Here is a 72,089-nt window from a genome sequence, read left to right as displayed (position 1 = left end):
TTGTGTTGCAGAGTATCAGAGTTCCACATACATTAGTATATCCCTGACGAGGCGCCATCGCATGAGCGGGCTCAAGTTGCACGGACGGGAGCTCTGTATAGTAGCGGTGCTCAATCAATAGCCACCTCCAGGAGGCTTTAGTAAGCCGGGCAGCAGTTGAACTCAGTTCAGTGCGACTGTTGAACGAGTTGCGCTCTTCTTTTAAAAAAAATGAAATTACAAATAGGTTTGAAAAAAATAACTTTTACACCGAATTTTGCTATTAACTAGGCAAAGACTGCAGAAGTGGATTATGAGAGAAAGGTATCTCCTCCCTGATTTGATTTGGAATGGCCGCTCCTACAGCTGGTGTGATACACGCACATTCTCTGTCCAATCAAGTGCTTGCTGCTGAGTCAAAGCACTTTCTGCTCAATTGAGCGGCGGCTTCGGTGAGAAAAAAAAACCTGTAAAAGAATTAACACATTTGCCATTCTTTCAATGGCATCAAATCGAACTTGTTACCACATGTATTATTTTAACAGCAGCAGAGTGTCTTAAAAAAATATTTTTAAAAAAAATTAATGCGTCACATTAGTATTAGGTGTTGTGACTGGGGTCACTGGGGGGCAGGGCTGGCCTAGGCCGCAGGATTGGGCCTTACTATGTAAATAACTGAAACACACACACTTGCTACCGTATATTGGGCCGAAGACCCCGAGCGGCCTTGCGCCCTTTTATTTATACCATCGGGCGAGCCCGCCCTCGGGGTGCGTGCGTGTGTGGCGTGAGTGGATGGGCCGGGTGGCTCTGTCCTTACATCCCTCCAATCTTTCGGATACATAAACTCTTCTCCGGGGAGGACTCAGATCTTGTGTGCACACTTCGCAAAGTCTTTCAGTCTCTGGCTAGGGGTCGGATTTGGCCGGAGGCCATACTTCTGGCTCCGGGAGTTATTTCTTGCTTCCGCCCCTTCAGGGTACTTCGCGAGGACAAGCTCACAGTCCGCGGGACCCTTCGAGGTTGCTGTCGTTTCTGGTTCTCTCTGAGGTTGCGTTTACATTTCCTCCTTTCGGCTCTGTGAGGTCACAGCGGAGACCGTTCCTTCTCCACACCCCAGTTCTTCGGTCGGGAGATCAGGAGCCCCCGGATCCCTGGGGACTCTCTTAAACCAGGATGTTCCGCGTGACCATCCCGGTGCCTCGCATAGCCGATACCATGGTTACTTGGGTGTTGACCACTTTCCACACTTCAGGCTCATATGCAGTGCGATATTTCCAGTTTGGGTGATGGTCTTTCATTATCACTCTGTCCCCAACTACAATGTTCATTGGTTGGACTCTTCGAGCCTGACTCGCCTTGTTGTTAGACAACTTCCTTCTTCCTTGTGTGGCATTCTGGTCAAGTTCCGGGGGACTCCAGGACGGGTCAGCCGGTACTCAGTCTCTGGGGACCTTTCGGAATAGCAGGTGTGCTGGGGCGCACCGGGTGGTGCAGTGTGGAGTTTGGCAATAGGCACTGAGGAACTGTGAGAGGCATTGTTCAGTATCATCTCCCTTCTCTACCCCGATCCGGAGGGCCCGGTTCAAGGTTCGCATAAACCGCTTCACCTCCACATTTGCCTGGGGCCACTGTGGGGTGATCTTTCTGTGCCTGATGCCATGGGAGGCCAGATAGGCCTTGAAATCTCTGCCCTGGAAGAGTGGTCCGTTATCTGACCGGATTTCTTCGGGCAGACCCATCATCGCGAATGTGCGATCCAGTACTGCTTTGACATGGGATAACGCCGTCGAGGGCACCACTTCCACCATGGGAAATCGTGAATGTGAGTCAATGAGCACCAGGGTGTTCCGTCCATCTGGAAATGATCCAAAATCAATGCTCAGCTTGGACCAGCGATCCGGATTACCGGGTGCTGCACCGGGTCTCAGCTCGTGGTGTTGCATGAGTGACAGTTACGCACCATTTCTTCCACCATAGCATCCATCCCTGGGAACCACACTTTGCTTCTGAGTCTGGCCTTGGTTTTGGATGCACCTTGGTGGCCTTGATGCGCCAGTTGGATCACTTCTTTATGCAGGCTTGTCGGTATCACTAGGGATGTTACTTGGAGCACCCCCCCGTGAGGGCCTTCGCTGAGCACGCTCTGAGCTCACTGCACTTGCTGTCGAAAGCATTGTTCTTCTGCTGTGAGGTAGCTGACGCCATCCAGAAAGTGTTACCAGTTTCGATTGATCAGCATGCTCTTCACACTTGCGAGGCATTCCTCAGACTCTGTGGCTTTCCCCACATCTTCCAGCGTGAGTGCGACAGGACACGCATCCTGTGAGATCATCTGAACAAACTCTTCGATATCGTCGACATCCCCCAGCGTGAGAGATGGTAGGGGTGCGCCAGGATGGCGTGACAGGAAGTCAGCCGGATTGTCGGCCCCTGGTCAGAAATGCATCTCGAAGCGGTAAGTCTGCAGCAGCACAGCCCATCTTTCAATCCGTGGAGGTGCAAGCCTGGCGGTGCTGGCGAAGAATGGGACAAGGGGCTTGTGGTCCGTGATCACCCGAAACTCATGGCCGTAGAGGTATAGGTGGAAGTGCTGGCACGCCCATTTTATAGCCAGTGCCTCTCATTCTACTTGAGCATACCGCATCTCTGTGGCAGTCAGCGCCCGACTGGCATATGTGGTGGGTACCCAGTATCTCGACTCCGTTTCCTGCATAAGGACAGCTCCTTGGCCGACGGGGCTAGCATCTGCCACAACCTCTGTGCGTTTGTTTTGGGCAGAAGTACGCCATTACTCGATTGTCGATGAGGGCATCCTTGACCGCCTGAAATGCCACATCTTCCTTGACCGACCAGGCCCATGGTTGTCCTGCTTTCGTTAGGACCCGAAGTGGTTCGGAGATGGACGCGAGGTTGGGGATGAATTGACCACAATATGTGGCCATCTCGAAGAAGCTTTGGACTTCAGTGGCTGTCGTGGGTCTCGGTGCTGACCGGATGGCCTCCGCCTTCCTTGGGTCGACACGCAACCCATCCCTGGAGAAGATGTAGCCGAAGAAGTCTACTGACTCCCGGTAAAAGGAGCACTTCGCTTGGTGCAGGGTGAGTCCATTGTCTGCCAGACGTTGCAGGGTGGCCCGAGGTGTGTTTGGTGGTTCTCGATGGTCTTGGAGAATACAAGTATGTCGTCGCTTATGTTAATTACTGCAGACAGGCCGGAGAGCGTCTCCCTTATGGCGTTTTGGAACACCTCCACTGCTGATGAGATGCCGAAACTTAGCCTTTTGTAGCGGCGTAGACCAACGTGTGTGGAAAATGTGGTAATGTTTCAGCTGTCAGGGTGGAGCTCTAGTTGGTGATACCCTGCATTGAGGTCCAGCTTGGTGAACCATCTGGCACCGTTTAAGTCAGCAACAATGTCATCCATCGTAGGTGTGAGATGACGCTCCCTTTTCACGGCCTTGTTCGGTATGCGCATGTCGACGCATAGTCAAATGGCCCTTGGCTATTTCGGCTTCGCGGCGACGACGAGGGGTGAGACCCACGGGGTTGGGCCCGATACCTTTTCAATCACCCCCAGTTCTTCAAGGTTTCGGAGTTCTTCCTCTACCTGCAGCCGCAGGTGGAATGGCACCCTCCGGTACCTCAGCGCCATGGGCCTGACCGTGTGGTCCACGTGCAGCTTGAAAGTTTTCCCTTTGAGGCAGCCTAAGCCCTTGAACAGCATGGGGAAGTTCTTGAGCATTTCACGTGCGTGCAGCTCGTGTACTTGGTTAGCAAAAAATACCAGCTCTTAGTCTTCTGCCGTGTGGCAACTGATGAGGGTCCCTCTCTTCCCCTCCATGACGTGGAATCTCGTGTTCAGATTCTGGCCATCGCTGGTGACCTCCACTTCCATGACCCCTCGCAGAGGGAATGGCTCATCACTGTCATACGTGTATATCTTCGGTCTGGACGGCAGGAGGGTCGGGCGAGGCACCAGCTTCTCGTATTGGATGCTGTCCATCACATTGACTGACGCACCAGTGTCGATCAGGGCGTGCACCGAGGAACCTGCTATGGTGATGTCACACATGAGGGTGCAGGCGGATTCCAAAGAATGGGCACCTGGGGTATACCTGGCTGCAATCTGAGGATAAATATCCTCCTGAGCCCCTCTCCCAGGTGGGGCGTGTCTTCCCAGGCTGCCTGGGCCTACGTGTGGGTGAATCTGCCAGTGCCTGTGGAAGCAGGGCAGGAGTTCCTTGTTCCCTTCTTGAACTGCATGGGGGAAACACCGGGTGGGACGTGTCCTCCTAGGCTGCTTGGATCCACATGTGGGAGAATTTGCCAATGCCTGTGATAGAAGGGCAGGAGTTCCTTGTCCCCCCGTGAACAGGATGGGGGAGATGCGTGCATGCAGCGGTGGCGGTGGCTCGCGGGGGGGTCGCTCCCTCTCGACGCGCTGAAGCGAGCTAGGGGATTCACCAGACAGCTCCGCCGCGTTAGAGCGGGCGCGCGGCCTGGTAGCAGAACGGCGCAAGGCCCTGCAGGCAGAGGCGGCGCAGCACAGGGATGGAAGACGCACACACACCTGCCTCTGCTTGGGGCAGGCCTCACCTCTGCGACATTCCTTGCGCGATGGGCTGCAAACGTCCTCCACAGCGTGCCCGGCGGGGCACAGGTGGCAGCACCCGGCGGGCCGGTGACCGGGCCGAGGCAGCAGCTCAAGCGCAGGCAGCGTGAGCGCCTCAAACACGGGGCCCAGAAGCCGGCAAGGGTTTGCGGGGTCGAGGCGTGGTACAGACCCGCCTCGTTGCCAATGTTGTGACTGGGGTTACTGGGGGGCAGGGCTGGCCTAGGCCACAGGATTGGGCCTTACTAAGTAAATAACTGAAACACACACAATTGCTACAGTATATTGGGCTGAAGACCCCGAGCGGTCTCTCGCCCTTCTATTTATACCCTCGGGCGAGCCTGCCCTCAGGGTGCATGCGTGTGTGGCGTGAGTGGATGGGCCGGGTGGCTCCATCGTTACATCAGGGAGTTTTCTCCTAGCGCTTCGGATACGTGTGTACATGATGCCCTTGGCAAGTGCTGGCTCTTTATCGAAAACCCAATTTCATGCTGGGACCATACTTCCAATGGGATAGGCGATGTTGCTTAAAAGCTAGTAGGTGTTAATGGTAGTGCACATAACTTGAATGTGGCTTTCAGGCACTGATTTCCAAATGTATAGAATGGCAACAGCAAGCATGTTTAATCATCTGCATATGCAATACATGACTTTCTAGCTTCAATTTACAATTTTGAGGTTAACTCTGTTTAAGGGTGCGCCTTTTAAACTAAAGGTGGGCGAGCCATAGCAAAGTAGAGCCAGGCTCGAGTCTGAAGCCTGTCTCTGGCTCAGCTCGAGGTTTTGTTGGAATGTCGAGCCCATAACGAGCAGCGCTTTTCATGCAGTTTCTGCCTGCCCACCTACCTTCCTCATCCCAGGATGTGGCATTATGGCCAGAGCTGCAGACTGTGTAGCAGGGGACCAGTTTCGTACCTCAGCATCAAATCAACATCCTATGATTCTGGGCAAGTCAGATACTCTCCCTATGCTTATAAACAACGAATATGAGCTTGTGTAATGTAACTGATGCTCATGTAAAGTGTTCCAATTCCTAAGGGTCGAGTTTGAGCTACATCTAAAAAAATGCACTAAGAAGTAAATAATAAAAACAAAGCATTAACATATGGGAAGAAGGCAATACGATTCTCATTTACTTACTGATTTGTACAAAATGAAACCAGATATCCTGGATAAATCACGGCTTCCTGGCTTAAATTGTGTGATTTTAGACAAACATTGTATTTCCAAATGTTTTTTTTATTTCATTATCGCCTATGAAAAACTTTCACATATGTGAGTTCAAAATACCAGTTGCACAAAGCTAACACTTTTAATAAGTACTTCTCACTGTAGCCCTATAAGGTGCCCTATTAATGTCAAAGCTTCCACATGTTAAAGAAATACACTTTTTTGAATTTTAAAGAGGGTTTATCTTATTTTGGGTGAGGTTTGTTGGATGATTTACATAGCCAATCTTTTCAGGATCAGCTCGTGTGTGGGCTCTAAGATCTGAGCCAGACTCTTGGCTCGGCTCTGGCTCTGCACTCTCTGTTAATTTGTTGGCTCACCCACCTCTATATCTAGCATGTTCTTCTATTTTTCTTTTCTTTTCTGCATATTTTCACACAGCTGCAAATGTTAAGTGGCCCCATCCTATGAAATGGAGTTTCACATTTTTTGCTTTGAAATGTAACATTTTGAGGAAACCAAATCTTGTTTTTCTTTTCTCCTTTAAATCGGTTGTTTAATTTATTCTAGGCACTATACAATAGGCAACTAGTGAGGCACTATGGAATGTTCTTCCTAACCTTAATATTGCTTAGGGAACACAGAATAAACCCAGAAGCCTGTAACTACTATGTTTTTTAAGCAAATATGAATACCCATTACCTTTAAACTCTAATGTTTTACCTTACATTTGTTTGGGTCATAATTAAAAAAGTTTTGAAGGCATCATGCCATATATATCCTTAATTACATGTCTATTGGGCTAAAATATATTTATTTTGCAAAGCAAAAAGCCCAGGTACATTAGCATTAATGAATACTTTATGTATGTATTAACATAAATACAAATAAGTCAAGCAGATGATAACCAGACGTCTGCACCAAAACCTGTTTATGAGTCACGACCTCTAGGGTCTTAGCATCCAAGTCGGAACCAGTTTTTTCTCATGCATGGTTCATCAAATCCCACCAGAGAATCAGCATTTTTTCAATGGGTAAAATCCTCTACGGATTAGTTGAAGCCCTTTTGTGGATCCTGACACTCGGAGGGAAGACCGTGCACTCCTGCACCTAAGGACACCGTTAGCGCCTCGCCGGACCCGCTTCGCGGGTCCCGCAGCGCTTGTGATATTGACTCTGGGAGCTGTTTGTGGGAGCTCAGAGGAGCGCGGGGCAGGTGAGCGAGCTAGCGGGGCTGCGAGCATTGAGGCAGGGACTCCAGCGTCCAGGAGTCCCTGCGCGCCCAACCAGTCACACCTGGGCTGCTCTCCCCGCTGGCCACGCCCCCCGCCTACGGAGCCAAAAGCGGAACCATCACTCGATTTCCTGGGACCCTCTACGGATTAGTTGAAGCCCTTTTGTGGATCCTGACACTCGGAGGGAAGACCGTGCACTCCTGCACCTAAGGACACCGTTAGCGCTTCGCCGGACCCGCTTCGCGGGTCCCGCAGCACTTGTGATATTGACTCTGGGAGCTGTTTGTGGGAGCTCAGAGGAGCGCGGGGCAGGTGAGCGAGCTAGCGGGGCTGCGAGCATTGAGGCAGGGACTCCAGCGTCCAGGAGTCCCTGCGCGCCCAACCAGTCACACCTGGGCTGCTCTCCCCGCTGGCCACGCCCCCCGCCTACGGAGCCAAAAGCGGAACCATCACTCGATTTCCTGGGACCCTCTACGGATTAGTTGAAGCCCTTTTGTGGATCCTGACACTCGGAGGGAAGACCGTGCACTCCTGCACCTAAGGACACCGTTAGCGCCTCGCCGGACCCGCTTCGCGGGTCCCGCAGTGCTTGTGATATTGACTCTGGGAGCTGTTTGTGGGAGCTCAGAGGAGCGCGGGGCAGGTGAGCGAGCTAGCGGGGCTGCGAGCATTGAGGCAGGGACTCCAGCGTCCAGGAGTCCCTGCGCGCCCAACCAGTCACACCTGGGCTGCTCTCCCCGCTGGCCACGCCCCCCGCCTACGGAGCCAAAAGCGGAACCATCACTCGATTTCCTGGGACCCTCTACGGATTAGTTGAAGCCCTTTTGTGGATCCTGACACTCGGAGGGAAGACCGTGCACTCCTGCACCTAAGGACACCGTTAGCGCCTCGCCGGACCCGCTTCGCGGGTCCCGCAGCGCTTGTGATATTGACTCTGGGAGCTGTTTGTGGGAGCTCAGAGGAGCGCGGGGCAGGTGAGCGAGCTAGCGGGGCTGCGAGCATTGAGGCAGGGACTCCAGCGTCCAGGAGTCCCTGCGCGCCCAACCAGTGACACCTGGGCTGCTCTCCCCGCTGGCTACGCCCCCCGCCTACGGAGCCAAAAGCGGAACCATCACTCGATTTCCTGGGACCCTCTACGGATTAGTTGAAGCCCTTTTGTGGATCCTGACACTCGGAGGGAAGACCGTGCACTCCTGCACCTAAGGACACCGTTAGCGCCTCGCCGGACCCGCTTCGCGGGTCCCGCAGCGCTTGTGATATTGACTCTGGGAGCTGTTTGTGGGAGCTCAGAGGAGCGCGGGGCAGGTGAGCGAGCTAGCGGGGCTGCGAGCATTGAGGCAGGGACTCCAGCGTCCAGGAGTCCCTGCGCGCCCAACCAGTCACACCTGGGCTGCTCTCCCCGCTGGCCACACCCCCCTGTCCACCAACCAATCACTAACAGTAACAGGGCATAAGGCTGATCACTGTTCCCGCTCAGCGGGAGCGAGCGGGAGCGCGCCGGGAGAAGCCCGGGACAAGGGCGGGACCGTCTGTGGCCGTCCGGGGCCGAAGGAGGCCGGGCTGGGCCTACCCTCTTGCATTGTGCATTCGACCGCCGATATCAACTACTGGTTGAGAACCCCCTGCGGAGTATAACCCATTACGAACACCATGCCGTCCCCGGCAAGAGAGAGTACCCCATTAAAACCGGGCGGAGTTAAAAATAGGACTCTTGAAAATTATTTCTCCCGGGCAGTAGGGGAGGGTGATAAAGAGTGTAACCTGTCCAGGCTAAGGGCAGAACGGAGACGCTCAATAGACAACATGAAAAATACCCCCCTTGGAGACCAACTTATTACACCCAGGGAGGAGTTGTCTCAAATTGACGATGTCCCACTATTGCTGAGGGATTGCACTAATATTTCATCAGGTGCAGTCATGAGTATAGCTCCAGCCATTAGTCCTAGCCCAACTAGGGTGACCATTGATTTAGTGTCCCAACCCCCCCCAGCCCCCAAAATTAGGAAAGCTAAATCCAAGCTAACTAATACTCAAGTAGCTTTTGGACCCCCTCCCAATAAACGCAGGAGGAAATCTAAGGGAGTTCAAGGAAAGAGTAAACCCAAGGTTCCTCATTCGGACTTTGGCAAGTCCCTAAAAACCCCCATGTCAGTAGAAAAACCACCGGAGAATTTACATCCTAAACCCATTGCTCATACGGATTCAGCTCCTGTTGCGATAAAAGATACAGGAGCTGTTATTGCCAATATCCCCTTGTCTGTTGTCCCGCTTGGAAACTTAGAATTTTTGCTAAGGTCTCTGTTATTGCCGATCAGCGAGAGTATTAAAAAGATTGAGATCAGACTAACTATTCTGGAGGCCACATTAGGTAGTCTGAAAACTCCAGCTGGTCGACAGGGAACGCAACCAGAACCCACTCTCCCTACCGTAGTCCCTCAACCGACGGCAAATAGTGTTGTCAATCCAGTCCTTTTACAAGCCGCGAATGTGGCACCCTCACAACAACCCTTAAGGCCGAAGCCTGCAACATCTAAACCCCTTAATGCCAATATGCCCAACCATCCGCCAGGACCTGTACCTCCGGCACAGCCGGTAGATAACATCATCCCGACCCCTTTAATGAAGCTCACCCTGAGACCACGTAGACCTAATTTACCCCCAGAGACTAACGCCTTTACTGTAGTCATGGCGGGTGTCCCCCCACTCGAGGAAGGTGAAATGGAGGACTTTTGTGCCCTGAAAAGTAGGGTAATTAAGTGGTTAAACATAAACAGACCCCTCCCGACATATCTCAATAATGAAATTATAATGGTAAGAAGGGTACCATGGGTGGGGAGAACACAAAAATCCATTAAAGGGGATTGTATACTGGTGAGTTTTAGGGATATAGGTACGGTGTCCTATATATGTCAGGGGAAAAATAGATCTAGGGAATCCACCATCCAAACCCTCCATGTGTCGTTCTTCTTTCCCATTACCCCAGTCCCATTTCAGCAACCCCAAACTCATGATAGTTGGGAGAGGGTTGGGAGGAGGGGGAGACACCAGGCCTTATACCCCAGACCGATAGCTGGCCGACCAGAACAACCCTTTTATACCTACAACCGGTTCAATTGCCTGAATGGCCTAGAGGGGGTCGATTGACAAACAGATAATACCCCCCAGGGTTGCATAGAAAAGGGTGCTCTGGTAGAAACATTGGTGGAGCAAAGCTTCAAGGCTCAGCAAACCTCGGCGATTGGTGTGGGGGAGCTAATGTGTGTTGAACTTGAGGCACTAGCTAAAAACAGTATAGGAGGGGGACATGAGCAGGCAATGCAAAGGCCAATGTTGGAAATAAGATCAAGGGACCAGGGGGGCGTAGAATGGAGTGGAGAGGGTGTGAGATGTATCTCATGGAACATAGCTGGCATAGCGGGCAAATTTTACAATAAGGAATGGGTTGACTACATTAGAAAATTTAATATCATATGTGTACAGGAGACATGGGCTGTGGAGAATAATTACCATCTGCAGGGGTACAAGTGTTTTTTTGTTCCCGCCCGAAAATCCAGATCTGGGAGAGCAATGGGTGGTTTGTCCCTCTATGTAGATTTAGACCTCCCAGGCACCTGGTCCTTCCCAGACTGGTCCTCCTATGGGATCCAGGCAGTTCGGTTCTATGGAAAGGGGTTACGATTCTCTGTTTTTAACTTGTATAACACCGAGATAGCAAATAACCATACCCCGGTATTGACTGAACTCGACCAAAGGTTAGGACAAGAAATTATATCTCAAAACAAGGGCCCATCACACGGGCTGCTTGTGGTGGGGGACTTTAATTGTCACCTCTGCCCAGCACTGATTCAAGTAAACACTGATTGGGCGCAATGCCCAATTGAGAAGGGGCCTCATTTTTCTCACTCGCCTACTGGGTCGGCTCTTAGGTTGCTTCGGCTTAAGTACGACCTAGAGCACACCATCAACATGATAGACCCACAGTCGGACGGCACACTCCCACCAACTTTTAAGGGCAGGGGGTGTTCATCTATTATAGATTATATCCTGGTTTCGAGATCCCTGGTTAACAAAGTAACTAGTGTAGGGATAGACTGGAACAGCTTCAGTGACCATAACCCGCTTGTCTTAATGCTCGTATATAGGGCGGGTTCTGGATCCAATGTCCACCGTTTAATTGGGGAGAGGGTCACCGATCAAGGCAGGAGACTGAAATGGTCTAGAATAGATGGGGAAAAGTTTTATAAAAACTTGAGCAATAAGGGTTTGCGGGCCATAAACGACTGTTTGGATCTGGAAGTACAGGGCCCAAGATTACTAGAAACGTTCGACCATATTGCAAATCTGATAGACGGACTACTAAGGTCCAATGTGCCCACACGTAACCTGGTCAATCCCCGGTGGTTTGATCAGAATTGTTCTAAGGCACTGAGGGAACTGAAATGCTCTCTTAAGTCAAAACCACGGGATCCACAAAAAATTAGGGCAAGCAGAGAGAAATATAAAAAAGAGACCAAAAGGAGGAAACTCACCCTGCAGGCTGAAGCCTGGGCAGATCTGAGAGAGGCAGGGGAAAGAAGGGACCTAGCGGGGTTCTGGAGAATCATTAATAAACCGACCTTTCTAGAAAATGATTCTCCGGAAATAGGGGCCAATATCCTACCGGAGCAGTGGGTTACCCACTTTAGGAGTTTGTACAACCATGAATCGGGCACTTTTGTAGAGCCATCAGCAAACCCAAGTCAGGCTCCCCCGGTAGTATTTACTCTTAAGGAGATTGTGGCAGGGATGGAGAGTCTAACTAAGAACAAGGCCCCGGGTCCGGATGGAATTCCACCTGACCTTTTTCTTAGCAATATAGACCTATGGGCCCCCCTGATGACTAGGGTTTTAAACACCGCTATCTCCTGTGGTCTCCCTCCATCATGGTCTAAAGCGATCATTGTGCCAATTTTTAAAAAGGGCAACAAGGACGACCCTAGGTGTTACCGGCCTATTTCCCTGATTGACGTTTCGGCTAAACTTTTGGGAAGGGCAATTCTGAACAGATTGTCCGAGTGGGCCGAAGAGAATAACATCTTCTCGGACACTCAATATGGGTTCAGGTCAGGGAGGTCCACTAGCGATCAATGCCTGAACCTATATATGCTGACTGCCAAATACACTCTGGCCAGTGATGAACCCATTTATATGGGATTCATGGACATGGAAGCAGCATTCGACCACGTCAATAGAGGGAAGTTGTGGGACATGATGGCAGGCTTGGGGATCGAGAGTGGTTTAATCACCATATTAAGAGAGCTGCATAGCGATACTACGGCTAAAGTAAGATTTAATAGGGAGGGTGGACTGTCTGACTCCTTCTCATGTAAAAGTGGAGTCAGACAAGGTTGTATTCTTGCCCCGTTTTTGTTCTCCCTATACATTAATAATCTGGAGCAGTCTCTTTTGGGCTTAAAAGCAGATTCCCCAAGGGTTGGGACGCGGCATATCCCTGTCCTGCTTTATGCAGACGACGCGGTCTTGCTTGCGCGTACACCCCGAAGCCTACAAATTCTGATAGATGGGTTTGTCAAGTTTATGAGTGACCTGGACCTATCTGTCAACTTAGGCAAGTCATACGTGCTCCTGGCAGGCAAAAAACCTTCTTCTAAATTCTCTTATACAATAGGTACCCATTGTTTAGAGGAGGTTAAAACGTTCTCCTATCTCGGAGTAACCTTTGATGGTGCTCTCCAATTCAACTCCTTGGTGGTAGAACGCTGTAATAAAATGATTGCCTCTAATGGGGCAATAGCCGGTTATGGCAGGAGGCTGGGCAGATGGAGCCCGGAACAGGTGATGAACCTGTACGGCTCCATAACATGCTCTAAAGTAAGCTACGGGGCAGAAGTTTGGGGCTTTGTGAACACTGCTAGAATTGAACAGGAAGAAAATAGACACCTGAAATCTATCCTGAGGGTACCACCCAGTACTGCTGGACACATAGCTCATAGGGAGCTAGGGAGGCCATACCTGGTTGACTTGTTAAAACTTAGGCCAATTGTGGCGTGGCTAAAAATTTGGGCAAACCCAGATGCGCACTTAAGCAGAGAAATTTTATTGGACTGCTTGGGTAGGACTCACTGCATGCGCATCCCCTGGCTTAAATATGTGAGAAACACTCTTGAAGATCTAGGGTTCGGAAACCTCTTCAGGAACCCCACAACCATCTCAGCACAGCACAGGAAACAAGTAGGGGAAATTTTTCTAGAGTGGAAAACCCTATGCCGTGCTGAGGTTGAAGGAGAGAAAAAGTCTGTGAGGGCTTATAACTTGGTGAAGAGTGTGGAGGGTATGGAGCCCTATCTGTATCTTGTGTATAACACACAGGACAGATTTCTTATGTGTCGTTTTAGACTGAACTTACTTCCCTCTATGTTGGCTTCTCCAGCAGGTTTCACCACGTCATTTGAGCAGAAGGGACCCTGCGGCTGCGACAACCGGTCTCCGCAGGATTCCCTTCATTTTATCTTGCTTTGCCCCTATTTTTCTATGCCCAGGCGTAGATTCCTAGTAAACATCTTAAAAAAAGCCCAATTGAAACACGCCAGGGATGCTTTAGTCTATTTGCAAAAAGCCTCTGACCCGCTAACCTTATGTTGTGTTATTAATTTTATCAAGGTGGCGGTTCGACTAAGGATGACGAGGGGAGAGGATTGAAAGACTTGGGACTCTTTGTTTTAAATTTATGGCCCTGTATGTTGGTATTTTTACTGTATTATTTATGTACAAGGATCTTGACTAATATTTAATGTCTTTTTATCTATGTATATGTATGTGTGCTTTTATGGTGTTTTTTAATCACCGAATAAAGATTCTTGACTATGACTATGACAATGGGTAAAATCACCATAAATACCACCATAATTCCTAATATTAGCTTGGAACCACCAACAGAATATTATACTGTGAGTAAAATATGTTATCATCCTTTATACATGCTAATTTTTGTGACCCTCAAAAGCTGCCACTCACTGCAATGCATTTCATTTCAGAACATAACTCAGAGTCCTGTAATGGCTGCTGGAACATATTGTCTATGTTGTGGCCAGCAAATCATGGTGGGGTCGGGGCTAAAAGTATTCAATACATTGCCTCTTGGGGTCAACATATTCAATGCAGGGCAAAGGCTATGTGTAGGAGGAGCTTGGTTCACCTCAGAGGCATGTGTGTCAGAAGGGTAATTTATGTTTTGTATGATTCTGCACCATTCAGTAGTTACTTTCATATTTGAAATGCTGTACTTTGTATAGAGTAATTTGAACACCAGTAGGCTGGATGATGCCATTAGTAATGTCATCACTGCAGTAATTTGAGATGTCATCAATGATGTGATTGAACATGTCATGAGTGATGTAATATGTTGGGTTGTAAACAGTGCACAGCAGTGTTGTATGGCGTTTTAGATTACGAATGGATTTTCCAAATTCATGCCCTTATATAGGTACAATTCACTTTGCCCTTATATAGGCATATACAGCAAGCCCTATTTAGGCATAACTCAGGCAGCCCAAATACAGGCATGGCTACTTCCATCCGTTCACCAAATGTCACAACGATTTCTTGGAAAACCAGCTTAAGCCGTTAAGGACTTCCCCTTGCTTGAATATTGATTTCTCCAAGAACTCAGTTAGTTTTACAATGAACAACTATTGCCCAGTGGTTTATTCATGAAGTTTATATGCCCGACTTTACGTCAAATATGGCATTCCTAAACACCTTCAAGGTATAAATATACCTTCACTTGCTATGGCAAAGCACGGTGGTTCCGAGCAGTTCAACGACCTACTTTCCCGACGCAGCTCGCTGTAGCAAGTGCCGAAGGAAGCCGACTCTCCAGCTGATGCACTGATCAGGAAGCTGCCCTCCTCTGCTGAGAATCCAGCTCCAGTGTTTCTGACTCCCCTTGCGGGGTGTTGGGAAATCAAGTTCCCGAGACAGAGATACAAGACCTTCTTCATTCTAAGGTATGGAGCTGATTAGAATCTAGAGAAACCTTTGGTAGATTCTTGGCAAAAACTAAACCTATGCTAAACAGCACTTACTTCTTCCCTCGTCCGAGACCTAGGTTAGGTACATTGGGGTAGGTGTATTTTAGAAGCACCAGTTGAGTATTTTAGTCAATGTCATTTATGTATTTATTTTTATGTAGCTTAGAAACCATACAATGCTCTTACAGTATTATTTTATACTGTGCATTCTGTCTAATGATTGTAGCAGTTCACCTCTCTTGCATGAGAAAGAAGACTGTTCAATAAACCTTTTATTGAAAACGCCCATCTCACTATTTCTCTGCAACTCTGTAGAAACGAAGCATGCATGATTGACTGAGTGAAATACTTATCTATTGTTTCCACGACTCTGAGAGATAGGTTCTTATTCTTGGGTAAACAAACTTGTCATGTTTTATGCAGTTGTCAGAAACGAATCCCTTCTTGTTTATTTGAGAAAGTTTCTAGTGACCTCGGAGCTAGCTGGCACTCACAATTAAGTTTAGTACATTCATTAGAGACCTATTGACTTAAGTCCTACATCAAATCTATAGGATACATTATTCCAATACGCAGAGCCTATTGGGAATATAGGAACTACACTATATGGCGCCCAATGTTTGGTAAGGCATTAATTTAACGCTAGATACTAAAGTAACTCAGTCGTGCTTTTCTCAGAGACCCTTTTTCTGTAATACTCCAATAGACGTCTGGAGTGGGTAAAAGGATAATATCCGCTATAGCTGAGTAGGACGAAAATCCCATGTATTAGCTTTTTGGTTTGTTCAATGTTGGAGGATACAGTGTTCCACAATATTGTGCACCTTATCTTTGTTTCCTTGAAACTTGCTCTACAAACTTTCAGCCAACAAAATGTCGAATAACGGCAACAACACCGAGAACGGTGGAGCTGCGGCTGATCAAGCTGATGCAGCTCTTAACATTTCAGGTTTCCAAGAAAACGACAAAGACGCCATAAGTATTCCTCAAGATTTAAGGAGGATTGTCACTATAAAACTTATAAAAAATGGCCTAACATCGAGAGGTGGTAGAGTAGTTTTTGTGATAGAGGCACATAAATATCATCAAACACAGGTATTCTATTCATGGACAGTCTTCCCTGAAGCAAATCCAGTAACAAATGTGTTTCACTTCTACAAAGTAGATGAACCACCAACGTAATACATTCCTTTTGAGGATATTGAAATTCCACTAACTTACCAGAAGCATGGGCTCTGGTTTTAAGGCACCCTAAAACATATCAATCACAATCCCAGGCTCAGTCCACCAGGTAGACCAGGAGCAACATGGTTAGCTTTAGCCAACTACAGACCTGACATTGAAGCAATGTCAGACAATGAATTACTAAGTAATATACAAAATTTAGTAGAATTATACAGTGAAACCCCAACTGTCAGAAAGTCCTGAAAAGGTCTTTACTAAAAACACTCCTACTCCTATTAAGAAGAAGTGGGAGAATAGCAAACAAACTTCTACAGAGAAGCGTTCTCAATCCCGAGGTAGGTCTCCTCAAAAGGAGACCTCTGAAAGGAGGTATAACTTCAGGAATAGGGATAATTTGAGAATACCTGACAGCTATCAAGATACTGATACATGTTCCTCTCGTACCTTTCAGACTTCGTCACAGAACTCCGAAAGAAGAGGACGGTCAGAACACAAGGAAGAACGTGTGAAATCCAAAGACGATCAACACGTTCAGAAAAACAAGAAACCTCAATTCACCAAAAAGAAAGTAGTGGGTCTAATAATCAGATATGCCGAGGATCTTGAGGACACAACTCAAGAACGGGGAATGGGCTCAGACAATGTTGGGCAGCGCAGCAGAAGTCACCATAGCTCGCAAGAACTTGAAGGAGCATCTGGAGACAGTGGACTGGAATGAGTACATCCAAGTTGAAACTGCAGATACGAGAGTTCGTTCTCCACATAAGTTATATCAAATAACACTCTGGATGGAGGGAGACATATCAAGAAAGATAAGAGCACACTTTTGGGAGCGACTCTCTAAGGGTTATGACATTCCTCTAGCTGAACAAGCCTGGCCACCACAATTTGTCAGTGAGTGCCCACATGGTGAAGACATCATTATGCCAGCTTTCTCCAATCACATTCCAATTAATTTAAAATATACTTATGCCAGAAAATGGGCAGATGCCCAGGCTCCTGCATTATATAAAAATCATGTAGGTTGGGATGAGGATTCTCCTCACCATAAAATCCAGTAAAAAAATTAACCAACTGCAAAAAGGCAGTATCCAGTTAAGCAAGAAGCTAAAAAACAGGTCAAGGAGATCTTCGGTCAACTTGAATACCAAGGGGTGATTGAAACATGCACCTCGTCCATGAACAATCCATTGTTTCCTGTCTCCAAACCAGACAATACGTATCATCTAGTATTGGTTTACAGACATCTAAACTCTTGTTGCAAAACATTTGCAGTATAAAATGCACACAGTGTAGCATTAATGAATAACATTGTGCGTAAAAAATATAAGATCACTTTAGATATTTATAACGGTTTCTTCTGTCAAAACATTGCACCAGAAAGTAGGTATTTGACGGGTTTCTCAATTATGGGGACACAAATTCAATTCTGTCGTCTCCCACAGGGATTCAAGAATAGTCCTGGGTTATTCTCAGCGAGGCTAACAGAGTTACTACAAACTTATGATGACGAAGCATTGTCATATGCCGATGACATCTATCTAACAGACGATGACTTGGATAGGTACTTGAACAGGGTGAATACAATTATGTTGGAGTTCTCCTCTGAAGGGTACAAATTCAATAAAAAAAATCTAGAATTGCCCATTTAAACATCCTCTTACTAGGATATGAACTTTCAAGTGAAGGCAAAAGCCTGCAGTGAACTTTTTAGAAAAGTGTGCGCTGCTCTAACCTCCAAAATCGCTGAAAAACTTACAGTCGATTCTAGGTTTCCTGAATTTTGGAAGAACTTACATTCTAAACTACGCAGAAAGGGTTAAACCTCTCTACGAATTAATCAAACCTGATTTCAAAACAGTAAATTGGACACAAAAACACACAGAAATTTTGCGATCACTACAAACAGACATGTTAGCAACTAAACATTTGCAAACACGCTTAAACATACGCAACATAGTGATCCGAATCATTCCAGGACAATGCGGATTCACGTACTTAACTATTAATGAAGTTGAAAAAGTACCAATAGCTTACAAATCACACTTGTAGACACAAGCAGAAATGAAATTCACTTCAACAGAAAAAATTCTGACAGCGGTTCAAATTGCAGTAGCAAAAGAAAGAGCCCTCACACAGGGTAAATGCATTATCGTCGTTACACCTGTACCTGCCTTGGAAGCAGTGACAAAAGCAAGCATTCCAAATGCTAAAGCTTTACATCTGAGATGGATACAATGGGTTAATTCTCTTGCTGCAACAGATTTTGAATACGTTTTTGATCCATATTTGAAAAGACATGCATTTCTACAATATGAACAAGAATGTCCTCTGCCTACTGAAATTCTGCCTCTAGAGCAGTATGAATGTATAATTTATACTGATGGATCAGCTCAACCCGCTACGGAGGGTAAACAAGCCTATAGTGCGGCGTGCGCGATCATTAAAGGTCGCTTGCGCGATGGCAAATTCAAACCAATCGTCACTAAAACTCAATCTCTAGGAGATTGTACAGCTCAGTGAGCTGAACTACAAGCATTCAAGATGGTGCTTGAAAATTCGGACCACAAATTCCCCACACTCATAGTGTGCGATTCTTATTATTGTTCTCAATCTTACAATGAATACTTGCAGAACTGGATTCAAAACGGTTACAAAGATGCAAAAGGTGGCACAATCAAGCATAAACTGCTTGGGAACAAGTAGTTCAGTTACGGCAAGAACTACAAAACACTCACGTGATACATACACTGAGTCATCAACGTGATGGCGTTCACGTTGCAGGGAATTTATTGGCTGATGAAGCCGCAAAGGCAGCTGTGCAAACGTCTTCTGTAGCTGCAATCACTCGTTCAAAAACGAAAATAGACTGTGAAATAATGTTAGCTGTCAATGCTTAAAGCAAAGACAGTGGAAAAACATTACCTAAAGGGTTTCCACTCAAATACTCGTACATAACCGATGCGAACAATGTTATGTTTGCTCAAATACCTGGAGTGGGGGGTTAGAGTAATTCCAAACATGGAATATAGATTAGGACTAATCCTAGCAGCACATGATGGGCTTGCCTCTGCACATGCAGGTGTTTCAGTCACAGTATCATTATTAAAACAGAGATACTGGTGGCCGTGCATGAGGAAAGAAACCAGAAACTATGTTTTGGAATGTGAAATATGCCAAAAGATGAAAGTCTCTACAGTGAAACATCCTGCGCAGACACCCCTGTTAATTTCAGATAAACCATTAGCTTGCGTTTATAGATCACTGCGGTCCCTTACAGAGGGATTGTAACGATAAATATATCATGGTCGCAGTGGATTCCTGCTCAAGATTCATTTGGATGTGGCCTCAGCGCTCGACTGATGCTCAATCTGTTATAAAAGATTTGCAAGTCTTTATTGGCATATACGTAGTCGGCACGCTACATTCTGATCAGGGTCCTGTGCTTAGCTGTCGAGTTTACAAGGAGGCCATGGCCAAATTGGGTGTTGCATTGCGGTACTCTTGTCCATTCCATTTTGAGGGAAATTTGGTAGTGGAGAGAAAAAACCGGGACATAAAGCAATCTATAACAGCTAGGGTATTAGGCTCAGGTGACGGATGGGTCAAACATCTAAAAAGTGTCCAACGTAGTCTTAACACTCTGCCAAGAAGTTCTCTAGGGGGTGTCACTCCATATGAAGTCCTTTTTGGGACAAGAATGTTAATATCGGATCTCGATTGTCAGACTTCAGTGGTAGAACAAAATCCCTTTGATATCAAAGACCATTTGGCTGTCTTACAGGACTTAAATGAAATAAGAACGAAACAAAGTAACATGTTCCTGAAGCCAACCACCACCGAAGAGAAACCGACTGTCCCAGCAAGGTCTATGTGGAATCCTAAGCTTGGGGATCTAGTCAGAGAGAAGATCGCGGACAAGAAGGAATTTGGACCTTCTTACAGGCAACCAGTACCTGTCCAAGCAATCCACAGATCAAGAACAGTATTACTGCCGCCCCTTGCTGGTAAAAAGGAGAACAGGTTTGTGTCCATCGACCTGGTCAAACCACATCATGTGGCCGATCATAAGCAGTAGGCCAAGTGGACTCCGCCAATGTAGTAGACACCCTAATCTAGCTACAATCGAAGAGGTTCAAACTGAGAGACTCAACACCTTTGAAGAATCTGCAGTGTGAAAAGTGGAGAAGTGTGGCTCACTGGTTAGAGGAGGCAGACCCTGAAGCAGAGGTCAGACCATGGTTCAAATCCCGACGCGGCAGGGTCTTGAGCCCAAATATCCACGGACTCGATAATTCTCGTTTCGGTGCCTACTCGAATCACGGGTTCACACTCTGCAGCTCTGGGCATTAGCCTGCTTAATCTCCACTACAGCCCCCCTGCGGCGGGATGCCTGTCTTTCACCTTGGGGAAGCCAGGACGGGTTCCCAAGGCAAGCGCCGAGATGCCTACGGGTAATCGAGCGCTATATAAGAACGCATAATAATAATAATAATAATAAAAGAAGGACTAAGCAACAAAGCTGTGGAACTTGTACCTCTTGAGACCCAAATAACAGTTTGTCAAGAAATACCTGTCTACAACGAAGTAGCATCTGTCTACACACACGTAACAAGTGATCCTGTGGTACCAGTGATTTCAACGAATTCTGATGCAATCCCTACAATTAACAGAACTGCCTCTGGCTACTTCATTAACTTTGATACGTTTTCTGAGGACCCAAGCGAACCTGAAATGACGCCAGTAAAAACAACTTTCAAAGAACAAGCAACAGACCTTTTTTTATCACTTGGGAAAGACTTATCTGGGTTCACCATGGATTGAACTTTGGATTGTGTAGTGTGTGCTTTTTCTTCTACTTTGGTTGACTCTGGTAATAACTTTGGGAATGCTGATAAATGGAAGATATGTTAAAAAGGACACAGCAAGTAAGAACATCAACTTACTCCTCAAGCCACACAAATCATCTCATCATGAACAAAGAGACTTGTCATCAGTGAACATCACCGCCGTTCCTATACCTGGTGGTATAGCTTGGGTCAGAACTGATTATGACATTTTTGGCCCTTCGGAGCTGTTGAAGATTCCACACCAGTTCAAGATTCCCTTGAATGACTTTGTTTCATCTAGTACTTTTTCTGATGATTGGGACTTCGAGACTGTTAATAATATGATGTCAGACTTAGAAATGTCTGCTGTATTTATAAATCATGAATACTTAGAAGGTTCATCAGATTATGAACAAATGTATTGTTATAATCACTTTGGCCATCATTTCTTGCACAAATCTGCAAACCCTACAAATGTATTCATGTATAACCAATGGGAACATTGTCCTACGCCACCAAAGGGTATCTCAACAAAAAAATTGGGAACATTTCCATACTTTTCAGGGTTCAATGTATCCAATCCAGAATCATTTTACTTAAATAATGTTAATAAGACAGGAATGAAAAGTATGTTGACAAATACCAAGCAAATTTATTCTACAGACTTTAATGCTCAGCTGTCTTCACTAGGTTTCGACTTCTGGAAAGACAACATTGAGACAAAAACTGTCTGGGCCACAAAAGATTGGCACGTGCAGGGGATAGAAGCTTTATTTAGAGCCTGCATCATCCCAGAGTAAATTATGTTTTTTATTGACACTGTCCAACAGACATCTTTTGTTGGGTTAGCCAAGATAAAAGACCTAAACAATCTATCCATACCTACACCTACACCTGATAATGATAACACTTCAGAGGTGTAGGTGGACGTACATACTATTTTGCATCACAACAGAACAGATCCAGATTGGAAAAAAATAGTTAATCTGGCCCACAGACACAAACACCTGTCAAGATAGATTCCTGAATAAAACAGAAGGGTTCACATTCACTAGGCCAGATCCAAGATATGTTCAGAGACTGCATCGAGGAATAGTAACAACATACAGTGTAGAAACATTGTGCCTTAAGTGGCTACATTGATCTACACTTAAGGATGTAAAACACCACTTATCTTTACTTAAAGATGGCTATGATCTAAACCGCGTCATAAACGTTTTATATATGCCGGTATCTATGCTGCTTATAATGAAGCATGGAAGATTACGCAAGCAGAGACTGTAGAAAGAATACGAGAAATTGATCGTCTTAATTTAGAGAAAACTCTCTCTGTAGTTGACACTGGGTTAACGACTCTGTCGTCCAGAATATATTCTCTGGACTGTATAGTATACTCTGAAATAGACATAATGGAACAGGACTTGGTGATGTTGCAACATGGACAGTCGCAAATACGTTCTATCATGCTATTAGGCTGGACGTTACAAAACCTTCGTTTGGCCTTGGTGTTTAATCAATACTACGACACTGTTTTCAGAATTCAATCTCACTAATAAACAGATCAAACTGGCACAGAGGGGAGCAGAATATACAGTGCTGAGCATTGAAAAACTGGAAACATTGCCATTTACAGTCGCTGAAAAGCCAGCCACGGATTGGATTATACACGGAACAATCACTCTGCCTGTTTCAATTTTCCATTTTCAATATTGCCTCAAACATATAACAGCAGGAACATATGAAAGGTTGGGTAAACAATACATCAAGACATCCTGGGAATTACCTTACATACAGAGATGTTGGAGTGGGGGAAGAGAAGTGTCTTTTGGTGATAAACATTGTGAAAACACACTGAATGGTTCTCTTCTTGGTCAGGGTATTAATTTAAACGGGGCCCGCAATGGTTCCTCCAACAATTCTTCCTGCCACCTGCAAGGTTCACCAGCTGCAGTGATTGATCCAATTTTTGGACAGCTTTCTAATGGAATTTACCTCATGTTGAACGATCACAGCTGCTGTGGCATGTTGCCAGGTTTACCCTATCTCGTAACTGTGTCAGCCAGGGTCAAGTATTGTTTCCAAAAACCAAGACAGACCGGCAGTCGCAGTTATGGCCTTCACTGTACATCTCTTCTATACCAATTGATACTTTAAGCAGAATGAAAGCCATTCTTTTACAAAAAACTGTGCCACTGACCTCGGCCAAAGAGACCTTTGATCTGCAAGTCGCAAGGACTTCGGCAGACATACATGACCTCTTAACTACAAATTGTCCTACACATTTCTCGGAAATATTAAGTCGTATCTTAAACATGTCTGATACGAGTGGTATTCTACATGTATTTAGGACAGTTTTTTCGGGACTGTTAGCACCTTTTGAAGCAGTCCTAGGAATATTTCCAAACTTCATGTGTTTGGCGGATTGCACCTCATTTTGGGACTCGCTGCAGGGATACTATTTTTGCTCATACTGCTTTGATATGGCAAGCCAATCCACAAGCGACACCCAGTTCACTGTGAAGACAACTCTACTGGCGATGAAGTGTCATGAGCGCATCGTCCACATTTTGGGACTGCCTCATCTAAGAGAATTGAATACCACATGGTTTTTATCATTCAGACCAATTTGGCAAGATTGCATCTTACCTGGTCTACGATGCCTAATATGCGGAGAAGAATGTGTGCTAGACACATGTCTGACACTCCCATCAGTCAGGCCAACGGATGTTGATACTTTGCTTGGACCAGTAACAGCTCATGCACTGTGTTGTCCCCAGCAGCTACCAATTCTGATGACAGCAATCATTGAGATCACACAGATGCAAAATGCTGACGGTGAGGTACGAGAAATGACAGGCACACAGGTACCATCTGATTCGAACATTGCTAATGCGACCAATGCTGATGGCGATGCTTTCCATCTATGTGCGGTTGACCTTCTTAACGAGGTAATCCAACTTTCACCTAGAATGGTAGACAAATTCTTTACAGACTTAGAAGATTTGATGTTTTCTCCCAACAATAACACTGACTTTTGATTTGGCACACAGTGTTCTGAGAGACTCTGAATTCGACCTTCATTTTCTAACTTTGGGACTCTTTTTTCTATGATTAATTGTTTCTTTTTCCAAATTTGTATTTTTCATTTTTTGGCACAAAGTAATCTGCTTAAAGTAGAACTATTCAAAGAGAACTAGAATTCATTGAAAAACTTCCAGAGACAATTTTTGACCTTGTCCTCATACCAACGGTTATATGTAATATGACATGAAATGGTTTTGGCACCTTTTCTTTTCTGTATTTACGAGCTATTTCATAAATGTATTTTTGTGATTCATTCAGACAGTATTTACAAATGTCAACATATATGCTTAGAATGAAACATTGCTTTGAATGCGTACAGCACCAATGTGCTTTAGTGTACAACAAGTACCAATGCATTTTTATGTATTTTGGGTGGGTTTTTAACACATCATGTTTAGATATGTTTAACGTATTTAGAACTTAGTAGAAGTCGTACATAAGAAAGTGGAATGGGTGTCGTATGGCGTTTTAGATTCCGAATGGATTTTCCCGATTCATGCCCTTATATAGGTACAATTCATGCTGCCCTTATATAGAAATTAAGCCCTTATTTAGGCATAGCCCATGCAGCCCAAATACAGGCATGGCTACTTCCAACCGTTCACCAAACCTCACAACGATTTCTTAGAAAACCATCTTAAGCCGCTAAGGACTTCTCCTTGCGTGAGTATTGATTTCTCCAAGAACTCTGTTAGTTTTACAATGAACAACTATTCCCCAGGGGTTCAATCACGACGTTCATATACCCCACTTTACGTCAAACATGGCATTCCTAAACACCTTCAAGGTATAAATATACCTTCACTTTACATGGCAAAGCACGGTAGTTCGGAGCAGTTCGACAACCTACTTGCCCGACACAGCTCGCTATAGCAAATGCAGAAGGAAGCCGACTCTCCAGCTGATGCACTGATCAGGAAGCTGCCCTCCTCTGCTGAGAATCCAGCTCCAGTGTTTCTGACTCCCCTTGCGGGTGTTGGGAAATCGAATTCCCGAGACAGAGATACCAGACCTCTTTCATTCTAAGGTATGGAGCTGATTAGAACCTAGGGAAACCCTTGGTAGATTCTTTGCAAAAACGAAACCTATGCTAAACAGCACTTACTTCTTCCCTCGTACTAGAACTAGGTTAGGTACATCTGGGTAGGCATATTTTAGAAGCACCAGTTGAGTATTTTAATCTATGTTATTTATGTATGTATTTTTATCTGGCTTAGAAACCATACAATGCTCTTACAGTATTATTTTATAATACTATTCTCGCTGTACGCATTATACTTTGCCATCTGTCTAAAAATTGTAGCAGTTCACCTCTCTTGTATGAGAAAGAAGACTGTTCAATAAACCTTTTATTGATAATGCCCATCTCACTATTTCTCTGCAACTCTGTAGAAACAAAGCATGCATGATTGACTGAGTGAAATACTTATCTATTGTTTCGCCAACTCTGAGAGATATGTTCTTATTCTTGGGGAAACAAAGTTGTCATGTTTTATGCGGTTGTCAGAAACTAATCCCTTCTTGTTTATTCGAGAAAGTTTCTAGTGACCTCTGAGCTAGCTGGCACTCACAATTAAGTTTAGTATATTCGATAGAGACCTATAGATTTAAGTCCTATGTCAAATCTATAGGATATATTATTCCAATGTGCTGAGGCTATTGGGAATATAGGAACTACACTACAGCAGGGGCTCAAGTTATAGATAGCTCGTAAAACTATAACTGATAAATGTCAGTGTTTTTTTCAGGTTTACTAAGAAAGAAGAAAGAAGAAAGAAGAAAGTACTGGGGTGAATGTATGACATTGTTCTGCATTCTGTCCATCAATTGTTGTCTTTGCCTTTGTCACCCCGAGTGGGATGGGTATGGTCAGACGTGAGTCCCATGCTCTCCACACCACTGGAGTCAAGCTACCCAGGCTGATGAAGGCTGATAGCCAGAAACCGGTCCTTGGATGCTTGATTCCGGTCCGGGTAAGACATGGCTTGGCAGTTCGGGCTGGACTGTTCCCATGAGGCACAGGGTCGAGGCTGATTTGCATATAGCCATGTCTGACCTGGGGTGGTGTGGAGTGCAAAAAACGATGGATTTAGGCCCAGATCTCTGTACTGGGGTGAATGTATGTAAACAAACAAGGACCCCCTGATACGGATAATTATCCTGGGACAGGGTAAGCAATATGTATGAAATAACAATCCCAGGCATATAATAAAGCAACAACCAATAGATAGAACAAACAAACTAGTGCAGTTTCAAAAACATATACATTTTTAATTTGATAAAAAAAGGATTAAATGTAAAACAGTACATTGATCATTTTTGATAAAAAGATCTAGAATGATACATTTGTATTCATAAAATGTTTTTTTAGTTAAAAGAGAGGAGGTTAGGTGGCATCCGGTCGACGCGTTTCGGCATACACTATGCCTTCATCGGGACTTTAACCATCCAATTTTCTGTAAAAGAGATCATAACGGTGATTTGCTTGTTACATCTTACATTTGTTATGATACAACTGGACTAGTTCAGATTTGTTGTAACATTCTATTGGTATAAGCCTTTGCTAAAAAACGAGATATATCGCCTTATATACGAATGTTTTCCACCTATGCACGTACAGATTTTCATACCCAAGCCTCATTCTGATATGTACCGGCAAACACAGGGTATAGTGCTCAGAGTTTAGACAAGAACATGTACATTTATACACTTTGTTCAGAAACACCATTATATTATATTTCATTTTCTTATTGATGCAAAAAGTCACAGTATCCAGATCTAAAACATTTAAATGGTGTTTATCGCCCAATTGATTAGACTGCTTATACATTTCAATGTAATTTGTGTTTCGCTTGGGACTTTCTCTGAGACATAGTTCCTTATCTTAAATATGTCAGGAGATATACAGAGAAGAAATTTAGAGAAATAAGATGAGACAGGTTAGAGATTAGAAAAAGTTCATATTCATTTCCGTTCAAGATCACTAGTCACGGAAAAACAAGTGGGGGGGGGGAAAAATATCCTAATTATAATGCAACCATTCTCACAATTCTACTACACAAACGTTTCTTTCTTACCGAAAGTTGTACCGTAGTACAAGGCCAGTGCTGTTCTCTAAAGATTTAGACTGCAGGACGGCTGTATTTTAAACTGTATCCACAAATGAGGGGCAGGAAACTTCAGTTAAATATTCTAAAGGAATCAAACATAGAATTTTATGTGGATTAAATGTGGGTCAAAGAGCCCCTTTCTTTTTTTAAAAAAATTAAACTTAAACTCACTCCCCCAGTTACTTTTCTTTAAATTCTGCGTCGTTACATTTCAAGAATTGTACACGACTGCTCACCTTTTATTTATGATAGTTGTCACTCAAGATTTCCTTCGCCTAAGTTTCTTTTTGGGATGTAGGCCTATCACACTATCCTATTCGTTAAAAAAACAATCATAGCTTTAGTATGAACCCAACGTGATGCTTTTTTACTATAAGGCAAAAACATATTATTCTTACCCTTTGAGGTTTAATTTGTATCCTTCTACTTAGGTCTTTTTAACTCCTTTTAAGTGAAATTGCAGGGCCTCCGGTACGTAGAAACAGGTCCTAATAATATAACACACCAAACACAATCAGCCAGGGTCTCTTAGTGTTAAATTGATAAGTAACTCTGCGCCAACACTATATAATTATCGCTTACCAAAATATATTTAGGTAATGCTGAGACGTGGCGCAAATTCAATAGCGTGTGTCGGGTGCGCAGCTTGTTAAGGTACGAACATCCTGTGTTTTTGTGTGTTCTGTTTAAAAGCGGTATGGGCTCCTGATAAAGAAAAGAGAGAAGAGCTGCCTGTTAGTATCCCATTTCCAGAACTAACTTTTGCCGAATCGTTTTTTAAAGCGTTTCTCCTATCTAAATTCAAAGACAAATTGCCGAGTATAAAGACAGTTCTATTTAAATATTCTCGTTATGCCGCTTACCTAATTTAAAGAAAGCCGCTAGATGCCACGTCGTGCGTTGTGCGTTGTTGCCGATTTGATTCAAAACCGAGACTACAGCCGAAGCATCATGGTGTTCCGCTGCAACGGGTTTAAAAGTGCACGTGGTTCCTAATAAAGGACGTGCAAGCTGTTAGTGTTACCCTGATTGAACCACAGGGCTACAATAAAGTACTTTCGAACGCTTGTTTGCGCAAGTTCTTACCTTAGGGATTGCACAGGACGCCAACAATTTTGGATACACCGTCAGAGCGTCTGGTCTTTCTACAGGAACAACTCCGATTTGAATTTCGGAGGTCCTTTTATAAGGGAAAGTATCATTGGTTGGACGAGGACCTGAGTTTCTTAAAGGGAAAGGCCCTCTTTGCAGAATTATTGAATTTAAAGGAATATTCACAGAATAGCATTTTGCCAGGGCAATTCCTGATTAAGACCATGACTAAAGGTCTTAAGGGAGAAAATCCAAAAGACTTCTCGTCTTTTTCTTATATTCTCTCCTCCTTTGGCATTCGATATTTGCACTTTTTCTAGGATACGCCACCGTATTTCGGATGGGGCATGTTTAAAATCTGAATAATGTTCAGCAAGTGGGGCAGCCAATTTCTTAGTTTTGATTGCCGACCTATGTTCGGTCAATCTGACTTTAATGGTTCTTGCAGTCTCGCCCACATATCCTAGATTACAGGGACACATAAGCAAATAAATAACATTGCTGGTGTTACATGTCCACAGTTCATTCGCTACAATGTTATATCCATTCAATTGGAAAGTCTGCCCTGGTATAATCCCGTCACACGACTTACAGGATCCACATCTTGAAGTACCATATATTGGATTGGCTCCCTGTATAGATTTCTGTACAAACGGGGTCTTTTCTGAGGTGCCCATGTATCTTGATCTAACTACAAAGTCCTTTAAATTCTTATTTCTCCGATGGGCATACATTGGTTTTTGGAGTTTAGGAGCAGATGGTTCCAGGTTTAATAAGTGCCAATTGGCATTGACTATTTGCCTGATCTTTGCATTTAGTGTTGAGTGTCGTGTGACACACACTAGTTTTGGTTCCTGGGTTTCCTTCTTTGAATTTAGGAGAGTATCCCGGTCATAGTAACGAGCCCTCTTATAGGCCTCACGTACTAGACGATGCGGATATCCTCTATCAAGGAATTTTTGCTTCATCTTAACTGACTGACTATCGTAGTCCTTGATGTTCGTACAGTTTCGTCTCACCCTAAGGAACTGGGAGAACGGAATGCCGTCCTTTTGGCTCCTAGGGTGATAACTTGAAAAATGGAGCAAGGTGGATGGCTTGGCAGTTCGGGCTGGACTGTTCCCATGAGGCACAGGGTCGAGGCTGATTTGCATATAGCCATGTCTGACCTGGGGTGGTGTGGAGTGCAAAAAAACGATGGAATTAGGCCCAGATCTCTGTACTGGGGTGAATGTATGACATTGTTCTGCATTCTGTCCATCAATGGTTGTTTTTGCCTTTTTCAGGTTTACTGCCTTACATTGTCACTGAAATTGTTGCCTAAGTTCAACATCACTTAAACCTTTATGTTTTTTATGGAATGTATTTATATAAAATGCATACTGGCTTGTTTTACAGGAGAGAGTGCTGATGTGCAACATATAAGAATTTAAGTAAAACAAGAACATTTGGAGGTAGAAGAATAGAAAGAGGTGTGGAATTTAGAAACAAAGAAGGGCGCAGCAAAAAAATTATATACTATGGAGTCCAGCTATACAAAATTGAAAAAAATTAAGGTTGTGAATGAAAACACGTTATTTTAAATCACCGTGGTACAAGCAAACGTATATTTGAAGATTCTCAAAAGTATCAATGATATTAATTAGTGAATTGAATAATCCAGAAAAGTACTTACCAAATATGTTGGAGGACTAAGTGATTTTTTCAGGAAAGAATATGCATCATTTTATTGGATCGGTGTAAGTTAACCCTTTTTCGTGGGTAGGCCTATTGCCCGCAACAGCTAACGCCCCAATACGCAACATGGACAAATGAAGTTTTTCCACAGAAAACTGACCCATTTTCTGCAAAGTGCCTAGCTGTGGATTTTTGGCACAAGCTCAGCTGGCACCTAGGGAAATCTAGCAAGCCTGTACATTTTTGAAAAGTAGACCGCCAGGGGATTCCAGGAAGGGGGGACTTGGGTGGCTCTCACCAGGTACTACTACCCAGAATCCCTTGCAAACCTCAAACTTGTAAAAATAAACACATTTTCCTCACATTTCTCTGATGGAAAGTTCTGGAACCTGCAAGGAGTGACAAACTTCCACCCACCTAGCATTCCTCCAAGTCTCCCCAAAATAATTTATCTCACTTGTGTGGGTAGGCCTAGGGCCCGCAACAGGAAAAAGCCCAAAACACAACATGGACCTATCACATTTTTCTACACAAAATTGACCCTTTTTTTCAAAGTGCCTAGCTGTGAATTTGGGGCTCTAGCTCAGCTGACACCTAGGGAAACCTAGCAAACCTGTACATTTTTAAAATGTAAACACCCAGGAGACTCCAGGATGGGGTGACTTGTGTGGCTCTCACCAGGTACTGTTACTCAGAATCCCTTGCAAATTTCAAACTTTGTAAAAAAAAATACATTTTCCTCACATTTCTAAGATGGAAAGTTCTGGAATCTGTGGGGAGCCACAAAATTCCACCCACTCATCATTCCCCCAAGTCTGCTAATACCTCACTTGTTGGGTAGGCCTGGTGCATTGTACATTTTTTAAATCTACAGTCCCAGGAGATTCCAGGATGTGGTGACTTGTGTGGCTCTCACCGGGTACTGTTATCCAGAATTCTTTGCAAAGCTCAAACTTTGTCAAAAAACATATTTCCCTCATATTTTTGTGTTGGATAATTGTGGAATATGTAGGAAGCCACAAACGTCCACACACCCAGCATTCTCCCAAGTCGTCTGATACAAAATGGTACCCTACTTGTGTGGGTAGGCCTAGTACCCGCGATAGGCAACGGGCCAATACGCAACATGGACCCACACTTTTTCCTATAGAAAACTGCCCCTTTTTTTGCAATGTGCTTAGCTGTGGATTGTGGGCCCTAGGTCAGCCAGCACCTAGGGAAACCTAGCAAACCTACACATTGTTGAAAACTAGACATCCTGGGTGGGGTGACTTGAGTGGCTCTCACAAGGTTTGGTTACCCAGAATCCCCTGCAAATTTCAAACTTTGTAAGAAAAAAACAAATTTTATTCACATTTCTATGATGGAAAGTTCTGGAATCTGTGGGGAGCCACAAACTTCCACCCACCCAGCATTTCCCAGAGCATTTCCCAAAGTCTGCCAATAAAAATGTTAACTCACTTGTGTGTGTAAGCCTAGTACCCGCAGCAGTAAATGGGCCAAAACACAACATGGACCTGTCACATTTTTCCAGTGAAAACTGAAGTTTTTTTTTGCAATGTACCTAGCTGTGGATTTTGGACCCTTGTTCAGCCGGCACCTAGTTAAACCTAGCATAACTGCACATTTTCGAAAAATAGACACCCCGGGAAATCCAGAATGGGGTGACTTGTGTGACTGTCACCAGGTTCTGTTTCCCAGAATCCCTTACAAACCACAAAAGTTGTAAAAAGAAACAAATTTTCCGCACATTTCTATGGCGGAAAGTTCTAGAATCTGCGGGGAGCCACAAACTACCACCCACCCAGCATTTCCCCAGGTCTGCCGATAAAAATGATACCTCACTTGTGTGGGTAGGCCTAGAAATGGGCCAAAATATATTGTGGGGACATCAAAATTATTCTTCACAAAACAACCTGGTTTTGCAAGAGAGTCACTTATGCTGTTGGTCCTGGGCTTGACAGCCATCTATGGAAACATACGAAATCCAGACATTTCTGAAAACGAGCCACACGGGGGATTCCAGGAAAGTGTAGATTGCATGGATCCCACAATGTTTTCTTACCCAAAATCTCTTGCAAACCTCAGATTTAGCATAAAAAATCACATTTTCCTCACATTCCTGTGTGGGAAAGTTGTCAGATCACCAGGTTGGCATGAATTTTATACCTCCCAGCATTCCCCCAGGTCTCCTAATAAAAATGGTACCTCACTTGTGTGGGTGGGCCAAGTATCCGCGACAGGGAAAGGCCCAAAACATATTGTGGAGACATAACATTTTTGTATCACAAAACAACCTGGTTTTGCAAAGGGGCACCTGTGTTTTTGGTCCCAGATTAGGCGGCCATCTAGAGAAATTTACCAAACCCAGACCTTCCTCAAAACTAGAAACCCAAAGGTGTCCAGGAAGTGTGACTTGCATGGATCCCCTAGGTTTTCCAACATAGAATCCTCTGCAAACCTCAAATGTAGCTAAAAAAATAATATTTTCCTTACATTTCTTTCTGGGATCACTGCCCCAGCACACATTTCCTACCATCCAGTGTCCCCTTGGTCTCCCGACACAAATGATACCTCACTATTTTGGGTGTCCAATGCAGAATCACCTAAACATGTATATAAAAAAAAAATAACGCTTAGAGCTTGCTGTGTTATTCCCTAAATCTATTCCCTCAATCACTATGTTTTTGACCCTTCCCAGTTGCAGGTCCTTGGCCCAAAAACACATTTTATGTGGAACACTGAAGGGAATGCTGGGTGGTAGGTTCTTTGTGCTGGAGTGGTCATCCCAGACAGAAATGTGAAGAAAATGTGATTTTTTCAGCAAAATGTGAGGTTTGCAGAGAATTCTAGGTAAAATACGTTAGGGGATCCATGCAAGCCACACATCCCTGGACTCCCCTCGATGTCTACATTTCAGAAATGTCTGGCTTTAGTAGCTTGGTCTCCGCTGAGCCCAGGACCAAAAACGCAGGTGCCTCCCTTGCAAAAACAGGTTGTTTTGTAATAGATAGGGGGCACCTACGTTTTTGGTTTGGGGCATTGGAGCCCATACAGGGAAACCTACCAGGCACTGACATTTCGGACAACTAGACAACCAGAGGAGTCCAGGGATGTGTGGCTTGTGTGTATATTTCAACGTTTTCATACCCAGAATCCCATGCAAATCTCAAACTTAGCTAAAAAATGTCAAATTTTCTTCACATTTTTGTGTGCAGGGTTGTAAGATCACCATGCCGGCACAAATATCCCACAAACCAGCATTACCCTCAGTCTCACAATAAAAATGATACCTCATTTGTATGGGTGCCAAAAGCAGTGTTAGCCGAAAAACGTATGAAAAAAAATGCCCTTTTGGACCCACTTTAGTTCCCAATCAGTTTTTCATTTTAAAGTCTTTAAGGTTCTCTGCTTTGGGCACCCACACAAGTGAGGTATCATTTTTTTCAGGAGACTGAAGGAAATACTGGATGGTGGGAAATGTGTGCCAGTAATGTGTTCTGACAAATTTGCAGGTTCACACACAGCCAGCCAAATGCCAATAAGCACTGACCATCAGCCGAACTACAGTTCACACACACACACAAAACATTCGCTAGTGTCTAGTTCTTTTCCGCCCCCCTTGGGAGCAGATGTGCCTAAAAATATTGCTGATATGCCTCTAAGGAGAGCAGGATCAGCCAAAATGTGTTCACAAAAAAAAGAGGAGCTAACCTTGCTTAAGGGGCCGGCCCCTGGCATGCCCATAAACATATCTCTGGGGTCTAGTGTTGTATCTGCCCCCATACAGGGGGCAGAAAAACTGGCTTTTATGGGGGGTGGATTGGCATCACCCATTATGGCCAGACCCAACCCCTCTTTTAGTAAACAAAAACACTGATGTTTAGTGGGCTTTCTGCACCCCGGTGGGTAGATCAATCAATCAATCAATCAATCAATCATAACATTTGTATAGCGCGCTACTCATCCGGAAGAGTCTCAAGGCGCTTGGGGGAGGGGGTACGCTACTGCTTGAACAGCCAGGTTTTGAGTTGTCTCCTGAAGGCGAGGTGTACCTGGGTCAGCCGAAGGTGGATGGGGAGGGAGTTCCATGTCTTGGCCGTCAGGTAGGAGAAGGATCTGCCTCCTTCTTCGGATGCGTGGTACGGCGGCGAGGGCGAGGCTAGTAGACCGTAGCTGGCGGGTGGGAGTGTAGAAGGTCAGGCGGTCGTTGAGGTACTTGGGGCCCAGGTCGTGGAGAGATTTGTGTGCGTGGGTGAGGAGCCTGAACGTGATCCTCTTGTTGACGGGGAGCCAGTGCAGGTCTCTCAGGTGGTCGGAGATGTGGCTGCGTCGGGGGATGTCCAGGATGAGTCGGGCGGAAGCGTTCTGGATGCGTTGGAGTCTTTTCTGTAGCTTGGCTGTGGTTCCGGCGTAGAGGGTGTTTCCGTAGTCCAATCGGCTGGTGACGAGGGCCTGGGTGACCGTCTTCCTGGTTTCGGTTGGGATCCATCGGAAGATTTTGCGAAGCATGCGTAGGGTGTGAAAGCATGATGAGGAGACGGCATTGACTTGTCTGGTCATCGAGAGGGAGGAGTCCAGGTTGAAGCCCAGGTTGCGTGCGTGGTCTGTTGACTTGGGAGCGGTGCCCAGGGCTGGGGCCACCAGGAGTCGTCCCAGGCGGAGGGCGATGGTCCCAGGTCTTGTCTGAGTTCAGTTTCAGGCGGCTGTTCTTCATCCACTCGGCGACGTCTTTCATCCCTTCGTGTAGGCTGGTTCTGGCGGTGTCGGGGTCTTTGGTGAGGGAGAGGATCAGCTGGGTGTCGTCGGCATAGGAGATGATGAGATCGAGGGTTATAAACTCCATCTGCCCTCCAGGGTGGGCAGAAAGACTGCCCCTTTTTTGTTTGGGTGAAGGGGCATTGGCATGCCCATTTTGACCAGCCCCCACCATCAAATATTTGAAACAAAAAATCCCTTGTGCCTAGTAGGCTTTCTCCCCACACCCGGGGGGAAAATTGGGGGTAATAACCCCATCTGCCTCCCGGGGGGGACAGAAAGACTGTCCATTTTGTGTTGGGGTGAAGGCATTCCCATTGCAGGCAACCCTTGCCTCTCATTTATAAAGCAAAAAACAATCATCCCTATTGCCTAGTGTTCTTTCTGCCACCCAGGGGGGCAGTTCTTGGCTATTATCCACATCTGCACCCCTGGGGAGCCAAACGACTTTGACAATTTTTTGGGGTGTGTGGGCATTATAGTGCCCATTTAGGGCAGCCCCACCCCTAAGTACTAAGAAAATAATTATCATTGAGTCTAGTAGACTTTCTGCTTCCCGTGGGGTAGATCGGGGTAATAACCCCCATCTGCCTCCCGAGAGGGCAAAAAGACTGTCCCTTTTGTGTTGGGGTTGGGAGCATTTGAATGCCCGTTTTGGGCAGCCTAAACGCCTCTTTTTATAAAAAAGAAAAATACATCATCCCTGGTGCCTAGTGGGCTTTCTGCCACTGGGGGATAGGAGGGCAGATCTGGGGCTATTGCCCCCATCTGGACCCCAGGAGGGGCAGAAAGACTGTAACCATTTTTTTGGGAGGGGTAGGGCATTATAATGCCGATTAAGGGCAGTCCGCACCCCTAAGTTCTAAAAAAATAAAATAATCCCTTGTGTCTAGTGGATTTTCTGTCCCCCGGGGTGCTAATCGGAGGTGATATCCCCCATATGCATCCCAGGAGGGCAGAAATGCTGTCCCTTTTGCCCTTTTGTGTTGAGGGGTGGGGCATTGGCTTGCCCATTGTGGACAGCCCCACCCATCTTTTATAAAAAAAAAACATTCCTGGTGCCTAGTGGGCTTTCTACCCCCATGGGGAGCAGACAGGGGGATATTGCCCTCATGAGCCTCCCAGGGGGGGCAGAAAGACTGGTAATTTTTTGGGAGGGTGAGGGCATTAAAGTGCCAATTTAGGGAACCCCAGCCCTAAGTACTAAAAATCTCTGTTGTCTAGTATGCTTTGTGCCCACTAGGGGGGCAGATTGGGGGCTACTGCCTTCATATGCCACCACTGGGGGGGGGGGCAAAAAGCTTCAATTTGCCCAAATGAATATGGGGGAGCAAAGGTCCTTGCCCAAGGGTCTGCTCCCACCTCCTTGGTGTCTAGTGGTGGTTCCCTGCTTGGGGATCACCCTCATGCGGCAAAGTAGGGATTTCCTAGGTAAGGATACTATTGGAAACAGGTTATACTCCCCTTTCCAACAATACCTCTCCCAGGTGCTCAGGGGGCTGAGATAGCCCCACAAGCACCAAAACATTGAAACTGAATGTAGCTGATTGTCTTGTTTCAGTTTCAGTGTAATGACATCAGCGCGACATGCACGCGATCGTCATTACATTCAAAAAATAAAACCTCGGGAGGCTGGGGAAGGTCTTATCCACATGCTGAGGCAAAAAAAGGAAATCTCTCTGTTGGTTAAAGCAGAGGGTTTAGGGGTGCTGTGCGGTCCTTGGCACACCAGCGCCACAGCCGAGGATATAATCGTTACGTCCTCAACATCAAGGGGGTAAAAATGTTGATTGGAGAGGCCTTCATATAATGGAGAGTGCACTTATTCCTAACTTGGGAATAAATATCACTTTCCTACCACCTGTATAAAGGATATGGAGGATAAGCATAGAGGTAATAGAAGGTGCTCCAGAAGATAAAATGAGAGCACATTTTCTATAAATTCACACTATATTTTTCAGCTATGTGATATTAACATCTGATATTCTCAGTAAAACATGTACTTCCAGCAGCAGCCTGTCAGGTTGTTAAAGTTTTTTCTGATGTTCAGCTTTGGGTGACATATTATTTGTGCAAATTAGTAATTTTAATGATGCATACGACCATTACCAATGAATTAATGATTGTGTGCTTAAAATGATATTATTATCTCATATTGAAGCACTATTAATAATGCAGTATAGTTGTGCCACAATTTCATGTGAGACACAATTATTTTGAAAATGGCTATAGCTTGTGGGTCTTGCTCACCCTACGCTTGCTCTTTTCACCCTCCCAGTTTGTTACCCCTGCAAATCTTCTCTCTCTTTGTTTTCTACAGGACACAGGAAGCATGTACTGTAGTGTTAAAAAGCATGTGTTAAGAATTAAATCATTGTGCTCCTAATCATTTTGTAGGATTTCCCCAGTTAGTTCCAATGTAGGCATGTAGAGGAATCTACTTATATGAGCTTTTCTTAAGAAAATGAATCATACTGAGTTGTACATCTCTGGAGCGCAGTTGGTGAGGTAGTAAGCGGAAGATTTCTCTTACCTTAAGAAATGGCTTATTGTTATGTGGGGTGGGCGGAACTCACAGAGTTCCACTCTGTGGAATTTTGTGGAGATATCTAAAAAGTCTGTGGAATTTCGAGGAATTCCATGTGTAGTGGAATACCACCAGTTGGTCCTTTTTATGAAGCTAGAAAACTACTATTTGCCACTCTTGTCTGTCTATGAGTTTAACCCTAGTTATGAACTCCCTACATCAGCACGTCTGTACAGTACTCCCATGAAAGACTGTTAGTGAACAGTGAGTCGCGTAGGCCTTGTTAAAGGTGCCATGGCCATGGGATGGATGGCTGAACAAAACATGGCAAAATTAGGGTCGCCATACATTTTCCTTTATGGCAGGGCACCCTCCATGACAAAGGCCTGTCTGAGCACCTTTCTCTGTTTCATTCCTTCATTATTCCCCTTTATCTCACACTTCACATGGTGCAGTATTAAGCAGACATGTGCCTGTCAGCACCCCATGGGTGTTTTATCACAGCCATTGGCCACACCCCTTTTCCAATTGCTTTCATGTCTGTCGAGTCAACCTACCAGGGAATCTGTGTTTCCAAAGGGTCCAACAGGTTCCAGTATTTGAGTCAACTACCTTGTGATCTGCTCTCTCAAAATTAAGTAATATGGCAACTTATTAAATCTCACCTAGGGGCCTGATGCTTGATGGCAAGGCCACCAGCATTAGCAAGCTCAAGAATGTGCGGTAATCCCACTCACCATGGAAACCTTTAATATTCCCTTCCATCCTGCAGGTGGCCATGGATAGTGTCATCAAACCAGCCACTGGCTGAGAATACTGCTGCTTCTGTCTGGCAACTGTAGGTGGGTTGTTGACTGGTGTGTGACCTGTCTGTTCACGCACCTCCAAACACTACCCAAGGGTGAGAGGGCACGCCTTGCTGCCCATGGCATATGAGGGAGGTTCCACACAGTTTGTCATCAGTGACACAAGGAATCACAGCACCACTCTCTGCCTGGCATGTTTGGATCACTGCACACTACAAACTGTGCAAGGGATGAGTCACATCACAGACACTGCCATGTTAGGATAAGGCATATTCAACATGGCGCCAGTGAGAGACTGCCACATGGCGGAGGCCGAGTTTTTGCTGAACTCCCCGCTCCAAAGGGAGGGCAGACTGGCAAAACCTCAGGGAACTCTGCCCACAGAGCTGAGTTTACCACCAGGGCTAGTGTTAAAAGTCTTTTGAATTTATGTAAAAGTTTTTAATTTGCAAATGCAACCTAACCATGTTCATGCCAGGATGAGTTTTCAGATTTAATAATCAATATGCATAAATTGTGCATAAAATCTCCTGTTTTTTAAGGATTAGGGTTGATTTTCCATTTTTATCCTGAAACTCTGTCCAATTATTTTAAGATTTTCCTTACTAAGGATGCTGTCAGTACTCTTTATGAGTTTGACACTTTGCGGCCGATTTTACAAAAATACACGCAATGCCGCGCAGCACTCAAAGAGACTGTGCTGAATTGCTTGACATGGAGGGGGCAGGAAAGCATCATATCTTCAGAGATATGACTCTCTTCTTCATTCTCTCGCGCCAGCACTGATTTCAGCTGCCGATCACTTCACACACACCTTAGTGCCATAGAGATAGGGTGTGTGTGTGAGTCTAGCACAGGATTTGTACATGTAGTATCCTTTCTCTAAAAAATACACAGCATTGGCCCGTGCATGTAAGAGAGGTGGGGATGGGTTGGGAAGATTTTGACAGACGACGATTAGAGAAAATGTATTATTCATTTAATTTTTCCTCATGGTCGTCTGTCGAATCTCCTCGGCAACCCAGCCCCACTGCTCTTTCCGGCACGGGCCACAGCTGAAAATACTATGCCTAGACAAGTTTTAAAGCTTTTCTCACTTTGTACGTGTGCTGTTCAGTGCAGCATGCATTCAAAGTTCGAAAAGAAAGGAGAAATACATTTTTTTTCCTGTTAACGCCTCCTTTAAAGTGGCATTAACTTTTGGTGATAAAACCCTGTCTACAATTATTTGCAGAAAGGGTTTTGCATCAAAAGGCATGATGTTGCATGGGAACGTCCATGTTCCACCCATGTAATGCCTTCTTGGAGTTAAGTAGTGCAAACCAGTGCTTGTCACTGCTTTTCACTGCTTTTAGGGTACTTGCCAGTGCAAAGCAAGTTTTGCACTGGAAAGTAAATTCCCCAAAAGCATTTTGTGAAAAAAAAAGTGATGCTAACCATGCAAAAATGTTTGAAGATCTAACCCTTAAGATCTAGATTGACTAATTAGGGTTTCTATTATGATTTATGAGTCTGTATTCTGAGCCTACCTGGCATAATATGTAAATTTCTTTGTAATTCTCTTTTTGATGATTCTGTATTGAACCTTTTAAACCTAATTTTGATCTAGAACTCAGTTTTAAAGTGGTCCAGTTACTAATTATGGTTTTACTTTGCTAAAGTTATGTATTAATGGGAGGGTAGTCTCTTGCCACTAGATCAATGAGAAGGCTAATAAAGCTGAACTGCCTAAGATAAATAGGAGTTCATTCGAAATTGAGGATCAGGAACTAATTGGGTATCGGCTCCCTTAAAGATTTGGTAGCAGAGGATGGTTAACATAACAGCACCTCCTCCTGAAGGAGTCCATTGAAGATTTTTGTTGTTTTTGAATGATTTATGCCCAAATCAAGAAAAGAGTTTTGGAAATTTGCCAATTTTCTGGTGTTGAATCCTCCTGGGAATTGACTAGTTGTGTTGGTTGTGCATTCCTGAATGAAATCGGTTTGTAACCATAAATAGGGAGAAATTGCATTGATGAATGAGTTTGAAGAATGACTTGCGATGATGGATTTCTTTTTCTGTGTTTTTTGTTTATATATGTGATATGATTGGGGGTTCTATTGATGGATTGATTACTGTTAATAATTTGAATAGATTTGGTTATCAGATTTGTTGAAAATCCAAGATCTGACAATATTGATTATTTGTCTGTATTGTGGTGTGTAGATCAAGGTGCCACTTACACATCCGAATGGAATTCTTAATTAATGTATTTTATTTCAGGTTTGAATGTTTAACTTGGTTTAAGGTGCTTCCCTTGTGTGCACACGGTAAAGTACTTCAACTCGGAAGGAGATTTCTGCTGGTCAGGATTTGCTTAGTAAGAACTTTTGTTGTGGCTCTGTCTTTCATTGATAAAATTCAAGGCTTTAAAATGGTCTGCAATTGAGTTACTTCACTTTACTTGCCTTTATAGGGTAAAAAGACAAAGGTTTTATTTGTTTAATGTGATTTAATATGGTTCTGGAGTTGTTTTTCTGCTCACAAAACAATCTCGCCGTGATTGGTTGCTCAGCCAGAGAGCCGCACTGGGATTGGTGAGACATCACCTCAAAGGTGTGCTTTGATTGCTCAATTGCTGTATAAATGCACTGTGATAGATTGACCTTTGATAGAGTCACACTTTAATTGGATGCTATGCCCTAAGTTTTATTGGGATTTTGAGCTTCTCTTTGTCTATTGCCTTTTGGCGTGTCCAAAGGTGTGCCAAAAGCAAGCCCATCTGCTCTCGTCCGTGCCTGGACCCCGCCTAGCACTAGGAACCCTGCTTCCCAGACACCCCACCGCTACAATGCCAGCACCCTCCTCGCCCTCAACCATGGATGCCACGCTACCTGCCATCTAACATCGTGGAGAAGACCCATGGACCCTTCACCTGCTAGAACTGCAACTGCACATTCAGCCGCACAAACACACCAGCTCTTCTAACAGCCCAGCCAACCAACAGTGCACAAGTGCCGGCTCAACTTCATCCTCATAGATATGTGGTCCCTCCACAAACAAGCCACAGAAATCTGGTACCTCCTTGATGCCACCTCTCCTGACATCGCTTTCTTCACAGAAACCTGGGCCAACCACGGTTCTGGACCAGACATTGTCATCGCCATTTACAACGCCTACAAAATCGCCCGCAAAGACCGCCCGACTGCCCAGGAGGAGCCATTGCCATAGTCCACAAAAGCACACTTCGACTAACCAGGCACTCTAATGACCCAATGACAACCATGTAACGCCTCCACTTCCAGAGCCGGAACAACACCTACCTCCATGGTACCCTCCTGTACAGGACCCCTGGCCCCCAACCCCTTATCATCAGCACCATTGTAGACCTCATCGCACCCCAGGCTCTTGCATCGACTGACTACATTCTACTCAGAGACCTCAACTTCCAATTGGACAACCCCAGTGACCAGAACACCGCATCCCTCTTGGAGAACCACACTAACATTGGACTCAAGCAGCTAGTCACTGCACTGACCCACACAGCTGGACACATGCTCGACCCTGTCTTCTCTGTCAGTGGGAACATCAGCTCCAGCCATACTAACAAACTCTCTTGGACCGACCATCACAGAGTGCATCGCTCCTTTGCTGCACCCACTGTACACACCCATCATTTTCTACCTCTTCACAGCTAGATCAAGGCCAACAAAGAGCTTCTCATCAACTCCCTCAGCACAACCACTCTGCCAACACCTACGGACGCCAACACTGCAGCACGCATCCTCCTGGGATGGATCTCTAACAGTGCTGACACCCTGTCACCCCTCAAGAAAAGACCAGGCAAACAGCACTCCAAGAAGGCCCGCTTGTTTCCCTCCCTCCCTCCACGAGTTCAGCCACACCTTCAGACAATACGAGAAGCGATGGAGGAACAACAAAACCCAGGAAACACACACAACCTTCTAACCTGCCATCAACATACAACACGTGCTGAAAACCACTAAGAAAATGGCCCTCCAAGACAGAATCAACACCAACGCACACAACAGCAAATAACTCTTCTCTATCATCAAGGAGTTTGTCAGGAACAACATCAAGACCACAAACGTTCCCCCTCCCAAGACATCTGCAACAAACTCACCACCTTTTTCCACCACAATATCAGGAAGATCTAGGACAGCTTCGACACTCCGGTCCTGGCCACTATGCCCGCCACCATCGCACACAACCAAGCCGCACCCCAACAGACCGTGCTCTGCTGGACCCCGCTCACAACAGAGGACACCGTCAAGAACATTAAGAGCATCAAATCAGGAGCCCCGACGGATCCCCCGGCCCGTAGCACATCTTCCACAGAGCAGCCGCCACCATCGCCCCCAACTTCGCCACTCCATCAATTGCTCAATCAAAACTGCCACCTTCCCCGAAGACTGGAAACACTCCAAGATGAATCCCCTGCTGAAAAAGCCATCCTCATAACCGACAGACCTCAAGAACTTCAAACCGATTTCCCTCTTCCCCTTCGCCGCCAAGGTCAAAGATAAGGCCATCAATGCCCAACTCTCGGAGTTCATTGAAGTGAAAATGTCCTGGACACCTCCCAATCTGGCTTCTGAAGCACCCACAGCACAGAGACTGCAGTCCTTGCTACCATTGACAATATCCACTCCTTCCTCGACATGAGCCAGAACGCAGCCCTCATCCTACTAGACCTCTTGGCCGCCTTCGACACCGTCTCCCACCGCACCTTAATCACAATACTCCATGACGCCAGCATGCAAGACTCCATTATGCCGGCATCCAACTCAATCAAACTCAAAGCACCTACTTTGTGTACCCCATTTTGCAAAGCCCTGAATGGGAGGAAGATCTTCCACAGTGAGGACAGCCAAGTTATGGAACTCCTTGCCAGTACATATGCATTTGGTGAATACCGAACTGGAGTTCAGGAAGACCCTGAAGACCTGGCACTTTAGCCAGGGTTAGTGACCAGCTTAGTTACTCTACCTGATCCCCGCTTCAGCGCCGGGACACCTCTGTATGAGGTAGCTGTCACGCTTTACAAGTGACACCATTATTATTATTGTTATTATCCATGACAAGGCTTTGGACTGGATCCACTCCTTCCTCATCAGCCGGACCCACTGAGTCAGACTACCACCATTCCTCTCAGAACCCATGGAGATCAGCTGTGGCATACTTCCCCTGCATCTCAACCATATCTGTAGGTACATAATTTCCCTTCCCACCCTGGAAAGTGATTTTAGATCACACTGTGCTGTGGTAAAAATCTGAACCTTTCCAGACTGTAAAGGTAATGTGAGGAGGTTGTCATGTTCACAAACTTAGAGGCTTATTTATATGTCCCTTGCGCCACTGTTGCGTCACATTTAAAATGAAAAAAAAAATCGTACTAATGGAGCAAGGGGCTTGTAAACAAGCTCCTTATTTGTTTGTGGGTGTTCCTAACCTTCCAAAGCTAACCACTCCTTGTAATACCTACATTCACTAATGTTGGAGACTTATGTAATTATGCTTTCCCTTGTGAATTCCTGACACGTATAAGTAAGATAAACTTCAAACCTGTCTTGGCATTGTTCAAATGGAAATATTATTCCCACAATTTGTCTCTTGCTCTGCCCTTTTATTTATTTCTCTATCTCTCTCCCCAATTTATCCCTTAATGTATGAAAAAAAATCAATAAAATGTATTCAACTCGAAAAAAATGGTAACAGAACAGGTCATGTGTTGTGTCCATCCACCTTTTTTATTCATTTTATGATAATAAATGAAGTGGGATGTGGAGAGAGCTAGCAAAAAATATGACTCCCTTCACAGAAGGCCATGATTTTAGTGAAATTAAATGTATGAATGGAATACTTATGCACTGCAAAATACACACATTAAAGACTGCACCATGCCCATAATAGTAAATGTGGCTCAGTTCATCCAGTACAATTGTTACTGTACTTTGTAGGGATACCAAAGTAGCACTTAAATCCAGAACTCCTTAAGTTACCACTCTAAACATGAGGTTTTGTTAAATGGTTGTTTTCATGCGATTCCAAAGGAAGTAACTAATTTCACATTTAATCAGAAATTCTTTCTGATCCTTAAATGAAACATAATCTTTGAGATGTTCACAATGCTTGTTAAGCAGTAACTTAAGAATACTTAAGGATACTTCAACTGTAATTAAAGATGATTGGTATAGAAAAGGGCTTTTGTGGCACATAGAAAAATGATATATGTTTACAGTAAATACAAAATCTGCTTATTCATAATGGATACAATTGATTTTCCAACAAATGTGTTGCTAGAGTGCTTTATATGACTAATAGAAATTCAAATTTACTTGTCTTTTTTCGTTGAACATAGTACATGCAAGACATGGAAAATGCCCTTTTTTCAATTCCGTTTTCAACGTCCTTACAATACTAGTAAAAATATAACTATTTTATCATTTCCTGAAGTGAATACCTTCAACTTATGTAATTTATACTATATTTGGTGAGATATGTTTTTAATGAGCCGCACAGACAGTAAGCAACGATGACGGAATTTAGCTGCAAATAGTTGAGACTGGTGACTCGCAGAAGTAGTAAAGTGGGCACACACACACTCAGTTGTACCCATCCACAAGCACACACACACACACATATCCATTCACAAGCACACATTCACACACATACTCACACTCATCCATTCACAAGCACACACTCATGCACATACTCACACCCATCCGTTCACAAACACACATGTTCACATACACTCACACTCAAACATTTACATCAGATGCATGGGTACACTTGGACTATCCCATCCACAGCACATGTATAGTCATACACACACAAATGCACCTAAACATTCAATATTGCTCTTTGCCAGCACGGCAATGATGACAGGACCAGTGGGGGTGGGAGGGAGAAGCACGGTATGAGGATCTGGAGGGTTCAGGAGGGAAAACAGGAAATGGAAGATGCTGCTGCCTGCTCTCATTGACTAACATTGTCATGGGTTAACCACTGAGAGGAGGACCTTCCCTAACTTGTCACAGAGTGATGTTGAGTCAGGGAGAATTGCTGATCCCACCCCACTCTGTGGCCATTTGGAGAAGGGTAATGTGAGGCGTCCCTGATAGACATTCAACCCGGAGCATTTAAAGACTTAAACCTGAAGTGTTCAGGGCTGATTTCATCAGTGACCTCCCTTCCCAGTCATGAAGGGGTGGATCCTTGCAAGGCTTTACCAGGTTGATGATATCACTGCTCTCAGTGCTGTAAGATCTTCAGTTCTGCAAAACCTGGCTTAGGCTGCCAGGTGCCTGCTCATTAGTGTATGGGAAACACCAGACCGCCTGACTCTGTACTGGTGAGTGTCTGTTAGGCTTACCTTTTCTTCAGCCTGAGAGCCACTCATCATGCTTTGAAAAATGGTTTGGGGCATATGCCTTGAGCCTGTAATGATGGGCCACCGCTAACTGTAAAATTGAGCTACTCGCCCTCCACATTGAGAAACAGCAGTTACACAGATATTATTTTAACTGATCAATGCGTTTTTAATGTACTTTTCCTGATTACAGGGCTCTTCCTAAAAGAGACACCACAATCATGGATCATTAGATTAATTTATGAGCTGATCAAGTGTTACTAAAGAAATATTAATTATTAACATAAATACAGTTGACTACTGGGGTGTAGACTATGGATGATTGTTAGGCTTTAAAGTCGGAGAAAGGACAAATGTGGGACTAGGTTGTGACGAAATGTAAAGATGGAGAGATAATGCAAGAAACAAACTGACTGAGTGTGAGAAATTTGAATTGTTATATGTGATATTGGTACAATTCTGTATCAGGTCCAGTCAGGTTAATTTCTAAAACCTTAGCTCAGTCCCGGGTAGCTGTGGCTCAGAGCAGCCAGACTTTATCAATGGTAAAAGGGTAAACTATTAAGAAGTACCAAAACTGTTGAATAAGAAGAAAATGCAACAAATAAAATCCAACACCAATTTACCTTTTTAACTTTAAATGTAAACTTTACTCATAAAAATCTACTGGAGATTTCCACATATATGAATTTTTAAGTAAACACTAAATCACTGCTTTTGACTCAGATGCATTAAAGCATTAAAATGTACTGCGATTCATGGTTTAGGGTTAGCCACGGCAAGTGGCTTGAAAACGGCGATGGGGAGGGTGTGCAAGCATGTGCGCTGCTCCACCCAGGTCCAGTGCACCCAGCAGCAGCTGACGCACCCCTGGGTGGATATCCTGGACCTGGAGCAGGAACTGCTCGACTTGCTAGGCGTCGTGATTGCGGGGCTCAGTGAGTAAGTATTATTTTTTTGTGATTGTGTTCTACAGTACTAACATTATACGTCTGAATAGCATGCTGCTCACACTCAGAGGTAAGTTACATTTAATTTACATTAAGAATATTATGTGAACCAGTATGAGCTAGACAGGTGCTCGGTGCTTCCTAATCATACTCGTTGGCGCTCACTTTGGTTGATGTTATTTAAGAAGCCATTGCAGACTCCTCTGTCCTCTTCTATTTGCAACTCTACAAATGCTTCCATAATAAACACTAAATATGATGGCTTGATGGAAATGTGAAAGAGCAGGTTAAAAGAAAGTATGGGTGAAATGGTACATGTGTGAAAGGATGAGTGGGTGGGTATTGGGTAAATGGATGAATGAGTGAAAGGATGGTTGAAAGAAAGGGTGGATGCTGAATGGTTGGATATTCATTGGACATTTTCGTGAAAGACTGGATAAGAGAAAGTAAAGCTTGGATGAATAAATAAGGTAGAGAGGGGCATGCTGCTCACCTACCTCGCTTACTTAGTTTTATGATTATCAAAGCTATAGTTCAATGTTGGGGGTATTTTAATTTCCGGTCTACTTCCTTGACTCACTGTATTTGTTAAGCGAGGCATATATGTATCCCACCCATCAACATTAATCACCCTCCTCCCTGCCCATGGCATTTCACCACCCATGACTTAAGTGCAGTATGGGTCAATTCATGACTACAGTGTTGGCTGTGCAATGAGCGTCTGCTTCAGTTAATGTGGCATTTACAAAGATTTCAATGCATTGCAAACTGAACACACATGGTATTTATTCCAAAGTCCTTCCATCTCAAACTACAAAAAATTGAAAACTCCTTTCTTGGCAAATGCCACATTTTTATGGCTATGTGAAGTGATTCATAAATATACCTTATGGTTTCTCATAACAGATTGATGATTGTTCAAATTTTACCCTTTCGACTTTCATCAACTACAGTGACTGATTAAGCCAAAGCTTAGTCACCTGACAATGACCAGTGACACCCCACTATTCTATAGCAAAAGCTCCACCTACCTGGCCTAATCAATCTTCCTTACCCTGCAGTAGAGTAAGTCAAGTTTCCTTTCCTTACTGCTCAGAGAATTAATTTGTTGGAAATAATTTGTGGCGGAGGGTGAGGCCAGTGAGTAAAGTTGAACTAAGTCCCTGCTTTTAAGTTTGGTGTATAGGATACTCTGTGACAAATGTGTAAAACACAACCTATACATCCAGTTTCTTTCCCTGTAGTGGAGTGCATTATTTTTAGGGGTGGGCAGAAGGGACTATCGCGGAGACGCACGGAGATTTAAGCAATCCCCGAGCCTCTCCGCGATATTTCCGTTTCGCGAGGCCGCCCACCTGCCTCACGCCTCACGCCCGCCTTAGTACATTAAATTAAAAGGCTAAATATAACTTAAAATCAAACTTACCTTATTGCACCGCAATCTTCCCAATCGCGGCTTCATCTTTGGAAACTGCGAATGCGCGGGAGCCTGCGCATGCGCGGGAGCCGGCGCATGCGCGGGAGCCTGCGCATGCGCAGTTTCCAAAGATGAAGCCGCGATTGAGAAGATTGCGGCGCAATAATGTAAGTTTGATTTTAAGTTATAATTAGCCTTTTAATTTAATGTAATAAGGCGGGTGGGAGGCGGGAGGTGGGAGGCAGGCGGGCGGGAAGCGGGAGGCGGGCGGGCAGCCAACTTCCGTTTCGCCCGCGAATGGGCAGAAATTTGCCCCGTTTTTCCGCCTTCTTTGCGGAAGGCGGAAAGTGCAAATTTCCACCCATTCGGTGGGCGGAACGGAAATGTCCGCCCACCCCTAATTATTTTCCCCAGTGTCTACTTATGGCATACAGGATATCTGCATTTTATACTGACGGATGTGGCATAGCATCTTATTTATTAATCACCTGCATCTTTGTTGTCACTGTAGAATGCCATAGGCATTTGTAAAATAACAGGGGCATTGGAATTAAAGTAAGATCATTGTCATCTATGGCTGCCCCTGCTGCAGACTGCAGACAGTAGCAAAGTACCCGACGTTCTGGTTAGCATGCCTCCATTAGTTTAGCAACACATCTTGTACTCCATGCATAATGCCTAGTCATTCACAAGAGGTCATTTATTTTTATTTTTCCATAGAAAGTATGTACTGCTACGGTGCCTGCCACTCTGCATATAGCTATTCCTGCTGGTCCACCACTACCACCGTCTAGGAAGGTGAAAGTGGCCCGGCTACAGTGGCAGAAGCTGGACACCATCCATTCAGAATACCAGTGGCTGGTGGCCTTGGAGGAGGAAGAGGCAGAATTAGCCAGCCACAGCATCCTGGCATCACCGGGGCCATTGCCAACTACGGTCCCCAAATGCCACTGCTGCCAGTGCCTCCCATCCTGATCATTCAAGTATTCCACTGCCTCCTCCTGCAGCAGATTGACTCTTTATAGAGCCATGTTGAGTGCCGTCTGGGGGATTGAGCATAGTCAGGACCAGTTCTGGACCAGAATTGATGATGCCCTCTTCTAAGACCCTTTTTCATTTCTTTGTTTCAGTGGGAGGGGCTGTTGTTGTGGATGCAGAGGGTGAGAAGGGAGTTTGGAGTGGGTGTTTTGGGCTTTTTCTTCTTTGTACATTGGCTGGGAATGGCTTGATTTGTTTTGGGAGAGTGATGGACCCTTTGTAGGTGAAACAGTGGGTTTATTCTTGGCTGTAAAAAGAAAAAGGAAAAATATATACTTTCTATCATACTTTATGTCTGATGTTGTTTTTGTGTTTTTCTTTTACTTTGCACTGTTGCATTTTAGTGCAGCCTGCTTATTAATCTATTTCTCAAAGTGTATGCCATTTAGGAGAGTATGTTGCCATTCCGTATATTGCCTACAGAAGCATAGATAAACAATTACTTATCTCATCTGTAGTACAATTTAGTTACGTTCTAAATAAAGTAGTTCACTTCACCCCATAGTTCTCTTACATGAATAGATGAAGTGACGGCTTGTGGCTGCTCCTCTGTCAATCTTACAACACCTTACTGGAGGACTCCCCAGGGTGCCTTAATTATGGTAGTGGTAGTACACTAACAGGTAAGGCATCACACTTAGTTGATCTCCAACTGTAGGATTAATCAAAAGGATCACAGCCAACTAAATTGAAGGAAAAACGAGAGTTAGTAGGTTATACATATACATTTATATTATAGACAGACTGCTTCCCCTATGACTCATCAAAGAATACCTCATAGTAAAACAAAACCTAGCAATTGTAAAAAAGTCTGAGCAATGTGAGAATGGAATTTGAAAACTAAAGTTCTGCAATCCTCAAGTCAGGAAAAATTATGTACTCAAAGTCTGTACTCTATATTCTACAAGGTCAAGCGATTTATGTATGCATAACAAAGGCCTGAATGATGATGTTGACGTTGAGGAATGACGTTCTTACTTATGCGTGTTTGAATAAGTGGGGCTGGTGTAGGCTATTGCTCAGGTAATAGAAGATCCTGCAGCAAGTTGGTCTCGCATTTAACCACATCCACTCCACAAAGTGTGTGATTTATTTGGTGTAAATTAAGAAACAACTCTATAAATATCATAATTCCAATCTAGCCATATATGTCACAAAACAATGGTGGGGCAGCATAAGCGATGTTTCACTAGCTCCTTTATTTGCAGAAAAAGAAGTTCAATGAGTAATAATTGTAGGGAGAGGTGTGGCGCCGCGGCCAGGGCGACTGACGCTGGAATCTGGGGATCACGGTTCAATCCCCGGCTCCGGCGGCAGGTTAGCCCAGCACCATGCGACTCTGGGCAATAGCTTGCTTAATCTTTCCGACGGCCCCCAGCGCCTAGAGACCCTAACGGGTGATTGTGCGCTATACAAATGTGGATTATTATTATTATTATTAATAATTTAAAAAATCTTTGGTGGCACTGGCATACTCATTCCGGGAAGTAGAGTTTGTCCTGTAACTCAGGTGGTTCATCCACAAGTTGGTTAGTGAACACACTTGATTCTGACCAGTCATCCTCCTCCTGTGCTGTTTCAGGAACGGTGTAATCATGTTTTATGAACTGTTGGTTCATTTTGATTATGATCAATCTCTCCCTGTTTTGAGGTGAGAGATTGGTCCTTCTCACTGTAATAACTGCACCAGCTGCACTGAACACACAATCAATCAGGATTTATAAACCGCGGTTAATCACACAATAGGGTATCCAGCACTTGCAGGCCCGAAGGGTTATTCGAACAGCCAGGTCTTGAGGGGCATTTGGAATTCCGCAAGTGAGATGATGGTCCAGAGGTGCACTGGGAGGCTGTTTTATGCTTCAATGTGAGGGAAGAAGAGTCATTCACTTCTGCTTTGGTAGATGTGGGGAGTACGGGCAAGTGAAAGGGAGGTGGAGTGTAGTCTTCTCGATGGTTGGTGGAAGTTCAGTAGGTGGTCAATGTAGACAGATCCTTGGAGCCTTGTGTGTGGGGGTCAGCAGCTTGAATTGGCATCACTTCTGTATGGGAAGCCAGTGTATTTTCCTGAGGTGGGGTGTTATATGGGTCCATTGGGGAAGGACAAGGATGAGTTTAACTGTTGCCTTGTATGGTCTGAAGTCTCTGTTGAAGGTGCATGGCAATTTCTATGTGGAGGCCACTGCCGGAGTCCAGTTGGCTGGTGATGAGGGCTTGTATCAGGGTGCATCTCCTGTGTAGAGGTAGCCACTTGAAGATCTTATGTAGCATGAGCAGAGTGAGGAATCAGGCAAAGGAGATGATGTTGATCTGTGATTTCATGGTAAGCTTTTTGTCAATAATGATTCCAAGGTTTCTGGCATGGTTGGAGGGAGTGGATGAGGGTCCTAAGTCTTATGGCCACAAGGAGTTGTATCGTGTGTTGCTGTTGTTGCAAAAGATCAGTATTTCCATCTCATCTGTGTTCAGCTGCAGGCAGTTGTTCCTCATCCAGTCAGCGATGTTGTTCATGCATCTGTGGAAGTTCAATCTGGCATTGGTGGGGTCGTCGGTGAGTGAGAGGATGAGTTGGGTGTTGTCTACGTAGGAAATTATGTGGATGATGTTGACTAGCGGGGTCATATATGTGTTGAAGAGATTGGGACTGAGGGATGAGCACTGAAGACATGCAAGGGGTCAGAGGTGAAAGATGGGAGGTGGATCCTCTGTGTTTTTCCGGTGAGGAAGGAGGTGCTCCATCTGAGCGGGCCCCCTGGGATGTGGACGTGGTGTAGTCTTTTGATCAGGGTGTGGTGGGATACGTGTCAAGGGCTGCCAAGAGGTCAAGGAGGATCAAAGATGCTGTTTCTCCTCGGCAAAGGAGGGTTCGGATGTAGTCTGGTGCGATCAGCATGGTTTTAGTGCTGTGGTTGCTGCGGAAGCCGGATTGGGAGATGTCAAGTAGCTCATTCTGCTGTGTCATGCGTTGAATATTAATGATCTTTTCCAATACCTTCGCTGGAAATGGGAGCAGGGAGATTGGCCAGTAGTTTTTGAGTTTGTTGGGATCGGTGGAGAGTTTTTTGAGTAGTGTCTGACTTTGGAATGTTTCCAGGCATCGGGAAATGTTGCGGTGGTGATAGGTGTGTTGAGTAGGGTGGTGATTCCGTGGCCAAGCATTTGGTTTCTGAGATTGAAGATGTGGTGCGGGCATGTGTCTGTGGGCGCTCCCGAGTAGATGGGTTTCATGATGGAGGTGGTGTCCTGGTTGGAGAGGATATTCCAGGTGGTCAGTGTGTGATTCGTATCGGTTACGGTGGTGGCGTATCTGTTGAGGAAGACCATAGGTGTGGGTTGGGGTTCGAAGTTTCTATATGTGGCTGAGATCCTGTCTTGGAAGAAGTGGGCAAGATTGTCGCACAGCTCCTGTGAGGTCATGATTTTTTTTTGCTGGCAGCGGGGTTGGAGATTTTCTTAACAGTGTTGAAAAGTTCCTTGGTGGTGTTGGCGCTGGTTTTGATGAATGCAAAAAGGGCTGTCTTCATTGTTGCCATCAGCAGGCGGTGGTGGAGATTGAGGGAGGTCTTGAAGGCTGTCTTGTCAGAGGTGTCCTTGCTGGTGTGCCATCTCCTCTCCAACTGACTGCTGTCTCATTTCGCTCTGCTGAGTTCCAGGGAGTACGAGCTGGCCTTTTTGGTGGATTATCTTGGCATGTTGCTCTCGATGGGGACAATGCTGTCTGCACAATTGGTGATCCAGGCATTGAAGTGTTTCACTCCCTGTCCAAGGTTGGTGGTGGTAGTCGGGTTGAGGTATTGAGGTGTTAAGGACATTTGCCCAGCTTGTCTCTGAGACTTTGTTCACCTTTGGTGGGGGGTGTTGGTTGTCTTGAGGGTGGCAGTGTGGGGCCCAGAAACGCTAAAGTGGATGATGGTGAAAATAGAGTGGTCATGTGTCATGGCTGTATTTGACATGGTTGCTGGATGTGAAAATTGGGCCCAGGGTGTGTCCTGCGATGTGTGTAGAGTCCTGGATAATCTGTGTCAATCTGAGGCTGCTCATACTGTTGAAGAGGTGTGCAGTGTTTTTGTCATTGGGATCTTCGATGTGGAAATTTAGGTCACAGAAGAAGATGTAGTCCTTGGAGTCTAAGGATAGGGGCGCAATGAAGTCTGCAATGGTGTTCCAGAAGCTGGAGGTCGGTATGCGAGGGTGCCTCTGATAGTTCTCTTGTCATCGTGTGGAGCTTAAAGTTGGGATGTTCCATGGGGGTGGTGGTGTTGTCTGTGATTGTGGTACACTGCATGGTCCCTTTGTAGATGATGGCTATTCCTCCTCCTGGCTTCTTGTTGCGGTCCTGGTGAGTGATTTTATATCCTTCAGGGACCTAAGTGACAATGTCTGTGGTGGATGTGCGGGTTGAGACAGGTCTCAGTGCGAAAGATGATGTCAGTTGCAAGGGTGGCAATGAGGTCCCATAATTCAGTTGAATGCTTGCATAGTGAGTGTATTTTAAGAACGGCACATGCAAGTTGGTGTTTTTGTTTAGGTGGTGGCTTTGGTGTGTTCGGGGTGGGCTAGCCAGTGGGCTTGTGTGTGTGCAGTGGCAGGTGAAGTCGCAGTGAGGGCAGCTGAAAGGTCCTACCTTGGAGAGTGGGTCGGTGGAGTGGCAGTGTTTATTATAGTGTCTGAGCTGAGAGTGTAGTGCTCGGCAAATGGTGTATCTTTGGGGGAAGTGAGGGCCCAGGGTCGTGTCACTGGGTGTGGTCCGGGCTTGTATTGACTCAGACGGGCTTGCTTTTGGCACGCCTTCAATTCACCAGTGGTGCGGTTGCACTGCAGCCGGCATTAAGTTGGTCCTGGGGTATGTGGGCCTTCTGTTGGGGGGAAGAACGGTGAGTGGGAAACCCTGGTTTTGAAAATCCCAGTGGATAAACCCGGGCAGGTGTGGTGTCACTGGATCAGTATAGAAACAGCAGGAACTGGAGGCCAATGGCAAGTGGCAAGCTAGATATCCAGGTGCCTACTGATGTGGTCACGCTGCTGGCTGCATTAAGTAGGAACAGGGATGGGCAGTGCTTCTGTCAGTGGGTAGAACGTTGAATGTGGAAACCCAGTCAGAACTACTCCAGTGCAAAAACTCGGGCAGCTGATGTGTCACTGAATCAGTCTGGAACAAGCAGGAACTGGAAGCCACAGGCAAGTGGCAAGCTAGGTGTCCAGGTGCCTACTCAGCAGATACACTGGCTACACGACCAGCCAGATACTTTATGGCCAGCCGGCTGAGCTCTGACATTGGCGGATCTTTCCATACCAATACATCAATGGGTTTTGATCCACATAGACCTCATTTGGGTCATCCTGATATTCCTGGAACATCCTGTGAAAGGTCATTGGTGCTGCCACTTTTGCCTTTGCCTCTGCACTGGACTTAAGCCCTGCCATTTGATACCAAGTCAATGCAGAGGTTGTGGATGATGCTTGTGTTCATGTTGTTGTTGCTGCCTGTGTTCTTGTTGCTGGTGTTGGCTGCTGTGAGACAACAGGACTGCCTTCTCTGGAAGTTGAAGATGGCACCCATACGTGTGGAGTCTAAGTTCCAGTCACTCTTCTTCCAGTTCTCAGGTTTGCTCAACAATTCACCTCTTATGTTTTTTAAACAAACTCTTCAGAAAAATGAATAAAGCAGGCAGTATTTTTCTGTACTGTGGATCAAGAAGAATGGCACAGATGTAAGCTTTTGACGAGATGATGTTATTTTGCAGCCTGCATTACAAGACAAGCAAAAGATTAAGCTCTCAACCAAGGTATGCACTTCTGTGTTTTTGTTAACAACTACGAATGAGAACCTTTCAGATAAGTCTAAGTGGTGAAGTATGCTCCACTAGTGGAGTTAGCGGAGATTTCCACAATCTGCGTTACGCGGAGCTCGCGGAGTTCCAAAAATCTCTGCGCCACATAGCGAAGCAGAGTTTTTTCCCTCACTGTATTCGTCAATGTCAAGTTGGCGAGCTCGAGCGAGGAAAATGCACTTACCGGCGAGATTTTCCCTCGTTCACGATCATCAACATCAAGTTTGCGAGCACGAGCGTGAAAAAACAACCTCCCAGCAACATTTCTCAACACAGGTGGTCACGTTTCTCATTACGAGTGGTCGCATATGCTCGCGACTGCTCGTGTTGAGAAACTGTCCATTCACGTTGAGAAAGCGGCTACTCGAGTAAAAATCTACAGCTCAAGTAAAAATCTACTTGAGCGGCAGAAAGGAAGCAGTGCCCGCTTGCGCTGTGCATGGTGCCATTAGCGATGATTGCACAATGCAGACAAGCACCTGGCACTGAAAATCACTGTGAACAGCATTACTTTAGCTGATCCTGTAATAGATGCTACAACGGGATAGCTTGGCCCATTGTACTGTCCTCCTTCCTGTGTGGAAACCTCAAACGGGAGTAGTCTCTTTGTCAGGCATTTAACTAGGCCCCATTTGTCTGCAATCATGACCATAGCTTTCCCAATTGCATTCCCTCCTCTTTGAATGACATAGTCATTGATTGGTCTGTACTGCTCAAACAAACGTTGCAACATGTAATGGGTTGAGTTAATTAAAGTCTAAAAAAATAATATTACTATTACAATTAAAAACAAATACAAGAACAAATTCAATTATAATAAAGATCAATAATTGCTGATGCTTGTATGGGAGGATGAGAAAAAACCTATTGTGAGGCAAGGAGGTACAAAATAAAAAATGCAAAAAATGCATGTAATATATATGCACTGTTCATCAAAATTATATTCTCAATATAGATATATTTCAATGATCCTTAAGCAAAATAATAAACTGATATCACATCCATCCATGTTAATCAATGGCAAAAGCAAACTCGCTGGATGCACAATATGGCTGCCAGCCACATAGTCAAACAACAACAGTGAGCAAGAAGGCATGAGGAACAAAGAACACATGCAAGCCTTTGGCAAAACACAGTGGCTGGGTGCACACAATGACTAGCAGCCACATTATCAAACAACAACAGTGAGCAAGGTGGCATGGTAATAAAGAACATGCAAGCCTATGGCAAAGACACACTGGCTGGATTCACAAAATGGCTACCAGCCACATGGTCAAACAATAATAGCAGCGAATAAGGAGGCATGGTAAACAAAGAACACATGCACACATATGGCAAAGACACACTGGCTGTATGCACAAAATAGCTGCCAGCTACATGGTCAAACAACAACAGCGAGTAAGGAGTTATGGGGAACAAAGAACATGTGCAAGTCTATGGCAAAAACACACTGACGATGCACAAAATGGCTTCCAGTTACATGATCAAACAACAACCACGAGCAAGGAGGCATGGGGTACAAAGACAATATATTAAGACCTATGGACACGGACTCCTCAAAATGGTCTCTTGCCACATGGCATGTAGAACAAAGACAAATGGTGGCCAGACATAGGAGGTATGGTAACACTGAAGAAAGCAATACACCCACTGCCAATACCATACAATTATTGACAAACCAATTCACAAAGACTTACCTGTATTTACACACCCATTCACTGATTCATAGGTCCACACATATAGCCACTCATACATCCACTCACTCACTAATACAGCCATTGGCATATCCACTCATACAACCATACAAACACTCACACACTAAGTGAGTCACCCATACAACTACTCACACACCTAAACCCTCACCTATACAGTCAATCACACAGCCACTTACTCACCCAAACAGTTACACCCACACCCACTTATTTATTTACATAAATAGTAACACATACCCACCCATACAGTAACTGACAGAAGCATGAAACCATCCATACATCCACTCTCACATTCACTCACTCACACCTACAGTCACTCATATACCCGGTCACTCACCTATACTGCCTTCACATATCCAGTTATTTACTCATATTGACACAGGCACTCAGTCACTGACACAGCCATATACACACTCACTCACCCATATAGCTTCTCACACATGCACCAAGTACCCCATACAGCCACTGACTCACCCACTCACTCATCCATACAGGCAGTCACACACCACCTCACCCACACATATAGACACCCAGACAACCATAGAGGTAGTGAAACAATCAATCAACCATCCATTTAGCCATTCACATACCCAATAACACACTCATACACCCACTTAAATATCAACTGACAGACAGATACACACATTAACACTCATAATTTTTTTTTAAAACACCACAGTCACTGGATGAGGTCATCACAGATGTCATCAGTGATGTTATTTGAGATGTCATGAGTGATGTCACTGGCCATGTCATGAGTGACGTAACAGAGGATGTCATAAGCATTGATTGCAGAGGCGCGAGGGATAGTTAACTCAGTTAACTATTACAGCTGAATGTCTATGGTTTTGTACAAGTAAAATCTGCCCCTAACTATATCGTCCGAGTAACCTTTGATTTTTTTAGTGACTATGTATATATATTCACAAAGTAGTATAATATAAATATATATTACCTACTGGTGATCACAGGTCGCAGTAGGTACTTCTAGTTAGGTCGGCTTTTCCATGGACAGAGCATTTTTTGGTTTGTTAATAACTTTAGTCCTGGTTGGCGAATCTCCATGAAACTTACCTAACAAACAGTTCCTCCACCTCAACTCCTTACTGCAAATTTACAGGGAGATTAGTCCAGGGGTGGCCAAGAAAATGGTGGAGGTCCCAAAATAAAGAATGAGAATTTGCCTAGCCTTGGTGCCGGTAAGTTCCAATTCTATTAAGGACTCGGAGGCGAGGATTATGCCTTTTTTCTTACACTTTATTTTCCACAGCAGCAAGAAAAAATATATAAACAACTACATTACCCATGACCACTTGGGAAAAAACAAATTCGAACATGAGTCCTTCAACAATGTCCATGCACTGGCAGCTCCAATCATGCCCTGGTGCCTCTTCCTCTTCCTCTTTCTTCGCGTGAAGCCTCAACACCTGCCACTTCACGCATCCTGTTTGGAACCTTCATTTCCTGCAAAAGATCACACCGTCAGAAACCTGACCTTCTCAACAAACCGTCTTACGTTACATGGAAGTAAACCATAACACAGGGTAACAGCAGCAAAAGCAACCGAAGCATCATGAATGAGTTACTTACGGTGCATACGGGGAGGGTCCACTACTTGGAAGTCCCGGGGGGGATAATCCTCGCCTCCGAGTCCTTAATAGAATTGGAACTTACCAGCACCAAGGCTAGGCAAATTCTCATTCTATGTCAGGACCGGAGGCTTCGGATTATGCCAGTTCAAAGCTTATCGACAACCAGCCGAGCTACTTCTATCACTGGCTTGAAATAGAATCTCTTGAATGTGGAGTCCGAGGACCAATCGGCCGCTCTCATTAAATCTTTCAGGCGAGCTCCGAGGGCAAAAGCTTTGGAGGCCATAGCTCCTCTCGCTGAATGCGCACCAAACTGTTTGGTGTCAATCCCCGCCTCCTGCATTATCCAACGCACCCATCTGGCGATCGTTGGGGAAGTAACAGCCTTGAACGGTTTTCGTAGGGCAATTAGAAGTTGTCTCTCACCCGGAGGGCGAGTATCATCAGTCATTTCCTCATAAGCACGGAGGCACTGCACTACACACAGTTTAGGGGAATCCGGAAAAGCCGGGTATGAAATAACCCTAGAAAGGGACTTGGTTCTCCTACTTACAGAGAATGAAACTCCTTCCGGAGAAAAAACTCTAGCCGTGACATCAAGAGCACGCACATCTGAGACCCGTCTGCAAGATACCAGACATAACAACATCGCCAACTTAGCAGTCAGCTCTTTCCGAGATAGAAACCTGTTCGGTTGCCAAGAAAGGAACAAATTCAACACCCTGTTGATGTCCCACAGGGCGGAGTACCGAGGCTCAGGCGGCAATGAGAGGCGAATCCCTCTCAAGAGTCTACAAACCAAGGGGTGCTCCCCAATCGGAGAACATTGCACCAAATCGTGTCCCGCTGAAATCGCAGATCTGAAGGTATTGATCGACCGGTAGGCCCGACCCTCCTGCGCCAGTTCAGCTAAAAAGTTAAGGACTTGGACTACATCCGCCCCCACGGGATTGCAACTCCGTCGCACACACCAGCGATTCCATCTGTGCCATGCAGATCGATAGCGCTTGGTCGTGCTGTCGGCCCAGGCTTTGGAAAGCAAATCCTCTGCTTTTCCCGAAAGTCCCGGGAGTGTCCAACGACGCCTGAGAGCCTCCAGGCTACCAGCCTCAGAGAGCCCTCCAGGACTAGCCGGTGAGGAATTCCTTCCGGATTGAGGAGAATGTGAGGAGAATGGTGGAGTAGGATTGGAAAATCCCAAGAAAGTTCCAGAAGAACTGGAAACTAAACTTGTGACCTCCACCATGGTGTAATCATCACCACCTGCGCCGACTGGTGACGCAGCAGCGCCGACACACGCGTTATCATTGAAAATGGGGGAAACGCATACCCTTGCTCGCTCGACCAGGCCTGGAGGAACGCATCTGTCGCCTCCGCTGCTGGGTCGGGGCGCCAACTGAAATACCTTGGAATTTGATGGTCCAGGCGGGACGCGAAAAGGTCCACCGAGAAGGGACCCCACCGGTCCGAGAGCCTGAGGAACAGAAGAGGATCTAGCTTCCAAACACTGGCATCCAAGAGGTGCCGGGAGTGCCAATCGGCAACCACGTTCTGACGTCCCGGCAGGTACTCCGCCGTGACCAACACCCGATGGTCCAGGCAAAAGTGCCAAAAGTCCCTCGCGAGGTCCGCAAGCATCTTGGATCTGGTGCCTCCGAGATGGTTGATATATCGGCCCGCCGACACATTGTCCATCCTGAGAAGGACACAGGACTGCACCCTGTCCTTGGTCCAACACTGAACCGCAAAGGAGCCCGCCAGAAGCTCCAAACAGTTGATATGTAAAGATTGTTCGGAAGCGGACCAGGTGCCTCCTGTGGAGAAATCCCCTCACCTGGCTCCCCATCCTAACCGACTGTCATCCGACTCTATAACGATGTCCGGGGCGGACCCAAAAATCGCACGACCATTCCAGGCCTCTATGTGCGTGAGCCACCATCTCATTTCGTCTCTCACTTGTCCGACAACGGAATCTGCTGAGAGTATGTCAGCCCTCTCCTGAGATGATACGTCTTCCAGCGTTGCATGGCCCGGTAGAGGAGAGGGCCGGGAAAAATGGCCTGAATCGAAGATGACAACAGGCCCACCAACCGTGCAAGGTGCCGCAAGGATATCAACGGTTTCGCCAGAGTTTGACGCAACTTGTGCCTTATCTTTGCCATCTTCCTGGCGGGAAGACTCAGAGTTGATAACACCGAGTCTATGTTGAAACCGAGAAAGGTTGCGTATTGTGCGGGGACCAGAAGGGACTTCTTCTCATTGATAACGAAGCCCAAGCCCTGAAGCAGGTTGATCGCAGACTGCAATTGAGACAGCAGACAGCGCGGGCACTGGTCCATGAACAGCATGTCGTCCAAATACACTATCATTCTGACACCCCGGGCCCTCAAGGCCTCCACCGCCGGATGCAATACCTTTGTGAAGCACCATGGCGCCGAGATTAGCCCGAAAGGTAGCGTGGTGAACTCGTAAACCTGACCGTCCCACCTGAACTGGAGGAAACGACGGTGAGACGGGAACCTCGGGACCGCTAAGTAAGCGTCTTTTAAGTCGAGCCTGACCATCCAATCGGACGGGCGCAACACATCCCGCAGGAGGTGGATTCCCTCCATCTTGAAATGGCGGTACACCAGCCATTAGTTGAAATCCTTTAAATTGATCACCGGGCGACGGCCTCCGTCGACCTTGTCGACCAAGAAGAGGTTTCAATTTGAAAGAACCTCGGCGGAAATCAAGTCTCCAGACACCTTGGCCTCCTCAGCCATGTCTAAAATCTTGACAAATTTGGCCAGGAAAGTCGCCATCTTGGGGTCAATATCTGGCGTCATGGCTACCTTACTCTCCAAGGAAGGCCGAGGGCATTCTGCCCTAAGACGGCTACGGGCATCCTTATCCACAGGACTCCTGAGGCGATTCGCGACATACTGGGCCACTTTCTCACCTGGAACCCACTCTGAGGACCTAGGGTGGACAATGTCGTCCGGGTCCAGCATATCAGAAGGGCCCGCGGAGGAGGAAGGCTGAGAGGGCAACCAAGATCTAGACGAACAAGCCTCCTCCTCCGAATCAGGAGAGTCATCATCCTGTTGCGGGTCAGGGGACATAGTACGCGGAGAAGGCGGAGGCGCCTCCGCCGGGGGGGCTGGAAGCGGGGGGTGACCCTTCCATCGCCCTGAACGCACTCTTCACCCTCTCAAAAGCCGTAGAGTCAACCCCCTCCGTACAAGGCTTTTTAGGGGGTGGGGGGGGCGGTGAAGCTACAGGATCAGGCCCCGAAGCAGGGGAGGGCGCGGGAATAAGGGCTGCAAGCTTCGTGTATGCCTCATCCAAACGCGCCGAGAGACGCTGTTCAAGGGGGACCATCGCCTGGTCTACTGCCCTATAAATAGAGTCGTCGACCGCTTGATAGAAATCATCGTCCAAAGGGACGTAGTTTAGAGGGTCTTCCTCCGTATACTGTCCTGACTCCCTCTGCATGGTGAGTTAAATTAGGCTCTACAGGCTAGGGAGGTACGGACAGGCAATAACTGAAACCCCCACGGGTACTGTATGGTCTGGGAGGGCCCAGGATATGGGTGGCTTACAGCACACAATTATGGGGGTGACCCCTGGGGATGCTGCAGCCCACACAATTTCTAGGCGCCACCCGGTAGAGCGCCCCCGCGCCGAGCACCGGCGCAATTACGACCCCGCAGGGTGTCAAATACCAATAATACAACCCACACAGGGCGTCTTAACAGTGAAGATACCTAAATTGCGACCCGGAGGGTGTCAAAACCGGGTGGCCAGGTGCAGGGTACAGCCTGCGCAAACGTGCTGAAAAACGCCTCAGAAAAGCGTTCCCAGCGCGCCAGCAACAGAACGACACACTGCCCCCTAGTGGTGAGAACACTGCACCGCACACTACTGGGCTACCGAATCGCGTGAGGAGCGCAAAAGCGTCCCGCGATCGACAGGGAACCTGCGAGGGGATAAAACAAAGCAGCGCCTGCACATAGACAAAACGCCAACCTCACAGACTCCCAAACCCCAGAAGTGAAAGGAAAAACGACTTAACTTGCTGCTGAGCAGCGAAGAAAGAGGAAGAGGAAGAGGCACCAGGGCATGATGGGAGCTGCCAGTGCATGGACATTGTTGAAGGACTCATGTTCGAATTTGTTTTTTCCCAAGTGTTCATGGGAAATGTATCTGTTTATATATTTTTTCTTGCTGCTGTGGAAAATAAAGCGTAAGAAAGAAGGCATAATCCGAAGCCTCCGGTCCTGACATAGAATCTCCATGCATTTTCCAAATACTTCTTTAGACACAGCTACAGCAAAAACTGCTGAAGGGAATTTCACAAAATTCAGCAGGAAACTAGATCTTGATCCGCAGATTGTACATTTTGAGATTTGGTGAGCTTTCACGCTCTTGTGGGAGCGAAAGGCTGAAGCAAGAGCAAGTGCTCTGATTGGCTGTCTAATGGAAAGTTAGGAATTAAATGTGTTGTGGAAATGAAGTAAAAAAGCTACTTAAGGTGCAGAAGAAAGGCATGTTGTTCCCCTAGATTTAGAGAAACGGTGCCTGAGGGATAACTATTGTGAAGATAAATGTATATTGTTTTTTTTACTAATTTTTACGATGTTATGGGACTCTCACAAGATTGTAAATAGTAAAAAGGAGCAGATGAGTTCTCAATGCACTCTATTAGTATGAATGCATATTGTGGTTCTTGTTTTTGAGAGGAGATATGTACTGTGATAACTAGAAGTGCAGTAGCAGTTGTGGGGTATATAGGGGTACATAGTGGAAAAGAAATTAATTATAATTAATTTTTTGTTTATATTTAGTATTTAATTGATCATTATTTATGTCAATTGTAAAATTACAATTTTTTTCAATGTTCGGTTTAGATGCAGGTTGTGGATTTTGTAGGGGTCCGGGTGGAAAGTAAATTAATTATAATCAGCTAATAATTATTTGTTATAATAATTAATTATTTAATTGATAATTAATTATATACATTTTGTAGTAAATGTATTTTTTAATTTTGTGTAGTTTGTTGTTATTGTATGGGCATATGGTGTACAGGAAATTCATTATAGTGTTTAATTAATATTCATTTATAAAGATATTTCATTGACAATTAATAATGTAAATTGTGTAAATAGGATATTGTTTTTGTTATATATCAGGTGTCAGTGGTATTTGTAGGGATAAAGTGTGGGGAGTTCATTAAATATAATTACTTTGTTTGAGTTAATTATTATTTGTTTAATTGATTAGTAATTATGTAAATTATTAAATTAACTTTTTGGTGAATACATAATTTAAGGATAAAGGGTGGGAAGGTAACTACATATAATTCATTGACTATTAGGTAATTATCATAATTATTTTATTTGATAATTATGTAAAGTGTGTAAATATTATCATTTAATAAATATATTTTAGATGGTGTCGGTAGTCTCTATAGGTATAGGGTAGGAAGTTATTTAAGTAATACAAAATGGTAAAATATTTAAATATTTCAAAAACATGTTTTTATTATGTTTTGCATTCATTGTGTTGTGCTTTTTTTATTTTAAAAATATTGTATTTATTTGTTGTTATTATTTTGAAAATATAGTTTAGTATTTATAATTATAATATTTGTATTAATTTGTCATATGTACAACAGATTGTAATAAATATGTAATTTGTTTATTTTTTAAATAAAATTATATATATAATTTTTCTATTTACATATTTAATAATGTTGTTATTTAATATCGTTTTTCGAATACATTTTTTTAATGGACTCTTGTGTGTGATGTTGCATAGAGCGTAGTGGCAATAGTAAATGTTACCTTCCCTAATCCAACACTTTCCCTACTGTTGCTCTTATTGGAGTGGGACTAGTACATTTTACACAACCCACAATCCAAATCTTTCCCTACTGTTGCACTGACTGGGGTGGGAATAGAACATTTTTACTCATCCTCAATCCAACACTTCCCTACTGTTGCACTTGATGTAGTGGGAATCATAATTTTTACCCCTTTGCAATTCAACACTTTTTCTACTGTTGCACTGATTGGAGTGGGAAAAGTAAATTTTGCCCCCTGCAATCCAAATCTTTCCCTACTGTTGTACTAACTGGGGCTGGAATGGAGATTTTACACCTCTTCAATCCAACACTTTCCCTACTGTTGCACTGACTGTAGTATGAATAATTACTTTTACCCCTCCCCATTTCAGCACTTTCTCCATTGTTGCACTGACTGGAGTGAGACTGGTAAATGTTACCCTTCAGCAATCCCACACTATTCCTACGGTTGCATTGACTGGAGGGTGAATAGTAAATGTTACCCCTCTGCAATCCAACACTTTCCCTACTGTTGCACTGACTGGAGTATGAATAGTAAATTTTACCCCTCCTCAATCCAATATTTTCCCTACTGTTCCACTGACTGGAGTGGAAATAGTAAAAGTAATCCCTCCACAATCCAACACTTTCCCTTTTGTTGCACTGACTGGAGTGGGAATAGCAAATGTTACCCCTCCGCAATCCAACACTTTCCCTACTGTTGTAATGTGTGGAGTAGGAATAGTAAATATAACCCCTCCACAATCTAACACTTTCTCTACTGCTGCACTGACTGGAGTGGGAAAAGTACATTTTACTCCTCCACAGTCGAACACTTTCCCTACTGTTGCACTAAGTGTAGTGGGAATAGTTCATTTTGCCCCTGTGCAAATCAACTCTTTCCCTACTGTTGCATTTATTATAGTGGTAATAATAATGTGTACTTTTGCTGAGTTACATTTTTTTGTACTGTTTAATAGATTGAAGTGGCTACACTATATGTATTATCTGTGCAATTTATAGTTTGCTTTTTATTAATTAAATGTACATTATTATGTATTAAATATATGTAATGAAATATATATTAATATACATTTGTTTTTATTTTTTTAATACGTTTAATAGTTATATATTTTCTGAAATTAATAAAATATATGTAATTTGTATTTATTACTGTTACTTTAAAATATATGTAATGTCTAATATTTATGTTTATATGTGTGTGTAGAGAAAAAAACAATATTTTTGGACCGATATTTTTGTCATAGACATTATAAGTGTTGAATGTCGATATTTTTGTGGTTAATATTTTGCTGTCGATAATTTTGTAGGACGATATTAGTGAAGTTGATATTCTGTCAGTGAACCACTTTACACACCTATCATTACAGAGGGAAGTCTCAGCAGAGAGGCCTTTCCCTCCACACATCCTACCATGCACACCCGTCATCTGAGAGAGAGGTGTAGAAGGTGTAGAGGGAAGTCTATCTCTCTACCCTACTATGCACACACATCATTACAGAGAGAGGTATCAGCAGAGAGGCCAGTCCCTCCCTCCCAACACACTATTACATAACCCCATCATACAAGACTGGGGTGTCAGCGGAGAGGCCAGTCCTTTTACACACCCTACTATGGTTACCCAACATCTGAGAGAGACATATCAGGAAACAGGCCAGTCCTTCCTACACACTACTGTGTGTACTCATCACTCTGAGGAGAGGTGTCAGCAGAGAGGCCAGTCACTCCTTACAACCCAGCTTCTTTTGTAAACATTGTTCTATAAACTGGTATAGTTTTACAGCTCTAAATGAAGTACAAAATACCTCAGAATAAGAGCTATGATGAATGCCACCAAAGAACCAACTCCCTTAGCTGTAAAAAATATGGGTTGTGTACCACATTGACCCTATAAAACACACTTCACTGGTAGCGTAATTCACATAAACAATCAACCACAGATATATGGGAAACCCTCACTCGATACGGTGTTTAATCTGTAACCACCTGTTCAGAGGAAGTGAAGCTTTGAAAAATAATGAACATCTCTTTCAAAAACAATGCCCTAGTTCAGACAGCTTTTATCTGTATCAAACCCCTGACAGTCACCGAACATACACTGAGAAAGGAAGTTAATATAAGTAGAGAAGTGAATACTACAAACAGTGTTCACTCTTTGAGTTAATTCTGTACCAGACTGTTTACAGACAGTGAAACTCTCATGACAAATACAGTGTACAGTAATATAAAGTATCTACTAAGTGCAGTGTACACTCTATGCAACATTTGTCCAAAGAGTGACTATTCACTTAAAATAACCAGATTTTGAAGGTGATAAAGATCATTCTGCCTGCAGCCTTCACACTGTGGTGACAACTTTACAGCAAGCACATGTACATAGGTCAGAACCTGATGCACACAGTCTCCTATGTTAGGTAGAAATTGTCAGGCTGAGACAATTCTGTCTAATAAATCAAGGCTCCTTACAGTACTTAGTCCTGCACACAAAGTTACTCTTCATTACAAAGATTTATGCTGTATTCAGTACCTTTACAGACCTACGATGTATGAGAAGCACATGCATTTTGTATAGAGCAGTAGCTGGACAGAGGCTGTACAAATTTAGGTATAAAAGTAATATGGTAGTTACCTGCCACTATGTAAACTATAAAACAAACTTACGCACTCATTGGATGATGTAATCAGTGATGTCATAAACAATGTCATATAAAATGCCATTATTGATGTCATATCTGAGGGCTTAAGCAGTACATGGCAGGGGCACAGGTCATAGTTTGTGCTGCTAACCGTAACTGCTGCATTTATGTGTTTTTTTTGTTTCTTTTGTTTATAATGTTAACGTTGTCTCTGAGAAATTCCTTTAACTATGCCAATATCATAATCTTTGTTTGTTTCAGGAAATATATTTACTCAAAAGAACTTGTCCTCAAAAATAAGCTGCACTCGTCCTTGGTCACAGGCAGCCACTGAATCACACAACATTAAAACAGCGTCAAACCACCAGATAATTAGCAAAGCATTTTTTTGGCCCTGTCAGGACCACACAAGTATGTTCATTTTGAAATGCATAATGGGACTGGTGGTTCATGGTCATACAAAGTTACCCACAGTGAGTATTGTGTTCACAGTTAATCAAGGAATTTGCAGCCACTTTGTTTTTAAAAAGACTTATAACTGGCCACTCAATGTTCCATTCAAATGTGTGATTTTATTTGAATTTTGAAACTAGAAGTTTCCTCACTAAACCAAATAAGATAGGTGTCTTGAAGGTTTTAGTGAAAGCTCTGCAATTTTAAGGTGTTGCAATACCCCAGTATTGAAAAATGGCACTTCTGTACTTATTAGTGACAGAGAAACACCATCTTGTTGGCTAATGTCATTAGTTTGATGCATTTCCAGGACGTTCCCACCCTCCTACTCTTAATAAGGAGCAGCATGTCTGAGCACAGAAACCCTCCTCAGTGCCTGCATTTATTTTTGAATGTGATATGTGGAGGATAAGAAGGAGAACGTCACTCAGGAACTGAAGTGCAGCAGAAGGAAGACCCATGCAGCATCTCCTAATCTATTGTATGGGACTTTTTCCACATTCCACTAGAAAGAAAGTCTTGATCAAACTTGCAACCTGCACTATGTGTGACAACCAATATTCCAGCACCCCTGGGATGTTAAAGCATCTAAAGACATGGTACACTAGACAGCAGAATGCTGCAAGGAAGAAGCTGCAGGAGGATGAAGGAACCTTTGCATCTTGTGTTCCACTTCCTGAGGACACTACTAGGGGCATGCAAACTGTCAGTTTCAGGAGCAGGGTACACAATTGGGTTTTGTGATACAATACCTTGTCATCCAAACTGTAAATTAGTCTCTCAGTCTCTCCTTCAGAGCTCAAAATACTCCAGCTGGGTAAGCCTGAAAACCCTACCTGATGAAGACCTCTCGAAATTTGACACATTTGCCATGAGATCCCACTGGATGTCAAAACATGTTCTTAGTTTAAACTTTTCATACTTTCTGAAGCAGTGTGCTTTGGTTTATTCTAGGCTCCCAGTAGCTTAGGGACAGTACTTAGAGATTAGGACTGTTGGACTTGGCCCTTTTTGGCAAGTTCACCACTAAACTTGTTGCATGCTCTCTGACATGATATTGGTGGCTTTAGGCCTCTGGGCACTGTAGCACTGTGGTCCAGTGTAAAGTGCATGCACTCTATGTGTTACATTTGTAAGATTGGCCTGCCCTCCCAATGGAATGCATTGGGGATTCCCTGATCAGTATGTGTCAGTGCTGATTCCTGTTACTAGAGGAGTTGTGTGGTCAAGTATGGTATGTATGAAATTGTGTGAATAAATGCTGCGCAATGGTGTGCGCAGATTTAGTGTGGGTATTTTAGGAATGCCACTTTTAGCAGTTGGTATTTCTGTGTGCTATGTGTCTGCCTGCCTGATGTGAATTGCATGTTTGGCTTGTGAGTGACAGGAGTTGAGGGGTTTGGGTGGCTCCAGGAGGGGCAGAATGAGTCAGCGCTGAGCTGAATAGTACATCTGAGCTGAGAGTAGTGGAAGGGGTAATCCCCTCACTGAATAGGACTGTGCCCAGCCAGTACAATGCTGGCTCCGCCCCCTGTGGTATGTCTGATCACTTAGCCCCCACCTGACAAAGGGAAAGAGGAGCTTGGCAAACAAAGTGCTCCAAATCCCCCTAAACCAGTTATGACTGGTATCCCCAAGCCTTGTGCTGTGACATAAAGGGAAATGCTAGTATAAATATAGGGACCCCATGATGTTGTTCTGGACCTGTTCCTAGGCCTGTGGGGCGTGCTGCTGCTGTGGCCCAGGAGGACCTGCCAGGGGGGCTGCCTCCCTGGGCCCAGCATTGCTCCCTTCATCTTCAAGGCCATGTTACAGCTTCCTACACCCTGTGAGCTTTTTTGATTTCCTCTTGAAGGGGAGCGCAGTGCTTTGAGTTCCCCAGGACAAGAGGAAGAGAGGGAATCCTGGCGAGAGGGATTCCCCATGATGACTTAAGCGGCGGGTGCCCACCCCACTTATTTCGATATTCAAATAGTGGATGCCCACCCCACATGGCCGCTTTATGTTTATTTCTTAAGGACGGGTGCCCACTCCACCTCGATGTGCATTTAAAAATTGGTGGATGCCCACCCCGCGTTGCTGCCCGGAGAAGAAGAATCACCGCCGTGTCCCGGGGAGAAGAAGCGCTGCAGACGCGACGCGGAAGCCAGGCAGCCTTGCCTGGAGATGGGCGGGGCCTTCCGAGTCAGCCGTACTTCATCAATCCTGAGCGGGGCTCCCATGAGCTGAGGGAAGCCCCATGTACGCTGAAGGGAAGAGGAGAAGTGCTGCCGTCGTTAGCAGGGCTCCTCAGCATGGAGGAGAGCCCTGTGTCCAGCCGCATTTTAGAAGATGAGGCAGAGAGGGTCCAAGGCATATTGTCGGTGCCTGCTCCCGGTACCTTAGAGTCCCGCTGACTGAAGCACCAAAGAAGTCTGGAGCCTCTCAGGCTCCACATCCGAGTCACGGGTCCCAGGAGGGGGCCCGGGTGGAGCCAAGAGGGGACCGGAGCAGCACGGCATGGAGAGCCTGGTGAGTAGGGGCTTCTCCATTGCGGGTGCCAATCGAGGCACAGGCTAAATGTTTAGTTTCTGAGCGGCCCTCATGGCAAAGGGCGGCTCCTACGAGGGGGCATATGTGTGTTTAGAGGGCCCATAAGGGCCCGTGCCCTCCAGTCTTGGTCCTTTCTCACAATTGCCCCGCTTGACAGTGGGCAACTGCAACAATGGGGGCAATTATTTTTAGAGAGCCCCGATGGGGCCCCGAGAGCACAGTTGTGCCAGGGGCCCTTTACCGGATCCGCAGCTGTGCCGCACCAGCGCAGGAAGCTGCAACGTTTTGGGCATGTTTGTAAGAGAGGCCCAGTGGGGCTGAGGAGGCACAGATGTGCCATGGCCCCTTCATTATGTTCATTCACAGCTGCGCAGCACTTAGTGTCAACTGCAAAATTAAGGTCTGCCCAATTGCGCTCCTGGATTCCGCTGCCTTGGCAGCAGCCCTCACTCTTTGGATATAGGGGATTTGAGCCCCTTTGAGGAGGCCAGTTGGCCCAGGGGACTGTTAGGTTTAGAGGGCACCAGGCACTAATGTGATTTATGTGGTGCTAGGAAATGTGATTTACCTGATATGATTTACCCACCCTGATTTATGCCTCTAGATGTGGTTTTATGATTTTGAGGTTTTGCATACTGTGTTTATGGTTGAATTATTCCCTACTGTGGTTTAGGTATGAGGTTATTTGCCTACCATGGTTTATGCTAGGGAGACTGTTTCCTAACGTGAGTTATGCTTAGGAGGTTATGGTCTAATGTGTTTAGGCTTATGAAGTCGGTACAGAATATATTTCACACCTAATATGATACTGTGCATAATATGATTTATGTTACAGGATAATGCTGAGTGCAGTGTTTGCCAGTAAGTACAAGTTGTGTTCTAGGTTTATTATATGTCTACGTTTATTATCTTTACTAAGTGATGATTCTATCAGTGGTCCACGTGGCCCTGTCATGTGTATATAATCCCCCGTAAATATTGCCTAGTGCCAGTTGGCACAGTGTATATTGTGTGATTACCATCCAATTTGTTTTATGATAATACAATGGCTATTTTTGATATAACCTTGTGTTGACTTATTTTTAGATAAGTTTATACAAGTTCTTGAATCAATACAAGTCAACCTCCTTTTGTGGTGTGCCTAGTATGTTGTTGCTGTGTGTGTTGCGCAAATGCTTTACACATTCCCTCTGAGATAGGCCTGACTGCTCGTGCCAAGCTACCAAGGGGGTGAGCAGGAGTTATCTTTGGCGTGTAACTCCCTTGCCCTGACTAGATTGGTGGTCTCTGCCTGGCCTTGGCGCAAGACTCAGCCAACCAGAGATCCCCTTTCTAACAAGGACTCACTCTAGGAGAGGTCACCAGTATGGTATAGTACTTGTCAGGTTACTACTAATCAAATGGGCACTCCAGGACCAAGGCCTCTTGTAGCTTTACACCTTCTAGCCATGCAGAAGGTCAGCCTACTGATCCTTGATGTCTACTTCTCAGTCCTGGGTACAATGGGAGCAGCTCACTCCTCCCATGTCGTCATACTGGTTACGGGCAGCAGGCCCAGTCCTTTTCTGTTCACCTCAGTACCAGATGTGCGCTGATGAGCTGTAAGCTAGGTGCCACTGGTAAGATTAACTAAACAGTGGGTGGGCGGGATTCATAGATGGTTCCTAACCAATAAGAAAAAAATTCCCAGGGAAAACTTTTCCCACTTTTGCAGGACATCCATTTGCCTTACTGCAAACTGTCCCATAGTGCACTAGTCTTAGTAGAATCCGATAAGACAACACCCTTCTGCCCTGGGACATTCCTGGTCTCCCAGCCAGTGGTATGTTTAGGAAAATGACCAGTTCCCTACTCCTCAACCCAACCAAATGTTGGTTCTGGGACCAGCTTCCCCACCATTGGGCTGCTGACAAGGTGGGTCCTGCTATCCCAGGAAACAAAGGCTTCTAATCCATAGGTTTCCCGTCACACTTATCTATCAATTAGTAGACCTCATCCTCGTCCCTTTCATGTTGATAAAGTTCCTGAACCTTCCCCAGCAGCCCTTCCTGAGCTGAGAGTAATCCACACCACTAACCCATGTCTTCATGCCAAAATGCTTAAGACACAGTTCCTATTTTGGGAGCAGTTTCTACACCTCATTAGGGGAAGAATGTACAACAGCCCGCTGCTGGCATGCTAATACCATTTAGCTTAATAGAGGCTCAGGCAAACAAAGTCTAACTTTGTAAATGTTACTTTTCCTAAATATGTGTCAAATCCCAACTTTAATGCTTATTAAAAATAGTGATTGAATCATTTATGTCGCTTATGCCAAACCTGAATTACAGAAACTGTATTTTTTCTGAACTTTAGTTTTTCTCATATATACGACTACCCTTCACAGTGAAAATAGGGCAAGTCTCTGTAGGTATATACCAACACTAAATTCTTGCATGTACCACTTTTAAGTAATAGGCACCCCACCTTGTGGACTCTAAGGCCTGCTTAGGTGTGACCTATTTCATATTTGAAAGTAGGGTTCTTTTCTGCCAAAAGGGGTTAATTAACATGTTTACCTGCAAGATTAAAGGCTGTGCAGGTAGGTCTGAAGTCATGGTTTATTTGT

The sequence above is a fragment of the Lissotriton helveticus genome, chromosome 4_1 (genome assembly GCF_964261635.1).
Source record: "Lissotriton helveticus chromosome 4_1, aLisHel1.1, whole genome shotgun sequence".
In the NCBI taxonomy this organism is placed as follows: domain Eukaryota; kingdom Metazoa; phylum Chordata; class Amphibia; order Caudata; family Salamandridae; genus Lissotriton; species Lissotriton helveticus.
Note: the sequence above shows the minus strand (reverse complement) of the source record.